The sequence below is a fragment of the Podarcis bocagei genome (assembly GCF_964188305.1).
Source record: "Podarcis bocagei genome assembly, chromosome: 3".
NCBI classification, from domain to species: Eukaryota; Metazoa; Chordata; class Lepidosauria; order Squamata; family Lacertidae; genus Podarcis; species Podarcis bocagei.
Window position 1 is genome coordinate 87,574,042 of NC_138127.1, and position 70,749 is coordinate 87,644,790.

Here is a 70,749-nt window from a genome sequence, read left to right on the forward strand (position 1 = left end):
ATTTCTGATTTTGCCCTGCATTTATTTGGTCCTAATGTTGGCTATTTGCAGACTAGTTACAGAGACCTTGCTGGGGAGACCACACAACACAAAATAACTTTAGCTAGGTTTTAATAACAATAACAAAAACAAAAACTCCTTTCACACTTAATATATCAGAAAACATGACCCATCCACCAACCCAACCACCAGTGTACTGAGAGAGCTAGGTGCTGCTCTTTATATACTATATCCAATTGCTGACACAGCTTAATTAACACAACTTAGCAGCACCTGCTATACTGTTTCACGGCTGTAAAACTAGGTCATGTTATTTGCTCTGGCCCTTAAGGACATACACATCTTGTGGAACAATAATGAACCTTCAAATTCAAAGAGACCATTCAACACCTAAAGGTTGAATTAAACATTAAAACCATTGTCCATTTATTGTTGGTCAAGCATTGGTGATATTTTTGATTCTGCCCTGCATTTATTTGGTCCTAAAAGTGGCAGGTGTGCCAGTGGAGACTTGCAGAGGCCATTGAAGCCCTGACATCAAAGAATCTGTTCCACCCACACTTCAAGTCCTCACTTAAATTGGGATTTTTGTTCTGTGATGAGTTGCCAGTTCATGATGTTATGGCCCACTCATTTATCTTTATAGTCCCTTTCTGAGGACACCACGATCTCTAGGCTGTTGTTAAAAGGATCAAAGGAAGAAGCTTCTCCACCCTGGAGGAATCTAGTGAAGGTCCACATCTATTCCTCTGTGATTTGGGGCTCTTCTGCAGAACACAGCTTTTGATAACAAGATGTCCATCCCAAGTCAAGTACTTCTGGCAATCTCTGTTTTCCTGTTCCTCACACCTGGAGGTATGTTCTTTTTGAGAGCTGGGAAAAGCACTGTTAGCCAAGGGAGGCAGCTTAAGTGCAGGTTGGCAGGCAGAAGTATGGACCAAACCAAATTTATGCTCTGTCCATAGAATCTGAACTGAGTCAGTTAAATGGCCCTTCTTCTGTTCTCTCCCTCTGTTGCACCTTAATGGAAAGACTGTTGCTAGGGGGCAATTGAGGGAGAGGGTGAGCCAAGGGCAGCTGTTGTCGCAGTGAAGCTGATCAGAGAATCAGAGAATCTTAGAGTTGGAAGGGACCCAATGGTCATCCAGTCCAACCCCCTGCAATCAATGATGGAGTGGCCCTGCTTCACTTCTCTTTCTTTACTGCAGCCTGTTAGAATCTGTTCAACATTTTATGTATTTAAGCAACTCTCCCTAATATTCAAGCAGGGAAACTGACTCCTTTACCGGGTACAGATACTTTGCAAACAGAAAATAAAACTCAAGATGTGGGCAAGCCTTCTGTAGCACAAGAAATCTTTAATAAAAACTATTTATTTATAAAAAGATCAGGGCAAACTATGGGTTCACCTCAAAGCTAGGGGTGGATGGTTCAGTGTTTTCCCATCCTGTGCCAACTCCTTTTAATCCCATTTGGGGTCAATTCTTTAAAGAACAAGCCATGAAAAATCCACCCAGCTTGATAAGCATGAAGTCCTTCAGAAGTGGTCTGGGGGCTGCCTTTTTCTCCTTTTCTCCATTTAATATTTTACAGTGGCTTAGGGAAATTCCGTGGCCATTTGGCTATTGCTTTTTTTAAAATCTTGTTAATTATTCTGTTTGATTTCTGTTTGATTTCTGCTGTATTTCTGATACTCTATTACCCTATTGTCATTCATTGTTTCTAAGACACTTTGGGGTTCCTTTGAATGAAAAGCGGCATAGAAATATAATCCATCAATCAAAGCAACTCTCCATTATTCACAACATTTTGGTTTTGTCTTTTGGAGCAGATGCTCGCCTCTGTAAAAAATGCCTAATTATGATACCAGGAATACCATGCAACGAGCAAACATGTGAAGTTGATGATAGAGGAACCTGTGTTGGCATCACCACCCGCGAAGGTAAGAAACAGCTGCAAAGGTTGTGCCTTGTTTGGGCTCCATGGTCCACATTCCCCTTCTGCTTATTTTCCATTTCTTTCAGCTTAGTGATACAGGAATGGGGAATAATTCATGGAAATGCCTTTGTCAGAAGCATAGCTTCAAGCATGCAGTCTGAGCTTGTATGCAACAAGCTCAGACATTTCCTTCCTGACTGTTGCATAGTTGAAGAGAGTGTTAGTGTAGAAAGGAAGAGAAGGTCTTATTTCCCCCATCACCCAGTGGTGTATCAAGGTCAGGTGGTACCCCGTTCAGAAAATTTATTGTCACCCTCCCCAGCACATTGAAATAATGAAAAGAAGGACAAATAAGATACCTACATCACCAGAAAAGAGGGTGTATGACCCAATTCTATAAAACACAGCTCTCTGGTCTCAAACCCTCCATGCATACTTATGCCTCACTGCAATATCCCACAGTACGCATGTGGGTACCACACAATACTCCACTCCACCCCTTCCCATATATGCTTCCTAAACTTGTTTGCGTGTTTCTCTCTACATTCTAGAGCAGATTTAGGGGCTGTTGAAGAAGTTGGGGAGAGACATGTGTACCTGTATTCAGAATAGCTTTGTTTCCCAAGAGTAATGAACCTTGGTCTCAGCTGCATTAGTAAAGAAAAAGCATTTTATATGCATTATAACACTGTGGCACTGGATGGCACTGTGGAGTCCCATCTTTCTCCAACGTGATTTCCCATTATAAAGTTTACAACACGTTTTCCTAAAATGTTTATATATATATATATATGTCTAGATTCAGCCCTTGTGTTTCTTTATTCTTTCAGCCATCAGTATTACCAGGTTTTTTAATGGAGAGCACTTTGGATATTTTATGTGAATTCCAGTTAATCATTGTGGTAACTGAGGATGAGAATGATACATATCTTCACTCTTTTCCCTTTTCCTCTTTTTTCCTCTTCACACGTTGTCTCAGATGGGGAGTTTAGAGATAAAATACTCGATTGTGCAAGGAAGGATATGGTGACGTGTAATGTGCCTTGTCCTAATCAAAATGGTATCCGTCGGGAAATCAAATGCTGCGATGATTCTGATTTCTGCAATGCAAATTTTTAAAACAGGCTGAGAGTCACCTCAAGATTCTGGCTTCCTAAAATAATAAACATTTATTCTGTTCCCCCTCAGCTTGTCAACCTTTCTTGTGTTTTCCTTTCTTTCAAATATGCTATATTCTGTGGTGTAATGGTCCAAGACAGAGGGGGGGTAAGTGGGTTCAAAATGGCCAGGACTATTTTGGCTGCAATATACGATAGCAGCCGAATCAGCATGAAAGGGGAGATTTTTGCTCACTGTATTTTGCAAAGTGAATCATTTAGGAAGACTTGAAACATGAGGAGCTTGGGTTTAAAGAGAACGGTGGGCAAGTGTTGTTGTGCACAATGTGTCAATTTCTTGGTTAATCAAAAAGAATTCACTGACTCTATATATCACTTGCTCTCATTTCCTCTACTTTCAAAACTTTCATCAACTCCCTATTTTTTTTAATCAAAACTCATGTTTCAAGCCATCAATTCAGCTGCCTATTACACAGCTCCTTTTGGCTTTTTCAAGTGGGATCTATGAACCACTGGCTCAGACTGTCCAGATCCTTCCCCTCACCCCACTCCATCCCTTTCAGCACTAAGAATTCCGAAATGAATTTTTCTACCTATATACGACACCTGCCAACTTTTAAAATTAAATCTGGTGCTGTGGGTGATGCAAGTCTGTTCAAGAGTTCTGACACTGTGTTATATATAACAACTAGGCATTCATGTTGCAAGACCTCACTCCTAGTGGAACACTGAAATATGTTTTATTTTGTCTTAGGCCACATTCACACCATGCATTTAAATTACTATGATGCCACTTTAAACAGCCATGGCTTCCCCCACCCCTAAAATCTTGGAGTTGTTGTTTATTTTTATTCCATTTTTTTAAAAAAAAACAATTGTTATCGCTTTCCAAAAATATAAACATTAACAGAACAACTGGTTTTCCCCATTCCCACCCCCTCTCCCTGGAATAGAAGACTAATGAGTTAGATTTTCCCATATGTCCATGTGAACATTTCATAAAGGGGTAACATATTTCAACAAAATTATCCAGATCAGATGCCTTGTTGAGACATGTACTCTCTTTCTTAGTTTCTCAGACAAAGCAATGGTCCATATTTTTTTCCATTATCTGATGTGTAGGTGATCAATTACTTTGCTATGAGTAATTGTGCAGCCACCAAAAGAAAATCAATACAGTGGTACCTCGGGTTTCATACAATTCAGGTTACATACGCTTCAGGTTACAGACTCCGCTAACCCAGAAATAGTGCTTCAGGTTAAGAACTTTGCTTCAGGATAAGAACAGAAATCGTGCTCTGGTGGCGCGGCAGCAGCGGGAGGCCCCATTAGCTTAAGTGCTGCTTCAGGTTAAGAACAGTTTCAAGTTAAGAACGGACCTCCGGAACGAATTAAGTACTTAACCTGAGGTACCACTGTAAGTTCTGTGTATAACATATTAAATTGAATATCTGTTAATAAGCCTAGGCTTGGGGGGGCACTAGGGCCGACAATACCATCTCTCCGACCCACATGGGGTAATTAAGAGGCTGTTATGGGAGTAAGCAGCCTCCCTTGTTGCCCGAAGGGAATGGGGAACACTGCCCTTGCCTGCTGTGCCCATAAATCACCCCCAAATTTGAAAGAAGGGGGTGAGGGCACTAGGCAGTGTGGCATCTGAATATAGACTGCATTTTTAATCAAGGCTTATATTTTGATCAGATACCTGTATTCTTAAAATGAGCTTAAAATATCTGTATCTCTCATGCCAGGCAGCATCTCTCATGCCAGACAGTGAGTGCATCGGCAGATGTGCTCATCTTAAAGAGGGCCCCTTTGGTTTATTGGTTTATTGCGGTCATAAAAAGGCTGAGAAGCAGGTCACTGACCTTGCATGCTGTAGAATACAACTAAGTTGTAAAAGTGGTAGGTAAACAGTAAAATAAAACCATGTGCCTTAAACTTGAGTCACAGGACAAAAGGCCAAGGGCACATGGAAAACAAAGGCAACTGGCTTGGCTGGGGAAAAAGAAGCTTCTTCCTATTTTATTTTGAGGCTGTAAACTGGTCCATCCTTTCCTTTGAGAAGGCTTATCCTTCTTAAAAGGCTACCTATGTTATGTACTAAATATTTGCTTAAATGTAATTATGCAAAGGATTTAACAAATGCTAGATTCTTATTTCATATAGTTGTAAGAGTTGTATTTTGAAATTAAGTCAGCCAGCCTAGCCCCCTGTCAGACAAGAGACGCCAATCGAGCACTAATGACAAATGGCTGTCAGACATTTGTTTAAAGACCTCCAAAAGGAGATATTTCATTGATGATGCATGAGAATATGAACCCAAGGTCTCTGACATCTGTTCAAGATAAAAATTTAAAATTATTAACCATTTGTTTTAGAAGGCAATAGGGCAAGGAAGGCAAGAGGTGAGCTGGTAATTAAGATTCCTTGTTGAGACACATGTAAGATATATTACTACTTATTTGTCATTTATAGATGTAACAATATATAGCTCTTTGTGTTCCTTATAAGGACAGGAGGATATGGGTGTATCTTAAAATTGGTTATAGCAATCAGCCAATAGGAAATTCAAGCAGGCTGATTGAACAGAGGCAGCCACAGGAGGAGCAAAGGGGGGTGGATTAAGGAAATATAAGGGCTGGCCATAATGGCAGGAGGCAGGCCAGAGCTTGGTAACCATATACCACTGTGCCTCTCATTTATTTGTCTGACAAATAAATTATTATTTTAATTTCTCTGTTGCTGCGTTGAATATTTCATTCCAGCTAAGTGTTAACCACAAGCAGGGTGCTACAGCAGAATGCCCCCATGTGGACCTCAGCTCTCCTGGACGCTGTCTCTGATCGTGCACTAGCTGCAGCAATTTGGAATAATTAATTACAAAAGAAGCAAATGCACATATTTCAAGTGAAAAAGGGGAGTGAAGACTGCTAATTTAAGGGACCTTTGTGAAAGAAGACGACGGGTTGGAGCAACAGGAATATTTTACGATGAAGATACACCAAAGGCTGGGTATGTCAGCAACGGGACTGATGGGGGGGGGGACCTTTTTTACTTTCCTTCTATGTGATTCACAAGAACCCCTCCTCATTAGAACCGTCGATTTAACTGACCCAAGCAGGATGATTAAGGTCTGTGTGGAGATAAACCTTAACCAAAAGTATGCTTTATGGAGATCGAGAAGCAATAAGAGCATTTGGAATGGCGCAGCAATTAATTCAGAGTTGCCATCTTGCCAAAGGATTTATAGCCGGGAGGAGGAACGGACTTGTTTTCAGACTGCATTCCTGGTGAATCTCCTCAGAGATTTGAGAAAGGAGGCAGATTGGTGAAGATTAATGACGCTAAGACTGTTTTGATGTATGGAAGTGATGTTATATGGAAAACGTCTGGATATGGCTACTGGATAAAAAATAATAATAATATTCATGCAGGATTAAAAACTGTTTTAACCAGCTTGTGGAGACTATCAGAGGTCACAAAGAGAAAGGAAAAATATATGAAAATAACAACAAGAGATGTGGAAAAACAATAAGAAAGGACTGGATAGTACTGTGAACATCATATGGTTAGATTTGTGGACATTAAAACAGCAGCAAGAAGCAAGAAGTTGATTGGATCCCCTTCGGAACTTGAAATAGGGGTACCCCCCAACAAAAAATTAAAATTCGGCTGTGTAATTTGGAATTTATGTAATTTGGTTTGATTTGATGTGATTGGTAGGTTAATAAAAAATATTCTTTTTCTAAAAAAAATAAGCCTAGGCTTGGATTACATTATATGTCCTGATTCGTGATTTTGCTTATTTCTGTACATACTCTTTCCCAGAATGGTTGTAACAACTCACATGCCCACCACATATGAAAAGTCATATCAGTTGCCCTGTAGTTTATTAAGGGTGCTGAGAGTTGCTTGTAAACTCTCCTATTCGGTCCCAGAGCTACAATTCCAGAGTCATTTAACAATCAATCCCTCTTCTCAGGGAGCTGTGACAACTTTAACAAACTACCATTCCTAGGATTATTTGGGGAAATCTATGACATGCAAGGGAACCTGTGCAGACTGGGACTCCTCTGGTTCCGAGTCTGAGCCTGAGTCCCAAGCCATCAAAGTAATACTGTCTCCAACCCTCGGGGCAAAGCATAACTATCATGGCTACTAGGCACAGATAGCCTTATCTTCCATTAATATGGCCAAATGGCACTGAAAGCCATCCAAATTAGTTGCCAGTTCCAGCAAGCTCTTCTTACATTCTTAATTTTGCACTCAAAACCAAAATCTGGAATTCTAAATAAAGTATTACTAGATATTCTGGACCTTACCATGAACATTATATGACTCATCTCTTGTTCCTTGAATGAAACCTGAAAAAAGTGATCCTGTATGGGTCTACTCAGAAGTGAACTCTGCTGAGTCCAGTGGAGCTTACTCCTTGGTAAGTGGGTGTAGGTTTACTGACTGAGTGGACAAAGTCTCTTCAATACAAAATAAAACAAAAGACGTTGAAAGGAAATCCTATAACACTTTCTTCTTCTTTGGGAGTGGGGAAATACATTTAGTCTTTCAGGAACGTCAGGACTCTGCTGCTTATTTACACATCTTGGCTATCAAACTCTGCTATAAGATTGTCACACCCATCTTTTCTATATTAGTGAGGTTAAAAGGTCTCCTTGAAGTTATTTTTGAATGGGCATGCATAAAGTTGTGAGGTAAGTATGCCTTTGTGATGTTTATATTGTCATTTCTACAGATTTATTATATCAAATTAGAAACATTAAAACCATTGTCCATTTATTGTTGGGCAAGCATTGATGACATTTCTGATTTTGCCCTGCATTTATTTGGTCCTAATGTTGGCTATTTGCAGACTAGTTGAGCTGCAGGGTGCTTGCTGGGGAGACCACACATTACAAGGAACACAAAATAACTTTAGCTTGGTTTTAATAACAAAAACAAAAACTCCTTTCACACTTAATATATCAGAGAACATGACCCATCCACCAACCCAACCACCAGTGTACTGAGAGAGGTAGGTGCTGCTCTTTATATACTATACCCAATTGCTGACACAGCTTAATTAACACAACTTAGCAGCACCTGCTATACTGTTTCACGGCTGTAAAATTGGGTCACATTATTTGCTCTGGCCCTTAAAGACATACACATCTTGTGGAACAATAATGAACCTTCAAATTTAAAGAGACCATTCAACACCTAAAAGTTGAATTAAACATTAAAACCATTGTCCATTTATTGTTGGGAAAGCATTAATGATATTTATGAATTTCCCCTGCATTTATTTGGTCCTAAAAGTGGCAGGTGTGCCAGTGGAGACTTGCAGAGGCCATTGAAGCCCTGACATCAAAGAATCTGTTCCACCCACACTTCATGTTCTCACTTAAATTGGGATTTTTGTTCTGTGATGAGTGGCCAGTTCATGATGTTACGACCCACCCATTTACCTTTATACTTCCTTTCCAAGAACATCATGATCTCTAAGGTGTCATTAAAAGGATCAAAGGAAGAAGCTTCTCCAACCTGGAGGAATCTAGTGAAGGTACACATCTATTCCTCTGTGATTTGGGGCTCTGCAGGAGAACATACAGTGTCCTTTTGATACCAAGATGTCCATCCCAAGTCAAGTACTTCTTGCAATCTGTGTTTTCCTGTTCCTCACACCTGGAGGTATGTTCTTTTGCAAGAGCTGGGAAAAGCACTGTCAGCCAAGGGAGGCAGCTTAAGTGCAGGTTGGCAGGCAGAAGTATGTATTCTGTCTTATGATTTGTGATGTATTTCTGATGCTCTATTACCTCATTGTCTTTCATTGTTTCTAAGACACTTTGAGGTTCCTTTAAATGAAAAGTGGCCTAGAAATATAATCCATCAATCAAAGCAACCCTCCATTATTCACAACTTTTTGGTTTTGTCTCTGGAAGCAGATGCTCTCCTCTGTACAAAATGCCTAATTATGGTAGCAGGAATGCCATGCAACCACCAAACATGTGAAATTGATGATGGAGGAACCTGCGTTGGCATCACCATCCTCGAAAGTAAGAAACAGCTTCAAAGGTTGTGCCTTGTTTGGACTCCATAGTCCACATTCCCCTTCTGCTTATTTTCCATTTCTTTCAGATTAGTGATACAGCAATAATTCATGAAAATGCCTTTGTCAGAAGCATAGCTTCAAGCATGCAGTCTGAGCTTGTATGCAACAAGCTCAGACATTTCTTTCCTGACTGTTGCATAGTTGAAGAGAGTGTTAGTGTAGAAAGGAAGAGAAGGTCTTATTTCCTCCATCACTCAGTGCCGTAGCAAGGTCAGGTGGTACCCCATGCAGAAAAATTCTTGTCGTCCCCCCCCCCAGCACATTGAAATAATTAAAAGAAGGACAAATAAGATACTTACATCACCAGAAAAGAGGATGTATGACCCAATTCTATAAAACACAGCTCTCTGGTCTCAAACCCTCCATGCATACTTATGTCTCACTGCAATATCCCACAGTACGCATGTGGGTACCACACAATACTCCACTCCACTCCTTCCCATATATGCTTCCTAAACTAGTTTGTGTGTTTCTCTCTACATTCTTGAGCAGATTTAGGGGCTGTAGAAAAAGTGGAGAGAGACATGTGTACCTGTATTCAGAATAGCTTTGTTTCCCAAGAGTAATAAACGTTGGACTCAGCTGCATTAGTAAAGAAAAAGCATTTTATATGCATTATAACACTGTGGCACTGGATGGCACTGTGGAGTCCCATCTTTCTCCAACGTGATTTCCCGTTATAAAGTTTACAACACGTTTTCCTAAAATGTGTGTGTGTGTGTATATGTGTGTACACACACACACACACACACACACACACACACACACATATATATGTCTAGATTCAGCCCTTGTGTTTCTTTATTCTTTCAGCCATCAGTATTACCAGGTTTTTTTAATGGGGAGCACCTTGGATATTTTATGTGAATTCCAGTTAATCATTGTGGTAACTGAGGATGAGAATGATACATATCTTCACTCTTTTCTCTTTTCCTCTTTCTTTCTCTTCACACGTTGTCTCAGATGGGGTGTTTAGAGATAAAATACTTGATTGTGCATCGAAGGATATGGTGAAGTGTGATATGCCTTCTCCTAATCAAAATGGTATCCGTCTGGAAGTCAACTGCTGTGATGATTCTGATTTCTGCAATGCAAACTTTTAAAACAGGCTGAGAGTCATCTCAAGATTCTGCCTTCCTGCAAATAATAAATATTTATTCTGTTCCCCCTCAGCTTGCCAACCTTTCTTGTGTTTTCCTTTCTTTCAAATATGCTATATTCTGTGGTGTAATGGTCCAAGATAGAGGGGGGGGGTAAGTGGGTTCAAAATGGCCCAGACTATTTTGGCTGCAATATACGATAGCAGCCGAATCAGCATGAAAGGGGAGATTTTTGCTCACTGTATTCGGCAAAGTCAATCATTTAGGAACACTTAAAACATGAGGAGCTTGGGTTTAAAGAGAATGGTGGGGAAGTGTTGTTGTGCACAATGTGTCGATTTCTTGGTTAATCAAAATGAATTCACTGACTATATATCACTTGCTCTCATTTCTTCTACTTTCAAAACTTTCATCAACTCCCTATTTTTTTAAATCAAAACTCATGTTTCAAGCCATCAATTCATCTTCCTATTACACAGCACCTTTTGGCTTTTTCAAGTGGGATCTATGAACAACTGGCTCAGACTGTCCAGATCCTTCCCCTCACCCCACTCCATCCCTTTCGGCCCTAAGAATTCCAAAATTGAATTTTTCTACCTATATACTGACACCTGCCAACTTTTAAAATTAAATCTGCTGCTGTGGGTGATGCAAGTCTGTTCAAGAGTTCTGACACTATGTTATATATAACAACTAGGCATTCATGTTGCAAGACCTCACTCCTAGTGGAACACTGAAATATGTTTTATTTTGTCTTAGGCCACATTCGCACCATGCTTTTAAATTACTATGATGCCACTTTAAACAGCCATGGCTCCCCCACCCCTAAAATCTTTAGAGTTGTCGTTTATTTTTATTCCATTTTTCTTAAAAAAAACACCATTGTTATCGCTTTCCAAAAATATAAACATTAACAGAACAATTGGTTTTCCCCATTCCCACCCCCTCTCCCTGGAATAGAAGACTAATGAGTTAGATTTTCCCATATGTCCATGTGAATATTTCATAAAGGGGTAAGGTCCCATCACCTCCTGGCAAACAGAAGGAGAAGAAATGGAGGCAGTGAGAGATTTTACTTTCTTGGGCTCCGTGATCACTGCAGATGGTGACAGCAGCCACAAAATTAAGAGACGCCTGCTTCTTGGGAGGAAAGCAATGACCAACCTAGACAGCATCTTAAAAAGTAGAGACTTCACCTTGCCAACAAACGTCCGTATAGTAAAAGCTATGGTTTTCCCAGTAGTGATGTATGGAAGTGACAGCTGGACCATAAAGAAGGCTGATCGCCCAAGAATTGATGCTTTTGAATTATGGTGCTGGAGGAGACTCTTGAGAGTCCCATGGACTGCAAGAAGATCAAACCTATCCATTCTTAAGGAAATCAGCCCTGAGTGCTCACCGGAAGGACAGATCGTAAAGCTGAGACTCCAATATTTTGACCACCTCATGAGAAGAGAAGACTCCCTGGAAAAGACCCTGATGTTGGGAAAGATGGAGGGCAGAAGGAGAAGGGGACGACAGAGGACGAGATGGTTGGACAGTGTTCTCGAAGCTACCAGCATGAGTTTGACTAAACTGCGGGAGGCAGTGGAAGACAGAAGTGCCTGGCGTGCTCTGGTCCATGGGGTCACGAAGAGTCGGACACGACTAAACGACTAAACAATAACAACAACAACATATTTCAACAAAATTATCCAGATCATATGCCTTGTTAAGACATGTACTCTCTTTGTTAGTTTCTCAGACAAAGCAATTGTCCATATTTTTTTCCATTATCTGATGTGTAGGTGATCAATTACTTTGCTATGAGTAATTGTGCAGCCACCATAAGAAAATCAATACAGTGGTACCTCAGGTTACATACGCTTCAGGTTACAGACTCCGCTAACCCAGAAACAGAGCTTCAGGTTAAGAACTTTGCTTCAGGATAAGAACAGAAATCGTGCTCTGGTGGCGAGGCAGTTGGAGTAAGCTGAACAGAATTACCCTGGGGATGCAGCTGCAGTATAGCTGCACACTCTTAAACCAAGCGGCGGGGGGGGGGGGTTGCAAGCACAGGAAAAGTTTTAAAACTAAAGGGGATAGAGAAACACGCAGCGATAGCTTTTATTACTATGGGGCAACAGCGGGAAAGAAACACCAGGCAGACCCAGAAATACTATCCGCTTTTAAACCAAGGGGGGGTATGGAGTGAGGGAGCTCGGAGCACCAGGAAGGGTTTAAGGTAAAGCAATAAGCAGCAAAATGGGACAATAGCAAAATTGGGGCAATGCAGTCATCTGAAAGAAGGAATTCACAGCAATACGGCAGTTTTAAAAATGCACCAGCAAATCAAACAGAAATAGTAAGCACTCATAGATTTAAAGTCGGAGAAGCACAGCACACACATACACAGAGTAGAGGCTTCGGGATCCGAGTTGAAATTAGGAACAATTAGGAGGTATTTGAAGAAAAGTAAAGAGGGAATTAAAGGTGGAATTAAAGTAAAGGTAAGGTGAAAGCAAAGGAGGAATTACAGGCTTCCCTTTCTCAGAAGTCCTCTTCCAAGTTAGCTCCACGTGCTGCAGGAACACTGAAGAGAGAGTATCCTCCTGACTCGCACAGGACGACGAAGAGAAATGAGGCCGGGGAGAGGCTGGCACTGCAGCATAGAGGCTGCTGGACACGCCCCCCATGGCACCTGGTTGGGCGGCCACTGGGGGGGTGTGAGTGCCAGCCAGGTGAGCTGGAGGCAGGGGGCAACGCCCCCTGCTAGGAGCGGTGTTCGGGCTCCCGCCCACAACCACTCCCCTCTCTTTCAGGGAGGAGAGTCTTTGCTATGAGTAATTGTGCAGCCACCATAAGAAAATCAATACAGTGGTACCTCAGGTTACATACGCTTCAGGTTACAGACTCCGCTAACCCAGAAACAGAGCTTCAGGTTAAGAACTTTGCTTCAGGATAAGAACAGAAATCTTGCTCTGGTGGCGCGGCAGCAGCGGGAGGCCCCATTAGCTAAAGTGCTGCTTCCGGTTAAGAACAGTTTCAAATTAAGAACGGACCTCCAGAAGGAATTAAGTACTTAACCTGAGGTACCACTGTAAGTTCTGAGTATAACAAATTAAGTTGAATATCTGTTAATAAGCCTAGGCTTGGATTACATTATATGTCCTGATGATTTTGCTTATTTCTGTACATACGCTTTCCCAGAATGGTTGTAACAGCTCACATGCCCACCACATATGAAAAGTCATATAAGTTGCCCTTTAGTTTATTAAGGGTGCTGAGAGTTGCTTGTAAACTCTCCTATTCCTTCCCAGAGCTACAATTTCAGAGTCGTTTAACAATCAATCCCTCTTCCCAGGGAGCTGTGGCAACTTTAAAAAACTACCATTCCTAGGATTATTTGGGGAAATCTATGACTGTTTAAATGGTTTCATATAGTTTTAGATGTGTGGATTCAAGATTAATGACTCTTCTTCTTCTTCTTCTTCTTCTTCTTCTTCTTCTTCTTCTTCTTCTTCTTCTTCTTCTTCTTCTTCTTCTTCTGAGATTGCAGTGCTCATATAAAACATTTTATCAGTCTTTTATTAATCAGTCTTGCCAGCAACTCAGGTATAGGGTCTTTTCCGTGCAGGATCCTGAATAACGGAAAGAGCAATGGATCCTTCAGCTCTCTTCCACTGAAACCTTCAAAACAAAACAGAGAATGGGACTGAATGGCAGACACGCAACCCTCCACTGATCCGGCTGTTTTTTAAACCACATCAGTTAATCTTTTCAGATTGACTCTAAGCGTTAATTGCCCGATAACAATAAACTCTCCCTTTAGGTTATTCATTGCTTGTTGACAATGCTAGAAGAATTTCTGAGGATGCGGAACACTTTTTACCAAATACCAAATCCCGTCCGCCTCTCACTTCACCTCCTGCTCCTGAATTTAATTACTGGTCACTAGCAGAATGGAAAGAAGTAAAATTGTAGTTTAGGGAAAATGTCATTGCTTAATTGAGCAGTCAGCTATACAGAGTGTTGCCAAAATAAGTGGAAGCATTAGATTGTTGTAATGAGACTGGACTGCCATGACTGAGAATGAACATTTCACCAGGGATTTGTGTAGATTAAACATGGGGGGGGGGGATTCAATGCAGTTCATAGCAATGAGATCCTAGGTGTCAATTCCCCATCATAGAGCCGGGCTCTGCCAACTGTAAAACGTACGGAGCACATTAATTCTAAATAGGAAAGCAATCTATGGAGTGTGGGTCACAAATTATTAGGGCATAGGACAGGAACCTGAAAGCCGGTGGTCTTCCTGAATATGGGACAGAGGTAAGCCTCCTTGCCTTTCCGGTGCTGTATCACTGCCACTGAAATATACTCTGAGAGTGGATTTCATGCTCTTCATTCAGCTCATAGTGGTGAGGAGGAATGGAAGTTCCCCCAGAATGTCTGCTTTACATACATTATTTACATAATGGGCCCCACGTGATTGGCTGATTCCGGGATTCACCTGAAGGCCAATCAGGTTGCGGATTCACTTCCACCTGGAGCTGGATTGGGTGGCTCCTGTGGACCAATCAGACTGCTGCATTCTGGACCCTATTGTTCTAGGACCAATCAGACTGCTGCATTCTGAATCCTATTCAACTCAGTACATAACAGCCACCTTTCTAGTTTAGTAGATTAAAGGTAAAAAGCATTCCATAAAACAGGAGTGGAATGGCAGTGTTGGGAATGCTTAGTTTGAGACAGACAACACAAACCTATATCACCCAGAAGAAATCCCCACTGATATCAGTGAGGTTTACTCTGATGTAAATGTGTATTGCAGACAAAATCTCAAGCTTTGTATTCGATTTGTGAAACAAAGTTACAAAAAGCAAAACAAAAACCCTCACAAAATATTTGGCTATCATGATTCCACTGGGGCAGGCGAGGCAGACAATCTGATGCTCCAACAATGGACTCGATGAGAGGAACCCGACGAGGAAAAGCAAGGTAGGGCTCCAAGCTGAGGCTGTTCAAATTGCCTGGACACAGACCTGAGGGAAGCCTTCTTGCTCTGCCAGCTCCACCCCCACCCCTGGCCCAGCCCATTGTCCAAGCCTGAACCCTCATTCGTATAGCTGTCAACTTTTCCCTTTTCTTGCGAGGAATCCTATTCGGAATGAGGGAATTTCCCTTTAAAAAAGGGAAACTTTGACAACTATGACCATTCGCCAATTCCTGGCGCAGGCTAGGATCTGGCTCGTGATATGCCCAGGCCACCTATCAGGGTAGGACACCATCCTCAAATCCCTCATCAAAGGTCTTAGAATAGCCTCTGCCATCCCGCAACACTGCCGCACCGAGAGGGTGAGCGGACTTGGCTATCGTCACTCTGAAGAATGTCCCATCAAGCAATCATTTTAATAAATAAATAAATAAATGGGAAATATTTTTATTTTATTTTATATATTTATTAAATTTGCATACCACCCTATACCCATAGATCTTAGGACCACCAATTCAATAATAATAATAATAATAATAATAATAATAATAATAATAATAATAATACCATGGTGTATAATTAAAACTTAAATACTAAAATACAGTCGTACCTCAGAAGTTGAATGAATGCCTTGCAACTCGAACGTTTTGGCTCCCGAACGCTACAAACCCAGAAATGAGTGTTCCAGTTTGAAAATGTTCTTTGGAACCCAAACATCCAGCATGGGTTCTGCAGCTTCTGATTGGCTGCAGGAACTTCCTGGAGCCAATCGGAAGCAACGCCTTGGTTTCTGAACGTTTTGGAAGTCAAATGGACTTCCGGAACGGATTCCGTTCGACTTCCAAGGTACGACTGTATAGGGGAAATAGCCAACAGTGAAACAAATAAATTATCTGAGAAGGCCTGGTGAAACAAAATATCTTTTGGTATCAAAAATATCAAAATGGCAGCACCTGTCTGATTTCAGTAGGAACAGTGTTACAAAATACTGGTGCCACTACACACAAACAGGGGTAGCCAATATGGTGTCCTTCAGATGTTGTTGAACATTGTCCACCAGCCTCAGTCATCATGGTTAGGAATGATGGGAGCTGTAGTTCAGCAAAATAAATAAATAATTGCTACCCCTGGTGTAGAAACTAAATGAATGTTCCATGAATAGAAAGCAGAAGGAGTAGTGATGTACCAATATTCTGAGTGAGAGGAGGTGGCCATTTGCAAAAGGTGGCCAACCTCACATACTGTTGTATACTTACGCAGTCTGTTGTGGAATGAGAAGGCTGTCTCCATTTGCTAGACACAGGGTATTACTGTCAGCAGTAACAACAGATGTTCCTTCCTGAAAAGGCAGGAACAAAAGACAGGCTTTTAATTCGTCCTGGACTGTTATTAGCAGCCACAAACTAGGAAGTATATCTTAATGAACTAATCAGTCAGTCTAACCAAATCATCAGTAATCTAGTGATCTGGAAAATAAACAAATCAATTAATTCTGTAATAGCAGGGCTTGTGACCCAAACTAGTCATTAACAACTATATGCCACAGGCTTGATAGACATCCTTGGTTCTCCTCTTTCTGGGACATGAATAAACTGAATGGTCATTGGGACAAGAACCTAGATTTGGCTGGTGGTGGGAGATGTTTCATTTACTACAGTGTTTCTCAACTTTTTTTCAGTCCATGTCCCCTTTTAGCTAACATAAAAAAGATGCCACACCCCCTTCAATCCCAGTTCGCGTATTTATTTAATTTGAATTTTTCAAATAGATTGAAATTTCGTAACTTTAAATTTGTTTACTTATATTGTACATTAGAATATTGTACATTACACACGCTCCACACCAAGTTCTTCATATGCCCCCTTTGACTGAGAAAAAATGATTTAGTGCATCACAAGTTGTGCAAACCTAGTATACAGTGAAAAGGTTCTCCTTTGTTTTGATCAGTTTAGGGCTCATTACTTGCAGGGCGGGGGGAGAATTGAGACCAATAATGTGAGTCGATGTAGAACTTTGGGGGAAAGCTGTTCACCTCTCCCTGGAATTCTGTAGTGATAGCTGACCTTTTCATTTGTGGAACTATTTGAATTGAAATAAGGGGGGGGGGACTGAGTGAGGCTTAACTTCCATAGTAAAGCCAACAGAAAAACTCCCCTGCTACCCAGTATAGATGCACTGTGAGAAGTAGCAATCAGACTGAGTTTTGCAGCCCACAGCTCCACATAATGAAGCTGTCATGAGGCGACCCACGTCTGTGGCATTGTTAATCAACTAAGCTAGCAGTGTGCTGACAGATATGTCAGCCTGAAAATACAGCACTTGGTCGTTCGAGGTATTTTTCAGTCTTCTCACCAGATCCTTGAAATACTTTCCAGGACCTGAAAAGTTGCTCACCAAGCCAACAGGGACTAGACTGACATTGTGTTGTTGTTTAGTCATTTAGTTGTGTCCGACTCTTCATGACCCCATGGACCAGAGCACGCCAGGTACTCCTGTCTTCCACTGCCTCCTGCAGTTTGGTCAAAAACATGCTGATAGCTTCGAGAACACTGTCCAACCATCTCGTCCTCTGTCATCCCCTTCTCCTTGTGCCCTCAAACCTTCCCAACATAAGGGTTTTTTCCAAGGAGTCTTCTCTTCTCATGAGGTGGCCAAAGTATTGGAGCCTCAGCTTCAGGATCTGTCCTTCCAGTGAGCACTCAGGGCCAATTTCCTTCAGAATGGATAGGTTTGATCTTCTTGCAGTCCATGGGACTCTCAAGAATATCCTCCAGACTGACATTACTACAAGGAAAACCATGAATACACTACTAAAAAGGGTTCATATCATTCTTGTAAGAATGATGCTCTGTGAGCCATTTCATTCCTGTGAGAACTAATGGAGGTCTTGCATGAGCAGAATTATTTCAAATGGGCAGGTAGGGAGAATGCTTTTACACTCAGGTTGTGCTTGTGGGCTGCCAATGGGACAACTGGGCTATAAGGACTTTTGACCAGATCCAGCAATAATCATCATATATTCTTAAACTGAGGCATAGCCAGCATCAACAGTAGACTAGGTTCAGAAACTGCTGAGGAACCCAAGGGTGAACCCCACTGCCTCAGTCCAACTGCAGCATTGATGAGGGTGTCCCAGCGTCATCTGTAACCCCTGGAGTGAAAGACTTTTCTCCTGAGCCAAACTCGAACCCACAGCTGAATCCTCTGCCCATGGAGGCTTCACCGAGTGGGGCAGAGCAGCTATGCTTGCTTTCTGACAAGTGTGTTGTTATTGCTTGCTAGGAGGAAAAGGGACAAGGCTGTGGGGTAGGGTTGGGGGAGACATGACCAAACATTGGATTGGCTTTGCAGCATGCCAGCCTCTATGTCACCTTGCTGCTCTCTCTCCAGCTAAGCAACTGGCTACCCCAGAAGCTACCATAGCAGTTCTATCCTACCTGTTGAGCCACTTATGATCAGTGCACACACCTCATTTATTTCCATTGCTTGTTCGATGGAAGAATTACCGTATTTTTCGCTCTATAGGATGCACCCGGCCATAAGATGCACCTAGTTTTAGAGGGGGAGAACAAGAAAAAAAAATTCTCTCCCTCTCTGCACAGCGAACCTTCAGCGAAGTGGAAGGAAAAGTGGAGCCCCTTCCATTTTTCCTCCCACTGCGGCTATCCCTGAAGCCAGGAGAATCTTGCTCTCCTGGCTTCAGCAAAAGCAACACGAAGCCTCCAGAGTGCAGCGGGAGCTCCTGCTGCGCTCCGGAGGCTCCGGGCAGCTATCCCTGAAGCCTGGAGAGTGAGAGGGGTTAGTGTGCACCGACTCCTCTTGCTCTCCAGGCTTCAGCAAAAGCAACGCGAAGCCATTCGCTCCATAAGACGCACAAACATTTCCCCTTAATTTTTGGAGGGGAAAAAGTGTGTCTTATAGAGCAAAAAATACAGTATTGCCAGTGCGGAAACACCGGCTCCCTGGGCCTGAAGTGAGATCAGTGCTGCCCATAGTCGCCTTTGACTGGACTTAACCTTCCAGGGGTCATTTACCTTTTTACCCTACCTACATAGTTAGTGTGAAATGGAACTAGCATCACATACCAGCTGCCATAGCCATACATCTGCATTCTTTCCTCCCTCTTTGGCTATTCCTGGTCCAAAAATTATAACCTGGGCAACAAACCAAGAAAATCCAATGTGTTACTATGAGAAACATTTGTGTCAATGTAAAATTATTTAACGGAAATTGTGAGAAGATGCATTAACCTTGCCAAAGGCTTTGTATACCAGAAAGTAAAAACAAAATGTAACAGATCACATCTACACATTTCTCTCTCTCTCTTCACCTCTATGGTCTTTGCTCCTGTACTCTTCTGATCCTCCCACTAATAGCTTTCTGCTTTTATCCATAGCGCACACCACTCTTGGGACAGACAGTGAGTTTTCCTTTCGCCAGAGGCTTGCACTTGAACTTAATGGGAATCTTTTTCTGGACTTCAAACAGCTGTGGTTCCTCATTTATTTTTCTCTTCTCATTCCTCTTAATCCCTGTTTAGAAGTTAGGGGCAGATCCCAATGGTTAACCTTGACGGCACTGGTCTTTTCAGCAATGCTCTGCACATCTTGTCCCAGCTCCAGGAGACTATGGGCACTTTGTTTAATGATTTATTGTTTTTGTAAGTTGATTTTGGTCACTTTTGTGAGGAAAGCAACATCATCAATAGAAGATGCATCCATGTGGGGGATTTTTCCGACATTGTAAACCACCTCAAATCAGACTTGATTATTAGAGGTATATAGTAATAATAATAATAATTTTATTATTTGTTTCCCACCCATCTGGCTGGGTTTCCCCAGCCACTCTGGGTGGCTTCCAACAAATATAAAATCATAATAAAACGTCAAACATTAAAAACTTCCCTGAACAGGGCTGCCTTCAGATTTCTTCTAAAAGTTGTATAGTTATTTATCTCCTTGACATCTGACTGGAGGATGTTCCACATGGAGAGAGCCACTACTGAGAAGGCCCTCTGCCTGGATCCCTGTAACCTCATTTCTTGCAGTGAGGGAACCACTAGAAGGTCCTCAGAGCTGAACCTCAATATCTGGGCAGAACGATGGGGTTGAGATGCTCCTTTAGGAATACAGGGCCAAGGCTGTTTAGGGCTTTAAAGGTCAGCACCAACACTTTGAATAAGTTATATAAATTTCTATTTTTATTTATGTTTAATGTTAACTGAAAAGGCACATTTAACGTCACTTGTTTGGTCTCTTGATGACTAAATCAGTGTTCCTCAGAAGTACTGGTGTAAATCAGTTTGTGTATTAGCAGGAATCTGTATAGCTCCCTAGAACGGCTGTTGGGCATACAACTGCTATAGAGTTTCTCCTAGTGCAGGGTTTGGGAACCTGCAGTCTTCCAGACATGGCTTGACTACAGCTGCCTTCATCTACTGGGAGTCCAACAGAGATTGGGCAGAGATTCCTCATCCTTGTCCAAGGACAAGAGAAGTAAGAGAGAATGGACATCTTCAGGCTAGATTATCCTTGAGGAACATTGCATATCATTTATTCCCTGCCCCTGGATAAGATATAAAAAACACTTCTACACAGGAGGCTGCCTGTTCACTTGAAAAAATAATTCACTCAACTCCTCCTTTTCAAAGTACTCAAGTTTTTTCTACCTCAGTTTCAGAGCTGTCTCCAAAAAGTCTGAAGGATTTCTTCTGATCTATCTCTTCACGATGATCGTTCAGCCAGCCTTGAAAGGAAAAAGGATCCATGACCTTGGCTTCGTTTAAGGGGAAAGGCATTTCTTTCAAAAGTTCATCTAAAAATAAAGAAAATCTAGAGGTAGAAAAGATATATATATATTTCTGATTGTTTTGGAAGTGGCGACAGGTGTTAGCCCATCAGAAAGCTTATTGTAAGCACATGTGATATTGTCATATTAATGCTTGGTGTTTCAGAAGATTCAAACATACGGGTAGCAAAGGACAAGGGCCAAATTTCAAATTATCTAACAGTCCATGACAGCTTCTCCTGCCCTTCACCAGCTTCTTTAAACCTGCCACCCATTAGGTCTTTCAACTCCTGCTTTGTCATAAATACAGACAACATTAAGCAGACACGTTTACTGCCACTACTCATTACCTCCCTACTGGGCATTCAAATGCCTTCTAGGGATTCTCTTGGCCAATATGGAGCAAAACTGATTACGCAGCACTTCAAAATTTAATACCCTGCATTTCCTGATTGTTTTGAAACAGTCTGAAACACTCTCTGCCCTTTCAAATCCTGTTCTGAGGTTCACAGTTCCGCACCCTGTGAAATTAACTTCAGTCTCTTAACTCAATGCAAAGGTGAAATCTTCTCCCACACTCCCATTTTCTTCTCCAAAACATGTCCCTGGGGTGCTTTTTTGGTAATTGTCCAAATAAGATGCAGAAAAATGCAACGTCTCTGGTAGCCCAAGTAGTTGTGAAGCACATTAGGTAAGCATCAGTAGTATAGTCAGCCAGGGGTCCTGGGATTGCGTTCATTTGGCCTACTTGAAAACCTTCCTGTATCCTGTATAATTGTTTTTGCAGATCAGGTTTAGATGTGGAAAAAATGTACTGCACTGGGAATAACAAAGACATGGCACCCAAATTTATAGTTAAAAAAAAAAACCCAAACAGATAAGAAACTTGTTAAAACTCTGCAAATCTCTGGCAAGAAAATGCTATTCCTGGTAACTGGCCTCTAAGGTCTTTTAATTTTAAAAACCCTCAGGCCAACACTTCATGCACGGTGGAGGAGCACAAGCTGGGCAGCTTCTTCCCAACACCTGCCTTCCCAACGCCAAGAGTCACTGTTAGTTCTGAGGAAGGAAGAGGCTTAGCAGAGGTAGACCAGTGCTCCTGCCACCATGTTTGCACCTCACTGGGAGCCAGAGTGGTGTAGTTGTTAAGAGCAGTAGACTCGTAATCTGGTGAACCGGGTTTGCGTCTCTGCTCCTCCACATGCAGCTGCTGGGTGACCTTGGGCTAGTCACATTTCTCTGAAGTCTCTCTGCCCTACTCACCTCACAGAGTGTTTGTTGTGGGGGAGGAAGGGAAAGGAGAATGTTAGCCGCTTTGAGACTCCTTCGGGTAGTGATAAAGGAGGATATCAAATCCAAACTCCTCCTCCTCCAAACTCCTCCTCCTCCTCCTCCTCCTCCTCCTCCTCCTCCTCCTCCTCCTCCTCCTCTTCTTCTTCTTCTTCTTCTTCTTCTTCTTCTTCTTCTTCTTCTTCTTCACTGAACTCCCTACCCTGTGTCTCACCTTTCCTCCTCTCAGGAATGCTCAGCGTTGGGAATGCAGGTGAGCAACGTAGCCCTGCCTACCCCCTCCTCCGATGGCTGCTGCATCTAGTTGTGTCTTAGAGGTAGAGCTGGAGATGAAATTCAGTTTAGTGAGGACTTGCAATGTAAACCTACCTAACTGGAAGTTCCTGAACAACATGCAAATATTCAAGATCGGCACTTGTCTACTTTTTACAATGCAGTTCCCCAACCAAATGATGCATACAAAAATGTGTATATTAAAGTGTGCATCAAAAGGCATATGCTCCTGAAAACAACATATAAAATGCAAAATTGCTTTGCAAAAAAAAAAATGTGTATGCCAGGCAAAATTGCAGATAAAAGGAGGAAATTTCATTAAAATGATGATGATTTTCATGGGCATGTTTTTTTTAAAAGAAATCACAGACTGATATAGACATGTGAAATGATTTGAAAAATGAGAAACTGAAACCAAAATGGGCAGATTCACCCACCCTTATTCCAGGAACTTGTCATGTACATTAACATCCTTGAACAGCAAGGATGACTGCACTTAGCTAAATGAACAACTGATGCAGAAAACAGGTCACAAAGATGATGGTTTTCTTCTTGCAACAAACAGCTATTTTTCTTGCATTTCCCTCCTACCTTTCATTCAAGGCTGCCCAGAGCAGCTTAAACCTTTCTCCTCCTCTCCTCCATCATTTTAACTCCATAGCAACCCTGCTTGGGTTGAGAGATAGTGAACTCACATGATCACATCCCAGGGTATAATACGAATGGATGGCATGCATGACACGAGGTCACTTCTACTAGATCTTTAAAGAAGGGGAAGGAATCTGTGTGTCACTCCCATTTTGGTGGCAGCCAAAAGATTACCACTAGTTCTAGTGTAGAACCCAGTTAGGGGTGAACTAGGAATGGGGATCCCATGGCTTTCCAGATGTTTTGCTGAACTACAGCTCACATCATCCCTGACCTTGCTGGTTGGGGGCTGATGGGAACCAGAGGACAACAACATATGGGAGGCTTACAGCTTCTCCATCCCTGGGATAATAAGGTAAAGGGACCCCTGACCATTAGGTCCAGTCGTGACTGACTCTGGGGTTGCGACGCTCATCTCACTTTATTGGCCAAGGGAGCTGGCGTACAGCTTCCGGTTCATGTGGCCAGCATAACTAAATTGCTTCTGGCGAACCAGAGCAGTGCACAGAAACGCCGTTTACCTTCCTGCTGGAGTGGTACCTATTTATCTACTTGCACTTTGACGTGCATTCAAACTGCTAGGTTGGCAGGAGCAGGGACCGAGCAACTGAGCTCACCCCGTAATGGGGATTCAAACCGCCAACCTTCTGATCGGCAAGTCCTAGGCTCTGTGGTTTAACCCATAGCGCCCCCTGGGATAAACCACTGTAAAACCCAATGGCTGTTGCTAAAATGCAATTATAGCATTTGCTGTTTTTTAATCTACTCTGTCTGTTGTGTCAAGCTTAAGAGACAAACCGGCTTCAAGTAGTCTAGCTTCTTTGTATCTAGAAATAAACACAAGTGGTTTTGTTATTGTTAATATAATAAAGGAGAGAGAAATACTCTCATAAGAGTTTTTAAGGGGGGGAATAAACACCTTAGACAAAGCACAATAGCTCCTCTTTTGCTTTGTAATACTCTTAACCATGGAAGCCGCCCCATGGGGCCGTGTGCAAACAATCATCCCTAAGAGCTCTCCTAATATTTCACCATGGGAATTGAACTGAACCACCGAGAACCTTTTGCACAAGTTTATTGAAGCTGTCAGAGGAAGCACAAACACTCCAGAGCAAAGTTTTCCACTTTCTTATGAAAAGCTTTGTTAGAAAGCTATTTCTTTTAATTTTTGAGATTCTGAAAAGCCCAGAGAAAGCTAGGCAATAAATCTATCTCTCTGTTGTCTCTACCCTTTAATTCTGGCAGAGTCTCAGTTAAGAGAAAAAGAGAGAAGAAAGTTAGCATTTCTCCTGAAGAAGTTATTTCATTTGGAGAAGTGTTTAAAGAGAGACAGTGGTTCTGTACATACCACACATTTAAATCACATCCACCGCCATCCCCAAATCCTGAAAACTGTTAAGGGTGCTGAGATTGGGAATAGTAGCTCTGTGAGTGGTAAACTAAAGTTCCCAGGATTCCCAAGGTCTGTGAGCTTTGAATGTGTCATGTGTGCACAGCCAGTACAGCCAGTAATAATAGTGTTTTTGTTGTTGTTAATTAAGCTTTCCTTAAGGTAACCCCCCCCCCCCATATTATTGCTTGTTGAATAATTGCTTTGGTTTTGAAATCAGTTTATATTACCTGGATTGGGTTTTCCAGTCTGATACTGCCTTGAGCTGAAAAACCTGGAATGACAAATGTTAAAGGAGTAAAACTTTTCAGACTAATATAGGTAACCAAATTGTATGTCTGGGCGACATTACAAATGCATGCTTGCTTTCCCACTCCCTCTGTGAGAAGTGAAGCAACAGGGAACTAGGCAGAGGGCCTTCTTGGTAGTGGCACCTGCCCTGTGGAAAGCCCTCCCAACAGATGTCAAACAGATAAACAACTATTTGACTTTCTTAAGGGAAGTTTCTAATGGCTGACATTTTACTGTGTTTTTAATATTTTGTTGGGAGCTGTCCAGAGTGGCTGGGGAAAATAATAATAATAATAATAATAATAATAATAATAATAATAATAATAATACAACTTGGGCCCATTAATTTCAGTGGGTCAGCTCTGAATAAAAGTTATTTGGATACAACCCAATGCAATAAAATGGAGAAGACTTACTCTTGGATTATTGGGATAAGTTGTGTGCCAAGGTCTTCACAGTAAAACCATCTCTCAAAAAGGACATTGGTTGATTCTCCAACGTAGTATCTGACAAAAGGGTGGGGGAGGAATTGCATTAAGTGGTTGTATCATATAAAATGGAAGGCTGTGTTATTTTACTCTCTAAATGTGTTTCAAAATATTATGCACTGGTAAAAACAAACAAACGTATGATGCTTTGATTTGAACTTATCTGCACTGGGTAGGATAATAAAATTCGGCACCACTGAGAATCTTGAAATCTGATTTCAGCTTAGATTGGACTTCAGTTAATTCAAATACATGGCAGCACATCCTTGTCATTAAGCACAGTATTGTGTGCACTGATGGGCAGAAGATCTCCAGGGTTTGAAACTGAGGACATTTCCAGCCCAACCTAGAGATAGCAGACCCTCTGTGTGCAAATATGTCCTGTCCCACTGATCTATGACTCTTTCCTCAATATGTTATTTACTACACATTGCATACTTGTTGGCATCCATCTGTCTAGAGAGACAGTGCAGTGTGCCTCCAGGGGTGAAGTCAAATCGCTGCTTTATCAGCACTGAAGTGAGCTCCATGGGATGTGTAGGATGTTACAGGAGGGGTAGTACCTATGGGGGACACCCACACGCATTGTGCTCCTTATGGGCTAGTTTGTCCCACTTTGATCTCCATCCTACACTCAGATATCACCTGTGACTCCTAGAAGCTGCCAGCATGCGTCAGCCTGCGGCCACACCAGCTAAACCAGGTGAGGGTAGTTGATGGGTCTCAAACCCTCAGTGAGTTAGGGACTCCCCCCCGAATGTGTAGACAGGCTCTGCGACCAATGGAGGGTTCAATGTACAAGAAGGTGGTTTCTGCATGGGCTGAAGAAGGAAGTGAGGAGCAGATGGGGCTCATCAACCTGGGAAGGTGACCCATCGAGGAGAAGGAATACTCTGATCCTAAACCTTCGTTGCCTTGTGGGATATGGTTGGGAGAAGAAAATGCTAAGGAGTAAACCCTACACAAACCCAGAGTGAAGGCCCTAAGACAGTTGGATGGTGCCTTGTACGCCTCCTTCTGGTAACTCCAGCAGCCAAGCATATTGCTCTACTTTCCTTTGGACCACATCAGCGAGGCCGAAAGGGGGGTCTTATCATCTGGGCAGCCCAGGACCTCCTTACACACTGCCCAGGTTTGTGCCCCGGGGAGGTTACATATTGCATAAGTACTATATTTATACTACAGTATTTGTATGCCACTTTTTTTGAACCAAAATTGTTCTCAAAGTTGCTCAAGGTAATAGAGTCAGAGTTTTAAGAAGATTATATTTCACCTGAGTCCATCGGTTTCAGTCTTTAATCTTTTTCTCTCAATAACCAATCCCACAGTGTTTGCAAATCTCTGAGGAGAATGTGGTATCCTGGCTGGTAATAGGAACATCTGCCCAGAAAAAGAAAAGAAAGGAAGTGGAAACAGTTGCCATACTTCATGGCGGGAGTGGGGAACCTTAGGCTTGGGGGCCAAATCCTGCTCTATCTGGCCCTCAGAATTCTCCTCAGGCCATACACTGGCCTTGTTTCGCCCCCTGAATGTTTTCTGGCTGGAATGTGTCCTTGAACTCTGATAATACCTCTTGCTTGTCTGGATGGAGGATACAGAGGTTATATCGGAGAAATGTTGGAGGGTATGCTATATGCATGATAAGGGGAGGACTCCAGGCGCACCCAGAGCTCATTCTGTTTGCTTACTTTTCTTTTCATGCAAACGTTCCTATAGCTAAGCCTAACCCTATAACTGAAGAAGTAAGCCACAAGTCAATGGAAAATGTGGCTTGTTTCTTCAGCAGAGAGAACTATGACAAATATACCCTTGCTTTATGCACATATTTCCCCCACCCATTTTCCATTAACCATTTACAAGCCTATGTTTACCTCTCCTTCTTTAATGTAGATATCCTTGTGTTTTCCATTCTCTATTATCTTCAGGCACATATCTCCTTCCAGCTGGTAGAACAACTACAGTGTAGGAGAGGGAAAAACTTAATTTAAAGCATGCATATCACAATGCCATATGTACAGTCTGCAAGGGATTCATGTATATCGCAGGGCCCACACAATCAGTTTTGGGAACCTGTTTACGGTATTGAACTGTGGTTTTAAAATGAATGTTAGAATGATGTTGGATAGAAATTAAGTGGTTTTTAGCTGTAATATTATAAGGGAATATGAAAAATTGATTATTAACAGGTAAAAATTTAATGTCACAATATTTTAAGATTAAACACTAGGATAAACAAAGAGGGGAAGGATTTGCTGAACTAACAAACTGAATTGGAATACAAAAAAGGGAGGCGCGAGGAGGTCCGGGAAACAAGCAAATGAAAGATAAGTAACGGAAAGATTGAGTTGTTTTTAACTACTTTTATTTTGTATTTTTCTTTTTTCTTTTTTCATTTTGTAATATTTTGAAAATCTTAATAAATATCTTTTAAAAAAATGAACTGTGGTTTTAAAAATTCAATATGAGGGAAAATGCTGACATCTATTGGATACATGGGAAACTGCGAGCTATGAATGCTAAGACCAGGCAGAGGCAAACTCAGCCCTCCAGATGTTTTGGGACTATGATTCCCATCATCCCTGACCACTGGTCCTATTTGCTAGGGATGATGGGAGTTGTAGTCCCAAAACATCTAGAGGGCCAAGTTTGCCTATGCCTAGGCTAAGATGCTCGCTTTTAAAAAAATAGCTTAATGATAGTAGTACCCTACTCCTCTATCAGGACGCAGGTGGCACTGTGGGTTAAACCACAGAGCCTGGGACTTGCCGATCAGAAGGTCGGTGGTTTGAATTCCCGCAACGGGGTGAGCTCCCGTTGCTCGGTCCCTGCTCCTGCCAACCTAACAGTTCAAAAGCATGTCAAAGTGCAAGTAGATAAATAGGTACCACTCTGCCGGGGAAGTAAATGGTGTTTCTGTGTGTGGCTCTGGTTCGCCAGAAGCGGCTTAGTCATGCTGGCCAGAAGACCTGGAAGCTATACGCTGGCTCCCTCAGCCAATAAAGCGAGATGAGCACTGCAACCCCAGAGTCGGTCACAACTGGACCTTTACCTTTACCTTTTTACTCCTCTATCAGTCCCAGCCAGAGCAGCCAATGATCAAGCATGATGGAAGTAGTAGTCCAACAACATCTAGAGGGCATTGCGTCATAGACAGTGCAAGCCTATGTGAGGACATTGTACCCAAATCACTAAATGAAAGACTTCCCAATGTGTTACCTCTTCTCCTTCTTCAATATGATAATCCTTCCTTTGGTTTGGCCCACCAACAAACATTACATTGAGCTGATAGCGGTGCCTGCAGGGTAATAAAAAAAACCAATTCTTAACATAAACCTATGATAAGTTAAGGCATAAAAGGATAAAAGAGTAAAGACTCTTCAAACCAGCATTTTTGTATGCAACCTTGCCTATTTGCACAATTTTGCATGGCTGGCTTCCCTGATAAAAAGCATATCCGCATGCTATTTTCATTGACAGGTGCACTTTTATACAATTTACTTGGTCAACAAACAACACTGCAAAATTTGGAGAAGTTCAAATTTCAAAGGATGCTCGTGTATTGTTTCAAATAGTGTAAATTAGTGAGTTTCACCTCTACATGAGAAATGAATCAAATTTCTCCCACATTCCTGCTTTCTAACATTCAGAGAGGGAGCTTGCAAAAGAATGAAGCCACTGAGAGCTGAGCTGTACTTTGAAGTTTTCACTATCCTTCTCCCCAAGCACTGTGATTGGATAGTGTTCAATGAGACTTTAGATCTGGGTTGGGAAATAGAGCTCTCAGTGAGCAAAGTACAACTTCCCAAACTGGCATCCACCTAATATGGTGTTTTGCAACACTGGGGGGGGGGGGTAGGGATGGGGGGGCAGGCAGCCAAGCTTAGACAGAGTTCCAAGCTCCAAATGGGCTCAAACCACCCCCAATTTACTCAGAGCAAGTTGGAGTGGCCTCAATTCAATTCAGATTCAAGCTGAGTCTTCCTGAGTCTGTGGGATTCAGAAGAAGAAGAAGAGGAGGAGGAGTTTGGATTTGATATCCCACTTTATCACTACCCGAGGGAGTCTCAAAGCGGCTAACATTCTCCTTTCCCTTCTCCCCCACAACAAACAGTGGTTGCACAGCCCACCTCTGAGCTATCCTAAAATTGTTGTTGCACTTTGATTATTATATGTTATTCCCACCCTCTTGGTGCCTGGAAAACTCAAACATGTTTCCCAGTTATATGGCTTGCTTCTTCAAAACCTGGAGTTCTTCTCAAAACAGCCTTGGTCCAGTATATCTGAAGGAGCGTCTCCACCCCCATCGATCTGCCCAGACACTGAGGTCCAGTGCTGAGGGCCTTCTGGTGGTTCCCTCACTGTGAGAGTGAAGCTACAGGGAACCAGGCAGAGGGCCTTCTCAGTAGAATGCCCTCCCACAAGATGTCAAAGAGAAGAACACCTACCAGACTTTTAGAAGACATCTGAAGGCAGCCCTGTTTAGGGAAACTTTTAATGTTTGATGCATTACTGTATTTTAATATTTTGTTGGAAGCCGCCCAGAGTGGCTGGGGAAGCCCAGCCAGATGGGCGGGGTATAAATAAATAAATATAATAATAATAATAATAATAATAATAATAATAATAATAATAATAATAATAATTCTGAACCTGTGTTTTATTTTAAGGTGTGGAAAATATTATTTGTGGAGTGTTGTACACTCTTACAACCTGCTGTCCACAGGCATACAACAAGTTTATTATCAGTGCATCTGTGATGCCACAAAGACTACAAAACATGTTTAGAATCAAGAATTATTGTGTACTTAATGTTGACAGCTATGGCTTTCAATCTGCAAAACAGCCTTTAGGTTTGATTGCTTCTGTTTCGGCCAGACACTGAAGACCTTTGACAGACATATACAGTATTTCACTCAAGGACCATAGGGAGCTGCCTTGTACTGAATCAGACCACTCAGTACTGTCTACATTGACTGGAAGTGGTCCTCCAGGGTTTCAGACAGAGGAATCTCCCAGTTTTACCTGAAGATGCCAGGGGCTGCACCTGGAACTCTTCGTATGCAAAGCATTGCTGCTCTACTGAGCCGTGACTCTCTTCTCTTCTTTAATTTGCATAAGAATTGAAAAACAACATTTTTGTTTTCAAAGAAACATAGAACAGCGAATTATAGAATCCTAGAATCTTCGAGTTGGAAGGGACCCCACAGGTCATCTAGTCCAACCCCATGCAATACAAGAATCTCAACTAAAGCATCCATGACAGATGGCCATCCAACCTCTGATTAAAAACCTCCAAGAAAGGAGAATTCACCACTTCTCGTGGGAGTCTGTTCCACTGCCGAACAGCTCTTACTGTCAGAAGTTTTTCATCATGTTTAGTCAGAATCTCCTTTCTTGTAAGCCATTGCATTGAGTCCGACCCTCAAGAGAAGGAGAAAATTCTGCACATGTTCCATTGATAAAAAAACCACACACAAACCCATTAACTTACATGAGCTTATTGCATACTGGAGGCAAGAAGGCAGCTCTGTTTTCTTCTACCCATTTCTTTACGTTCACAAGCATCTTCTCCATGACTCTTGATAGCAAAGTGCGCCGGAGGAAGGAAATGAGTTTGCATAGCTCAATACATCATGCCAACTAAGTTTTGCACAACCCTCGTGAGCTGCTATACGTGGTTCTAAGCTACTTCGGAGCGGCAGTGTCTGCTCTGACTGTACCCCCCCCCCTTCTCAATAGAATGCCAAATCTCTCTGCGTTCAATCTTCCAAAGGTCTCTTTGTTGAAGAAAGGGTATCTCAGTAGCTTAGCCAATGATCAACTTGTGGAGGGATAAAGTACACAGCAAACTGCTTCCTTTTCAAAAGCTTGCACAGTCATGGTAAAAGTGATGTGCCAGCCGTGTGTGTGTGTGTGTGTGTGTGTGTGTTTTCTGAAGGCTGCTCTGCAAACCGGTTCTGTTGAATCAGCCTGATAGTCCATTTGGCCCAACATTCTTTTCTCACAGTGGCCAACCTGATGCCTATGGAAGGCTCAACAGCAGAAGCCAAACTCAACAACAGTTTCCCCACTTGTGATCCCCAGCAACTGGAATTCAGAGGCACACTGTCTCTGCCACTGGATGAAGAACATATGCATGTTGTATTGTATTTTTACTAATTTTTGTTGGGAGCCACCCAGAGTGGCTGGGGCAACCCAGTCATATTGGAGGGGGCATATTATTATTATTATTATTATTATTATTATTATTATTATTATTATTATTATTCACTGATAGCTTTTTATCACCCTCTTTGTCCTCTATGCATGATATGTGAGATTGAGCATCTATCCTATGTGTAACATACAAATGCGACAACACAGATGACAATTTTCAAAGTGCCACAGTACTCTTGTTATTTTCCTCCCCCCCCTTTTTTCTTGACCCCCCTTTTTTCTTGATTCTCTGGAACTTTTACATTGTCAAGGGAGATTGAATGCATGCAAGTTGCAACATTTCGTCGGGCATAAAGGTATGACCCGATTGTGGACTTTCGATTTATTATTTTTCTCAATACTCTCCTTTTCGGTATGTGTGAAGGAGCAGAATTAAAAACACAAAACATACAACCAATCCCCCTTAATATATAAGGGATGTGGGGAGAACAGGGGTGATAAAGAAACTCAAGGATCCAGCACCTTTTGGGTCCTTCATAACCTGATCAATTTCCATCCCAACTGGTTGCTGGAATAGCTCAGTCGGCAGAGCATGAGACGCTTAATCTGGGGGGGGGGGTTGAGCCCCACGTTGGGCAAAAGATTTCTGCATTGCAGAGGGTTGGGCCAGTGTGGTGTACTGGTTAAGAGCAGTAGACTCGTAATCTGGTGAACCGGGTTTGCGTCTCCGCTCCGCCACATGCAGCTGCTGGGGGACCTTGGGCCAGTCACACTTCTTTGAAGTCTCTCAGCCCCACTCACCTCACAGGGTGTTTGTTGTGGGGGAGGAAGGGAAAGGAGAATGTTAGCCGCTTTGAGACTCCTTCAGGTAGTGATAAAGCAGGATATCAAATCCAAACTCTTCTTCTTCCTCCTCTAGATCAGTGTTTCCCAACCTTTTTTGGGCAAAGGCACACTCGTTTGATGAAAAAAATCTCGAGGCACACCACCATTACAGCCCCGTGACGTCAGCGCGCAGCATCACGCCGGGAGGGACGCACGAAAGTGTAAGTTTCAATTTTTTCCCCTCCCCCTTGCCGGGGAACCTCCAAGCTTTGGGGGTGGGGGGGGAGGAGGCAGCAAAGCGAGGCAGGAAGGAGAGTGCGGCTTGGCTGGGTGAGCTTTGGCAGGGGCAGGGAATGAGAGCCGCGAGGCGGGCGCTGCGGACGGAGGCGCTGCCCGCCGAGCTCGCAGGCAGCCAGGCAGGCAGACGGCGAGAGCCCCGCGCTGGGCGGCCTCTCCTCGCCGCCGCCGCCCCGCCTCTCGCTGCCCGACTCGCCCGCCTCCCTCCAGGCAACATCTCGCGGCACACCAGGCAACATCTCGCGGCACACTAGTGTGCCGCGGAACAGTGGTTGGGAAACACTGCTCTAGATGACCCTTGAGGTCCCTTCCAACTCTATGAATCATGATACGAACTATGGTAACTCTGTAGCTACTATATTTGTTTGCTTCCTTCCTATTGCATTTTCCTTTTGTGCCAGGGTCTTTCAGCTCTATAAGAATGAGAGTAGCAACTGTTTGGGTGGGCTTTTTTATTATTGATCTGAAAGCCACTCTTGACTTATTTTTATTGATCAGCAAGCCACTCTGTAAGCCTAAAGAGGAGCACAAAATGCTTTAAGTAAATAAAGAATTGATTCTGGTGACTCTGCTGATGCCACAGTCCAAGGCCTTGCACTCATTTGCCTGCACTGATGCGATAATGAATGAATGACTGGACTGCCAGGCAAGCAGACTCAAATCATTTCTAAAAGATACTATTAATTATGATCAATCAGGCTTTCTACCAAACAGACATATGACAACAAACACTAGAGTGGCTATTGGTTTAATTGAATATTTGGAATTAAGACCTAGCAAAAAAGTAGCATTTATGCTAATAGACGCCGAAAAGGCCTTTGATAACCTATCTTGGTCCTTTCTGCAAAAAACTTCCAATCACTGCAAATCATTGATAAGATGGATTGTTTCAAGAAGTGGCAAAGAGACATATCCAGATTTGTCTGGCAGGGCAAAAAGCCCAGAATAAAATTTAAAATTCTAACAGATGCTAAAGACAGAGGGGGTTTGCCCTGCCAGACTTAAAACTTTATTATGAGTCAGCAGCTTTTTGCTGGCTGAAGGAATGGCTGCTTCTTGAAAACACGGATGTGTTGGACCTTGAAGGGTATGACAATATATTTGGGTGGCATGCATATCTTTGGTATGGCAAGGTTAAAGCACATAAGGCATTTAGAAACCATATTGTCAGGAAATCTCTGTTTAATGTCTGGATAAGGTATAAAGATTTTCTAGAGAGTAAAACACCAAGGTGGTTATCATCTATGGAAGCGAAAGCTTTGAAAAAACTGAATATGGAGGCTAAATGGCCAAAATACTGGGAAATTCTAGAACAGGAAGGTGACAAACTGAAATTGCAGAGTTATGACAAGCTTAAGGAGAAGGTGCGAGACTGGCTACATTATTTTCAAATAAGAGAGGTATATAACTCGGACAAAAAAAATGGTTTCCAGGTGGAAAAATCAAAGTTAGAAACAGAATTGTTAGAACCCAATGTAAAGACACTTTCGAGAATGTATAATCTGCTGTTGAAATGGAATACTGAAGAAGAAACAGTAAAATCGGCAATGATAAAATGGGCACAAGGCATAGGCCATAACATTATGTTCGCTGACTGGGAGAAGTTGTGGACCACCGGTATTAAATTTACGGCATGTAAATTAAGAGAGAATATTATGAAAATGATGTATAGGTGGTACATGACCCCAGTCAAGCTTGCAAAGATATATCATTTGCCCGATAATAAATGTTGGAAGTGTAAAGAAATTGAAGGTACTTTCTTTCACCTTTGGTGGACGTGCCCAAAGATTAAGGCTTTCTGGGAAATGATATATAATGAACTGAAAAGGGTATTTAAATATACCTTCCTGAAGAAACCAGAGGCCTTCCTCCTGGGCATAGTCGACCAATCGGTGTTAAAGGATAGAACTTTCTTTATGTACACTACAGCAGCAGCAAGAATTCTTATAGCAAAACATTGGAAGACAGAAGATCTACCCACCGTGGAAGACTGGCAGATGCAACTAATTGACTACATGGAGATGGCGGAGATGACTGGCAGAATTCGAGACCAGGGAGAAGAGCAAGTGGAAGAAGATTGGGGGAAATTTAAAATCTATTTGCAGAAACATTGTAAAATTTCTGAATGTTGATGACATTGAAATGAACTGTGGGGGTTCTAGCAACAAGAAAAAATTTAAGATTAAACCAACAATAGGTAAATTAATGGGCTATGAATTTGCTGAACCAATTTTGAAAAGGGATACAAGAACGGGGGACGCGAGGAAGTCAGGAAAATATGTGAAGATATAAAATTAAGAAAGAGGGAATTTTTGTGTTTTTCCTATATGTGCTTTTTCTTTTTATTATTAGTTTTTAATGTATGTATTTTTGTATTTTTGTGCTTAATGTTTGTATTGTTGTATTTTGTAGTATGTATTTTGTGTCTTTATATTTTTCTTGTCTTTGTCCTTGTATTTTTTCTTTTATACTGTGCATTGTTAAAACTTAATAAAAAACTTTACAAAAAAAAGACAAAGTTAATGGTGAAAAACATGCAAGAGCAGGATCAAAAAGATCTACAGGAAAAGACAAAATTGCAAATTGTGAAAAAGGCAAAATATTTAGGTATAGAATTAACCATGAGAAATATCAATTTATTTGAAAATAATAAGGTTTGGAAAGAAACAAAAAAGGATTTTGAAACTTGGAGCAGATTAAAAGTATCAATAGGAGGAAGAGTTTCCATAATTAAAATGAACGTCTTCCCCAAAATGTTCCATCTCTTTCAAGCAATTCCCATAATATCTAGAGAAACATGTTTTGAGGAGTGGAGGAAAGATGACAGCTAGCAGGGACTCAGCTATGCAGCTGCAAATGAAACGTTTTAAATGTGTTGTATCGTGCAATAAATATACAAATTTAACACTAGATGGCGAGAGTGAGCTATGCCAAATTTGATGTATTTTCCAAAACTTATTTTTTAAAAGCATTTTCACAATGTTTTTAAAATGTGTGTAGATTCCACCCAGGGCTGGGAGCGCTATCCAGGTTTCTGCATTGCAGGGGGTTGGACTAGATGACTCTTGGGGAGCCTTCCAACTCTACAATGCTCTGATCCTACTCCTAAAGTGTAAGCTCCCCAACCGGCAGGGAAAATTAGGGTTTCAGGGAAGGAGGTGCTGCTCTGAGGGGAAAGATCTGAGAAGGAAAAGACCTATTTCTTAGGAAAATAGGTATCCTCTCATGTCAGGGGGCCCTAGAATTGGGTGATTTGATCATTAGGGATAGAGATGACTGAGTATGAAAGCACCTTGTGAATTTATTCATCCATCTTTGAGATGAGAAGCAAAACTGGCATAGTGGATAACTTGCCATGTTTACTTTTGTCAAGCACTGCAAGGAAGGGAAATGAAATTATTTCGTCCTCTCTGTTTCAGCACTGGAATGCACATCTTGAAAGAGGAGCACACACACACACACACACACAGAGAGAGAGAGAGAGAGAGAGAGAGAGAGAGAGAGACCCATCCTCAGGCTTTTTTTTTCTTTTTTTTCTTTGCTTTACATTGCTTTGAGTATATTTTTAATATTGAAATTGTGCTAAATAGGACTAATTTAGCTAACTAGCCCTGGTGACCATCTAATGTTTATTGGATGGATTTCCCCCCTAAATTGATTTTGAATTTATTGTTATTCATGTTTTGTACTGTATTTTAGGCTGTTTTTGTTGCATCGATTAAGTGTTTTAGATTTGTTGTTAGCCACCCTGAGCCCGGTTTTCTGAACTGGGAAGGGCGGGGTATAAATAAAAAATTATTATTATTATTATTAAATGGAGTGAACATGCAGAATATAGCCTGCCCAAACTGAGAGTTTCTCCTCAAGATTGTTTCATAAAATGTATACACTGCCTGATTGCTAAAATACCTCAGAGCAGTTTGCAAAAGACAAAACAGTAAACTCAAGAAAAATTCACAACCTTGCTTTAAAACATACGTAAGTTAAAATACCAAAACAGTAAAATTATATCAACTTTCTAAGCATCTAAACAGGAATATTTTTAGGCAGACTCCAGAAATGAGTGCAGCAAATAATAATACTGGAGGGATGGGGAACCTGTAGCCCTCCAGATGTGTTATACTCCTCCCATCATCGCTGAGCGTTGCCTATGCTGGCTGGGACTAATGGGAGATGGAGACCAACTAAATCTCGAAAGTTACAGGCTTCCCATCTCTGCCTTTGGAAGCGCTTGTTCCTATGACTTGCCCGCTTTCTGCAGTTCAGGCAACAGGTGGCGCTGTGACCACGTGCCTGGGTGGGGAAACTCCCCAGGCAAAACACAGGGAGAAAGACAGCAGTTTCTAAAAATAATAAGAGGCCTCTTGCCAAGCACTCACAATGTTTGTTCCTCAGAGTGAGAAACAATAGGCCTGCATTCCAGTGGTCAGGGGGAAACCAGAGCAATAAATGGAGGGATAGGATGGGTTTTGTGTGTGAGTGAGACCGATATCTTCCAAAGCCAAGTTTTTGGAAGCAAACTGATTGCTAGGGGTGCCATGTAAGATGACAAGAGACAGATGGAAAATGTGTGATTGTGAATGGCATTTTTATTTTGTTTCTCTGTGAGCTGAGCATTCTTCAGCAGGCCTGTTAGAATTGGCCCTGGAAATGGAATCTCCACCTCTAGGGAACAGTGGGTCAGCACTCAAACTTCCCCGCAATTTCATAATGTAAAGGATTTGATGGCTGTGTTCTGTGGCTATAACCCTTCCCGTGTGCTGGGAAAGTGTTTTAGGAGAATGTATTTCCCTGATAGCGATCAAGGAAGAAAATAATATGTGGCGCTTACTTTTTAAAAGTTTATAAATTGGCTTTTAACTTAAATCCAGCATGGATTCTTATTCTTCAATTGTGTTGCGCTGGAAAGAGTGAAGGCAGGGCTGTCTTAAGCATATGTGGCACCGGGTGCAAAGATCCACCCAGTGCCCCCTCCCCTAGGTTGCGCAGTCCCTGGTGCGCAGGAGGGCGGAGCCAGGTGGCCGCCTCAGCGTCTTGCTGGCTCGGTCGCCCCCAAACCTGCGGCGTAGAGACGCCCACGGCAGAAGAGCCTGTTCTTCCTCGGACTCAACTCTTGGGCCCCCGACTCAGCCTGACACCCCTGAGAGTCCGGCGCCCGGGTGCCCTGCACCCCTAGTGCCTATGGGTAAGATGGCCCTGAGTGAAGGCCTGACAGACTGGACACTATCCACATAGTGTTCATAAAGAGATTTGAGATCGGCTTGGAATAAGTTCAAACTAAGCCTGCCTTGCAGTATCCGCAGAGTCACTGGAATAAATTCTTTATTTACTTAAAGCAATTTACACTACTCTTTAGGCTTGCAGATGGGCTTACAGATCAATAAAAAAATAAACCACCCATCCACATAGCATTGCACACTGATGGCATGTAGTGGATTCACACAAGGGGGGGGAGAGGTAGAGAGTAGACCCCATCCAACAATGCGCTGGGCACATGTGTAACTGCACACCAGTTACACATTCTGCCACTACTGCATGCACATCCTATTGTTCTCTGCAGACGAGTGTGAACTGCAATCCATATGTCAGTCATCTTCATTGCAGACGAGGTGTGGTGGGCGTCCTCCTGGGCATACAATGTTATCCTTGTTTCTTGAAAAATCTGTAATGCTGAGTTCATAGGGATTTTTGCTTCCAAGGCAGGGAATGCAGGGTTGCAGCCTTTAAAATGTCCATTTTGCAGATTAAGGAACTGAGGCTTTAATCTTTCAACAACGTTAAAAGTGATTCTTACTCCAGTCAGACTAGTCACTGCACCAGAGAAAATGATGATTGCAACTCAAAAGTCTCTAATCTGTCCTTGGCGTGAATAGTAGCTACAGAATATCACAATGGGAGAGAAGAGGCTCAAAAAGTAATATAAGTTTTGTGTGTGAAAGAGAGCGCATCATTTTTCTAAATTCACCAGCTAGTGAAATACAAAAATCAAGTTTTGCACCAGTTGCTGATGCCCTCGGGAGATAAAGGCAGGTGGGCATCGAGAAGGTAAACAAGAGAAGAAAATCAAGCTCTTGTGTGAAGTCTTTTGAATTCATCGAACCCTTTGAAGAGAGGTGAAGGGAATCCATATAAACACAACATCGATTCCAATCAGCTACAGAGCAGCATAAGAATTTCCACGCAAAGGGTTTGTTAAAAAATGAAGGTTTTAAAAGGTGCTGAAAAGACAACAGAGGCAACGCCTGTCTGATATATGCAAAAGGAGGGACTTTCAGTGGGTAGATCCCTCCACACTAAAAGCCTGGTTCCTGTATCATATGGAATAAACCTCCTGATGAGATTGTATCTGATGAGATTTTTCATCCTGTGAACTGCCCTGAGACCTACGGGTATAGGGTGGTATACAAATTTACTTAACAATAATAATAATAACACTTGCAAGATGCCTTCTCATAAGAGCACAGTGACTGGTTGGGTATAGAAGAGGTGCTGTGATGTTTCAGGTATCCTGGTCCCAAACAATTTAGGGCTTTGTTCACAGCACTTTGAACTTAGCCTATTAGGTAGTTGGCAGCCAGTGCACATGAGGCAGAAAATTCCACAAGCATTTCTCCCTGGAAGTAAAGATACAGTAACAATAAATTAAATATTTGCAGCATTTCAGTCAGGCAGAATCCGCTGACTGATTTTTTTCTCCAGGGAGAAATCCCAGCACACTTAAAACTCAAAAATGGAATGTGTACTATGAGTACTTTAGAAGAATAGGGAATAATAATAATAATAATAATAATAATAATAATAATAATAATAATAATTTTTATTATTTATACCCCAGCCACTCTGGGTGGCTTCTAGCATAGTAAAAGCACAGCACAGCAAAACGTCAAACATTAAAAACTTTCTGATACTGGACTGCCTTCAGGTGTCTTCTAAAGGTTTGAATTGTGCTCAGAAATGTACTGGGAGTAAAGGTAGACCTTTTAGAAATGGTGACAAATGTGATTGATTGATTGATTGATTGGTTGGTTGGTTGATGAAGGCAAAGGGGTGGAGAAACTCCGCCCTCTGGGCCCTGTTTGCGCCATGAGGCCATTTTTGCTAAGCTGTGCCCATGTGCCCCCTACCTGGCATAATAAGTTGTCAGGTGCAGGGCAGGTAAGGATGTGGCAAAGCAGAGATTGCAGTTGAGGGCCTAGAAATAGTATTGCAAAGGCATTCCCTCAAAACAGCTCTACCTAAGAACATCCAAAGATTGGAAGCTAGAAATCTTCCACAGTGTTTTCGTCTATGCTCTTGGCAACTGCGCCCTCTGCAAGAGGCCCAGTTCGTTTGCCAGCGCTGGGCTGGAATATGACACACAGACCATCCTTGAAAGCTAATTTTGCATAGATGATCTAACTGTGTTCCATCTCCAGCGTTTATGATTTCCTAAAATTGCAGCTGCCAGAAAGAGAAACTGGCTGCAACCTTTCAGGAATAATCGTCGCATGTGAAAAGAGTTCTGTGTTGCCGATGCCTAAATGGTAGGTTGGGGCTGTGGGTTTTATTATAATGTCATGCCTCTTCCCTTTCCCTCCCATAGTCACGAAAGTTTGCATAGCCAAAGGGGAGCCCAGCATGATGCTTGAGAACCATCTGCAGCGGCAGAGAGGGAAACTGTCAGAATGTTTTTATTCCTTTGGTCAGAGATCAGTTCACAGTTTCCGCCCCGGTTTTTATTTATTCAGAAATATAAGTGGCACACAATGGGTTGCCGTGTGTGTGTGTGTGTGTGTGCCTCCTGTCAATTCACAAGTATCAATTCTGCGGCGTGTCTCAGACATTCAAATTCCCATCAGTATGGAAATACCAGGAAGGTCAACAAATCACACCCTGACCCTTCTCTGGGCAAACTGAAAGCAAATGAAGCAAGGACTCCATTATGCAACAGCTCAGAGTTTCTCCAGGGCAGATTCCTTGCTGAACTTACAAGAAGGAAGGTTGACTCCAAAGTCATCATAGGTCAGGAATGAGCACATGGATTGATAATATGGACATATTAGCTACATACGAACGAATTGCATGTCGACGCAAAATAAGAATGGATAAATATGAAGAAATCTGGAACGAATATTTAAGCGATAAGGCGGATAGTGGTGGGAAGTAGGGGGAGGAGAGAGAGGTGGGAAAATATTGTTTAAAAAGGTGTAGTCATAGGTATATTCAAATCTGAACTGTTAAATTGTGTTATTATTGTTATTATGGTTTTTGTTGTATGTGTCTTTTGCGGTTGATGTTTGTATTGAAAAAAATGATTAAACAAATTTAAAGAAAAGAGAAGAACCTGTGGCCTTTCAGATGTTGTTGGATTAAAGCTTTCATCATCCCTAGTCATAGGCTATGCTAGTTGAGAATGATGGGAGTTAAGAATGTTGTCGTCCAATTCTGGCACTCACTAAAAGAGATATTACTGGACTTTTAAAACGAATCAGGGTTGAAGGTGAACTTCTCGAAATCCTCTATGTTACTTTTACTCTGCAAGAGCAAAAATTACCTAAGCAGAACATTCAAAATGGAAACCTGCCCAGGTTGTTTCAAGTACTTGGGAGTCATTATCACAAACGAACTGAGACAACTCAAAAAGCCTAACTTTGATCCTTTAATGGGGCAGCTTAGGAAGGATTTACATCGCCAATGTGAGCTGAATCTTACCTAGCAGCGTAGAATAGCCACAGTGAAGGTGGCGCGTCTACCTAAGCTCCTCTTTCTTTTTCAGGTTTTACCTGTCTAGCTTGAGAAGGATGTTCTTCATAAATGGCAAAAACCTTAGGCTGCTTTCATTAATGGAAATAACAGATAAAGGGTTGGTGATAATGGGGGTTTGGGGATCCCCAGACTTTCATCATTTTTGTGATGCCTGCCTGCTTAAGCAAGCCATTCAATTTTATAAGAGGGAATAAAAATGTGGACTAGTCTCCACTGAACCTGAAAAACCTTATGAAACGGAAACACTACAGGGCATTGCTCAGTTCAAACTAAAGGAACTAAAGAATCCATTCTACATTATTATTCTGAAGACTGGGAAGAAATGCTTGGGGTTTGGGCCAGTGGCAGAGGAAGTCTCTTTGGCACCCAGTGCCGGGGGGCCAGGTGAACCATCCATAGGGACGGGGTGAACCGCCCACAGGAGCGGAGCAAGCTGCCCGGTTGTGCACACAGAGGTTCATGAAAAAAGAGACACATTCATTAGAAGAAGAGGAGGAGGAGGAGGAGGAGTTTGGATTTGATATCCCACTTTATCACTACCCGAAGGAGTCTCAAAGCAGCTAATATTCTCCTTTCCCTTCCTCCCCCACAACACTCTGTGAGGTGAGTGAGGCTGAGAGACTTCAAAGAAGTGTGACTAGCCCAAGGTCACCCAGCAGCTGCATGTGGAGGAACTGAGACGCGAACCCGGTTCACCAGATTACGAGTCCACCGCTCTTAACCACTACACCAAACTGGCTCCACCACATTAGTGTTTGGTACCCATTTGCAGTGCATACTGTGGTTCACATGGGAGCAGTAAGCCTCAGAAATCATTATGTTACTGAGACAGTTATGGTCACAACCCTCTTAGCCTGAATCTCCAGCTATTGTCTGTTTTATCCCCATTTTAATTGTGCTTTATACACTTGACAATGGATGTATTGTTTTACTTACTGAAATGTTGTATGCTTTCTATATATAATTTTTATTACATTTTCAGTTTTACAATTTAGAATATCCAATTAAACAACCTTAAAATGTCAGCAACTTCCCTTTCCATGGTTCATTTAGTATATCATAAATCCCTGCATATTTTACATAAACTAAGCCATTCAGTATTCCGTTATGACATCTGTCAAAACTTGTTTACACTGTTGGATTTATCTTAATGCTGCCAACGTTTTCAAGTGTACACAATTTCCCTCCATATATTCAATAAACATTTTCCAGTCTTCTTTAAACGTATGTTCTTCTTGTTCTCTTTTTCTATATGTGAAATCTGCAAACTGTGCATATTCCATCAGTTTAAGTTGCCATTCTTCTTTAGTTGGGACCTCGCTTGTTTTATGCTTTCTACACATGGGATGCATAGTACAATGATGATGTGATTCTTTTTATTTCTTCCCTGCTTTTATTTCTTCCCCCGATTGTTCAGCTTTGGCTTGATCTTCCAGGTTTCTTGGTATCTTCTTAAATGTGCAACATGACATAACTGCTTCTAGTTTTCCCAAGCCTGATACAATTGGTTGGTTGCCTTTTGCCAAGAATGTGGAAATGCTGGAGATGTTGCCATTCATTTATTTTACTAGGTGGTGCAGAGGATTTGCATGGTGGTGCTGCCAGCAGCCATATGTTTCCCACAATAGTGACTTTCACATCATACATTTAAAGCATTGTGGTACCACTTTCATGGCTTCCTGCAAAGAATTATGGGAGTTGTAGTTTGTCAAGGGTCCAGAGAGTTACTGGGAGACTCCTTTTCTCCCTCACAGAGCTACAGTTTGCAGAGTGGTGTAAACAATCGATTCCTCTTCACCGGGAACTCCAGTAAGTGTAGCTTTGTGAGGGGACTGGGGGTCTCCTTATAATTCTCAGTACCCTTAACAAATTGCAGGGCCCAGGATTCTTGTGGGGGAGCCATGACTGTTAAAAGTTGAATGGTACTGCTTTAAAAAATGGTGTTAATGCAGCCAATGTCTAGCTAGGCTTTTAAAAAAATCTGGAAATTCAAGAAAATCTAGAAAAGGCAACTGTCCAAGAGATGGCAGTATTGCACTCTGCATCTTTCAGTGACACCCTTCTTGCGCTAACAAAACCAGAGCTTTTTCTAAGCTCATCTATGGCCCTCCTAGAAGCAACAGCCTGAAAAAGAAGAAGAAGAAAAAATCGAAACATTCTTGGAAAATGTTTTACAGAACAGATTCTAGCATACAATGTTAATTGTGTCTTTTTGGAGAGGGGTGGGATGGGAGATCACAGTTGTCAACTTGGAAATTCATCATTTGGGCCTTACAAATGTCTTCCAAGTTGAAGCCCTGCATCTAAATTGAAAACAAAGTTGTGTATATGAAATGTCTGAAAAATGGCTCTGAGCACAGGAAACTCTAGCAGATATCGGATTTAGATAGAGCACTCTCATCTGCAAAGTGTTAACCTTCTCCCTCTCTTTCTAAAAGATGTGCCTATCCAAAATTAAGATCATATGGGAAAGACCACAAGTCACTTCCCACATTGGATTTTTATGGCTCCCCCCGCCACCCCCGCCCAGTGAGAACCAGAGAGACTTCAACCAATTTATTCCAGAATATCTCCTAACATTAGTGGAGATGGCTTTGGGGGAGGCAGTCGCAAGTTGCAACCTGTGTCTACTTAGAGCTGGCATTCTCAATGGTTACAGGGGGCCAACTATGCAGAGAGTTCAATTTCTATAGCAGAAACAAAGTTATAAAACTGGACAGTACCAGTTCGGAAATGGAAGGGGTTTCAATGTTTGAATATCCCTAGCACCACTAAAAGATACATCATGCAGTGCAGGGAAAGGAAAGGAAAATAGGAGGAAATGCTTAGTATCACCTTCACTCTGACACTGTTTTTTTTCCCCCATGCAGGAATGTGTTGGTGTTGTTTTTGTGACACGGCAGTGCATTCAAATGCGTGCTTCCCAACCTATAGCCTGAAGTGAAATCTTAATATCAAATTCTGACTTTGGGACAGCCAGTCATTCACTCACTTTCCATTTTTCATGGCTGGATTGATTTTAATTCCAAGAAAGCTATGGAGCAGAGATCCTTCAATGGCAGTAGTGTTGAAGCATTTTCCTTTACGAAAGGCAATATGCAACAGCGAAGTCCTCTTGTCCATTGGCCACAGGGCAGCATACTGACATGGGAACATAGGAAGCTGCTTTAATCTGTGTCAGACCATTGATCCACCTAGTTCAGTATTCACCAGGGGTCAGCAAACTTTTTCAGCAGGGGGCCGGTCCACTGTCCCTCAGACCTTGTGGGGGGCCAGATTATATATATATTTTTGGGGGAAATGAACGAATTCCTATGCCCCACAAATAACCCAGAATTGCATGTTAAATAAAAGCACACATTATACTCATGTAAAAACACCAGGCTGGCCCCACAAATACAGTGGTACCTCGGGTTAAGTATTTAATTCGTTCCGGAGGTCCTTACTTAACCTGAAACTGTTCTTAACCTGAAGCACCACTTTAGCTAATGGGGCCTCCTGCTGCTGCCGCGCCGCCAGAGCCCGATTTCTGTTCTCATCCTGAAGCAAAGTTCTTAACCTGAAGCATTATTTCTGGGTTAGCGGAGTCTGTAACCTGAAGCGTATGTAACCCGAGGTACCACTGTAACCCAGAGATGCATTTTAAATAAAAGGACACATTCTACTCATGTAAAAACACGCTGATTCCTGGGCCGTCCATGGGCCAGATTTAGAAGGTGATTGGGCCAGATCTGGGCCCCGGACCTTAGTTTGCCTACCCATGGTCTACACTGACTTGCAGTAGCTCAAGGGTTTCAGACCAGGGATATTAACAGTCCTACCTGCAGATCCGAGAGATTGAACCCGAAACCTTCTACATGCAAGGCAGATGCTCTAGCACTGAGCAATGGCTCTTCGCCAGATGGCCATTTCATCTGGCCATAACCATTATCTAAGAGTCGGTACCTGAATGTACATATTTTCCTCTTCCACTCGTGTCACTTTTTCTTTTTTCTTATGTTGGTTTGATTGTAAGCCATTGTGTGAGACATAGGGTGAGGAACGGTTTCCCTCGGGAGGTTGTGGACTCTCATAGAATCATAGAGTTGGAAGAGACCACAAGGGCCATCGAGTCCAACCCCCTGCCAAGCAGGAAACACCATCAGAGCACTTCTGACATATGGTTGTTAAGCCTCTGCTTAAAGACCTCCAAAGTAGGAGACTCCACCACACTCCTTGGCAGCAAATTCCACTGTCGAACAGCTCTTACTGTCAGGAAGTTCTTCCTAATGTTTAGGTGGAATCTTATTTCTTGTAGTTTGGATCCATTGCTCCGTGTCCGCTTCTCTGGAGCAGCAGAAAACAACCTTTCTCCCTCCTCTATGTGACATCCTTTTATATATTTGAACATGGCTATCATCTCACCCCTTAACCTCCTCTTCTCCAGGCTAAACATGCCCAGCTCCCTTAGCCGTTCCTCATAAGGCATCGTTTACAGGCCTTTGACCATTTTGGTTGCCCTCCTCTGGACACGTTCCAGTTTGTCAGTGTCCTTCTTGAACTGTGGTGCCCAGAACTGGACACAGTACTCCAGGTGAGGTCTGACCAGAGCAGAATACAGTGGCACTATTACTTCCCTTGATCTAGATGCTATACTCCTATTGATGCAGCCCAGAATTGCATTGGCTTTTTTAGCTGCCGCGTCACACTGTTGGCTCATGTCAAGTTTGTGGTCAACCAAGACTCCTAGATCCTTTTCACATGTACTGCTCTCAAGCCAGGTGTCACCCATCTTGTATTTGTGCCTCTCATTTTTTTTTGCCCAAGTGCAATACTTTACATTTCTCCCTGTTAAAGTTCATCTTGTTTGTTTTGGTCCAGTTCTCTAATCTGTCAAGGTCGTTTTGAAGTGTGATCCTGTCCTCTGGGGTGTTAGCCACCCCTCCCAGTTTGGTGTCATCTGCAAATTTGATCAGGATGCCCTTGAGTCCATCATCCAAGTCGTTGATAAAGATGTTGAATAAGACCGGGCCCAAGACAGAACCCTGTGGCACCCCACTAGTCACTCTTCTCCAGGATGAAGAGGAACCATTGATGAGCACCCTTTGGCTTCGGTCAGTCAGCCAGTTACAAATCCACTGAGTCGTAGCATAGTCAAGACCGCATTTTACCAGTTTCTTTACAAGAATATCATGGGGCACCTTGTCAAATGCCTTGCTGAAATCAAGGTAGGCTACATCCACTGCGTTCCCTTCATCTACCAGGCTTGTAATTCTGTCAAAAAACGAGATCAAGTTAGTCTGACATGACTTATTTTTCAGAAATCCATGCTGACTATTGGTGATCACAGCATTCCTTTCTAGGTGCTCACAGACTGTTTGCTTAATGATCTGCTCCAGAATCTTCCCTGGTATTGATGTCAGACTGACTGGGTGATAATTATTTGGGTCCTCTCTTTTCCCCTTTTTGAAAATAGGGACAACATTTGCCCTCCTCCAGTCTGCCGGGACTTCGCCTGTTCTCCAGGAATTCTCAAAGCTGACTGCCAGTGGTTCTGAGATCACATCTGCCAGTTCTTTTAATACTCTTGGATGCAGTTCATCTGGCCCTGGAGACTTGAATACATCTAAACTAGCCAAGTATTCTTGTACTATCTCCTTAGTTATTCTGGGCTGTGTTTCCTTTGCTGAATCATTTGCTCCAAATTCTTCAGGTCGGGCATTGTTTTCTTTATCGGAGAAGACTGAGGCAAAGAAGGCATTGAGGAGCTCAGCCCTTTCTGTGTCCCCTGTTTGCATTTCACCATCTTCTCCTCTGAGTGACCCCACTGTTTCTTTGTTCTTCCTTTTGCTACAGACATACCCATAAAAGCCTTTTTTGTTGCTTTTAACCTCTCTAGCAAGCCTGAGTTCATTCTGTGCTTCAGCTTTTCTGACTTTGTGTCTACATGTGTTGGCTATTTGTTTGAATTCCTCTTTGGTGGTTTCCCCCCTTTTCCATTTTTTGTCCACATCCTTTTTTAATCTTATCTCAGTTAAAAGTTCTTCTTTAGGCACCTTCCATGTTTCCATTTCATTGGTATTGCCTGAAGTTGTGCTTTTACTATCTCCCTCTTAACAAACTCCCAGCCATCATGAACTCCCTTTCCTTTTAGTATTACTGTCCATGGGATCTCACCCAGCACTTCCCTAAGTTTTATGAAGTCGGCTTTCTTAAAGTCAAGAAATTGAGTCCTAGTATGCTTGGCTGCTCCTTTCCGCTGTATAGTAAACTTCAGAAGAGCATGATCACTCGCGCCTAGTGATCCTTCCACTTCTACCCCACTAACCAGGTCATCAACATTGGTTAGGAACAGATCTAAAATGGCTGTTCCTCTTGTTGCTTCTACCACTTTCCGGACAATGAAGTTGTCTGCAAGGCCAGTGAGGAATCTGTTTGACCTTATGCTCTTGGCTGAGTTTGACATCCAACAAATATCCGGGTAATTGAAGTCCCCCATTACTACTATCTCCCTTCCTTTTGCATGCTTGGCCATCTGTTCCAGGAAGGCATCATCTATGTCCTCCGTTTGGCTTGGGGATCTATAGTAAACTCCCACAATGAGGTCTCTGTTATTCTTCTCTCCCTTAATTTTGACCCAAATGCTCTCACTTTGGCTTTGAGGTTCTAAATCTTGGATCTCTTCACAGGTATACACATCCCTGACATATAACGCCACTCCTCCTCCTTTCTTGTCTGATCCGTTTCTCTGAAATAGATTGTATCCCTCCATTACTACATTCCAATCGTGGGACTTATCCCACCAGGTTTCAGTGGGAAGTTCTTAGGAAGTTTTTAATCAGAGGTTGGATGGCCATCTGTCATGGATGCTTTAGCTGAGATTCCTGCAGGGGGTTAGACTAGATGCCTCTTGGGCTAGATGCCCTTCCAACTCTATGGTTCTATGATTATTTAACTGTTTCCTAGAGTTGGGGGAGAAATTCTGTTTCATTGCAGTGCAATTCTCCCTAATTCACACTTGTCAAAACAATGCATAAAACCAAAACACTGGGTTTCTTTGAATTTTGCGGTGCAATTTGGCAACCCAGAACTACCGTATGTACCAAATGTCTATACTGAGGGACAGGTTTGCATACAAATGCATATATTAGTGGAAATCATGGGGGGGGGGAGATGTGTTAAACTGGGGTAAATTGCTTGCAAAAATGTGTATATTGGGCAGAAGTGTGTGCAACTTGTGTATTTTGGGAGCAATGCACACGGACATGTCCCCTCGTACTGCCCTAAAAAAAGCACAATCAGAGGAGAGATTTTCCTCATGGTGGGAAGAAAGGGTTAAATTCTCCCTCCATACTTGTTGCAATTCTGGTAATCATTACCTCCTCAAGCCTCAGCTGATGCTATTCTGCAATTCTGCAAAATGTGGATGAAATCTTTGTTTTGCAGTGTGTGTGTGTGTGTTTGCTGTCTTGCCCACCCTCCCCACTTTCAGGATGCAACAAGCTTTATGTATAACTAAATAACTAAATAAAGCAATCAAGCAATCTACAGATACAGATGTTGAGGATATAATGAGGAAGGAAGAGGAGAAGGCAGGAGGGTTAAGGGTAGAGTACAGCTGCTCAAAGCTGTGCGGTGGCAGAGAGCCAAAGCATTGTTGTGGCAGATCTGATGCTAATTGCAGAGACTGCTTGTGGTGCTTGAAAAGCTTGAGTTATATGGCAAGGAAGGAGGGAAAGGGAGAGACAGAAAGAGAAGAGAGAGAGCAAACAAATCCGCAGGACTATTAAGAGTGCTTTGGTGTCTCCTGGCAATGATGTAAGATGGGGGACAAGGAAGAAAGATTTGTGTGCAAACGTGTGTTGAAAACGTCAGTGAGCAACTACATATAGAAAACAAGTACCGGTAACCTACCTACTTTAGATTAACACCACGGTCCTATTCCTGACTTGGGAGCAAATTTATCCCCATCCAACTTCCATGCACCAGCCAAAGTCAAAGATAGACTGATGTAGAAACGACTGATGTCCACAATGGCACTTAACTGCCAAAGCAGCATGACAGCCCTGGAGGAACTTGGGCTGAGATGGAGGCGTGGAAGTTATTTGGAATCTTACACTTGCTCAACTGTCTGTCCCACTCCTAAGAACAGGGAAATGATTTGCAGCCGGCCCTGCCATTAGGCAGGGAGTTGGCCCCCTCCCATAGGTCATTTTAGCTGCTCAAAGTGTCCTCTGGTGAGCCCCAGCTTACACTAATGAACTCCCTTGGGCTAACCTGGAAGTGTGATTGGGCGCTTCATTTTGACTTCCTGCAATGCCCCGGAACACTCAATGGAAGGTTAAAATGGAAGCTCACATACCCAGTTGTTCAGTATTTTGTAAAGCATTTTGTTATATACATATGCTTTCTTTTATCCTTCTTTATTGTAAATTGCTTTTATTACTTGGGTTTTTAAAAAGTGAGTAATAAATTTAATAAAATTAAATGGAGGGTATGGGGACAAGGATCAGTACTGATTGGCCCCTGATAGGGCAGTGGACTCTGGCAGCTACCATAGGTTGCCAGCTGCTGGTTTCAGGCATGCCAAATGATTGCTCCATGAGCCAAAAAATACCAGACAAAACAGGAAGGACTTATCATTGCTTCCAGAAGGAAAACAAAACTTCAGAGAAATGTGGGGGGGTGGGAGGAATTCCACTTCAGCTTAATGTCACTGAAGTTAATGAGCCTGTTCCAAAATGAGATATTTAAGGACTACAGCATAGTTGTGAAATGATGACTGCCATCCAGTGAATGTTGGGCGCTTAACTTAAATGTTAAGCGCTTGGTTTCAGTGGGTCTTAGGTATGCTTAATTTCCCCTGAATTATTTCCTTTTTATTTTTACACATATTACAATGGCATTAAATTGACAAATGGTGAGCAAGATGGGAAAGCGTACATAAAGACTCAATACAATGTAAGAGCTGCAATCTCAATCCAGGTGATTCAAGAAAATGCCAACAACATCTTTCAGTTTCTTCTTATTCACATCTAGCCCAGGTGGACAGGAACTGAACTGACATCTGGTAACTAAATGTGCAATTGATGATACCATCTAAGGCAGGGGTCAGCAACCTTTTCCAGCCATGGGCTGGTCCACCGTCCCTCAGACCATGTGGTGGACCGGACTATATTTTGATTTTTTTTAAAAAAATGAATGGATTCCTATGCCCCACAAATAACCCAGAGATGCATTTTAAGTAAAAGCACACATTCCACTCATGTAAAAATATGCTGCTTCGCTGACTGGATTGAGAAGGCGAATGGGCCACATTCAGCCCCCAGGCCTTAGGTTGCTTACCCCTCATCTAAGTGATTGGCCTTTGCATTTAGGGGGTAGAGTGGGGGACGTCTTGATTATACAAATCATGGTCTGGAACTATATTCCATAATGCAACATCCCCCAATCTGATAACTTTCAGATGTTTTGGGTCTACGACTCTCATAATCCATGAACATTGGCTAAACTGGTTGGAGCATGGTTTGCTTTAGAGCAAACAATGTTTGGCTTCACTTGCCTATCTATGGGGTCTCTAGCCACCCGCATGGGTTTGTGTCCTGTGGTCTGCTTTGCTTCTGGTATAATGGCAGGGTTATCTTGTTTTACACCTTTCCGTTTAGGTAGAGGTGTGGGGGAGGTTTCCAGGTGTGTGCCCTGACCCTTGAAGAGTGATCCCCAAAGAGTAGGACCAGGAAACTGCTCTGCAGAGGAAGTCCTCTACTTTTAACAGGATAGAAAGTTGCAAGCAGGAGGAAGACCACATTTCATGGAATCATAGAATTATAAAGTTAGAAGGTAGCCTGAGGGTCATCTAGGCCAGTTCCCAGCAATGTAAGAATCTTAACTAAAGCATCCAGTGTGGTGTAGTGGTTAAGAGCGGTAGACTCATAATCTGGGGAACCGGGTTCGCGTCTCCGCTCTTCCACATGCAGCTACTAGGTGACCTTGGGCTAGTCACATTTCTCTGAAGTCTCTCTGCCCCACTCACCTCACAGAGTGTTTGCTGTGGGGGAGGAAATGAAAGGAGAATGTTAGCCACTTTGAGACTCCTTCGGGTAGTGATAAAGCGGGATATCAAATCCAAACTCTTCTTCATCATCATCCATGACAGATTGCCTTCTAACCTCTACTTAAAACTCCCATGAAAGAGGGTCTACCACCTCCCAGGTCTTAATGTCAAAGTTCTTTCTGTTGTTTAGTCAGAATCTCCTTTCTTGTAACTTGAATCCATTGGTTCAGTCCTACCCTCCAGAGCAGGAGAAAACAAGTTAGTGCCATCTTTCAAGTGACAGCCCTTTGGATATTAGAAGATGGTTATCATATCTCCTCTCAATCTCCTCTTATCCAGGCTAAATATCCCCAACTCCCTCAACCATTCCTCATAAAGTTTGGTTTTCGCACCTTTAATCATCTTGGTTGCCCTGCACAAGTTCCAGCTGGTCAATATCCTTCTTAAATTGTGGCACCTGGAACGATTACAGTATTCCAGGTGTGGTCTGACCAAGGCAGAATGGGGAGAGGGCTACTCCTTCCCTTGATCAGGACACTATACTTCTGTTGATGTAGCCTAGAATAGTATTTGCTCTTTTCTTGCTACTGTTGATTCATGTTCAGCTTGTGGTCTACAAGGACCCCTTAGATGCTTTTCACATGTATTACTCGCAAGCCAGGTGTCCCCCATCTTATATTTGTGCAACTGGTTCTTTCTGCCTAACTGCCTGTCGAAATTCATGTTGTGAGTTTGGGTCCAATCTCTTAAGGGCATCTTGAATCCTTATTTTGTATTTTGCGACATTAGCTACCCCTCCCAGTTTTGTGTCATCTGCACGTTTTATGAGCATTCCCGCATTTCCTTCATCCACAGTGTTTATAAAGAAGTTGAACAATGATGGGCCCAGGACAGAATGTTGCGGCACCCCCACTTGTCCCTTTTTTCAGGATGATAATTTCTAGTAAGTAGCCCAAACAAATCAACAATAGCAGTTAAGCAATTGCAAAGAATAGAAAACTCTGCTCCAGTTGACTTCACTGAAGCAGTGAGGAGATGCATCTGCTCGTAAGGAGAATCAGTCATCAGTTCCAAGCCCTGTCTTTGGCTGCAAATGAACTGCAGCTGGGGGTGACTTGTTTTGCAGGACTGAGGACCACCAATGTTACTTAGCTCAAGGAAGGAAAGAAGCAACTGCAAGAGGAGTGGGGTGCTTTCTCCTGAGAGTACCCAGAGTATTCAGCCTTCTGCACTGAGAAGAGTTTTCCAGGTGAGATTCCCCAGATTGCCACTGTTGGCTTGACACCTTGGCTTGCATGCCAGTTTGATTGACTGGACCGCCCCTTGCTCATGGCACATTGGAGCCATCTATTTTGGAGGTGCTTAGGGCATGGGAAACTGACCTGATCTGAACCCCTTGGACTAATGTGTGGATCAAATGTAGGTACAAATGCACTTCCCTGTTTGCAACACACACAAATTGTTTCAGTTTCATAGAAAATACGTTTAGAATTGTGTATTTTGAGAGAAAACATGTATGATATATATTAAATCTGTATGGAGATTTGCTATATGGCAATTCTTTAATGCCGATTTCATTTTTAAAATGTTGATTAATACAAAAATGGGATGGGCCTAAGTTATGGGTGAACATATGCAGAACTGATGGTCTCTGTGTCCATCCCTATATTGGACTTATGAATCCAATGTACCCTGTACATTGTAGCCAGTGTACCCTGGAGCCTGGTGGAGGGCAAATTCTCCAATTCCGAAGACTGCCAACCATCCACAAGTCTTTTATAGTTCAGGCAGCAGGTATGTATGTATCCACATCTCCCACCATGCATACAACATAACTAATGTTTCATTCTCCTTAGAGACTGCAGCTACCAGAATGCAAACAGATGTACAAATGCATATATAGCCAGTGCTTTTTTTCTGGGGGTACTCAAGGGTATGCATTGCTGGCTTCTCCCCCTCCCCAAATTTTAAAAGTGTGACATTTAGTATAACAACTTCATGGTGAGTACTGGCACCTTTTTTTCTAAGAGAGAGAGAGGAAGAGAGGGAGAGAGAGAGGGAAAGAGGACTGTATATAATGATGTTATATTCTTGTAGAGAGTAAGAATGAGAGCCTTTGTGGCATAGTGCTTAGAGCACTGGGCTAGGATCTGGAAGACCAGGGTTCAAATCACCACTCGGTCATGAAGCTCAAGTCCTTGCCTTGTATATCCTGAATCTTCTAACATTCAGCTTCATTCAGTGCCTCAATTGGGTTTCTAGGATTATGAGAGAAGGAGGAAAATGAAACATTTAATGGTGGCGCCCAGAAACTCGAGCTTTATGTTGAGCTCTGTGCCTGGCTTCTGCCTTAACATTTGGTCCTGGCTCTTATACAACTGGGTACCGGAGCCTAAACGTTAGAAGTGTTTGTCAAACTCTACCACTGCCAAGCATGTCTGCCTTAAGCTATTTGAGAATTTAAAGCCATTCCTTTGCCAAGAGGCAATAGCCAAAGGGGGCCTAGCCCACTTTTTGTGGTTGCGGCCCTGCCCAGCTGCCTATAGAAGAAAGTCGTGTATATAACTAGCCTGCTGTGCAAAAATGTTCTGCCTCCATTGTCAGAGGCAGTACGCCTCTGGATGCTGGTTCCTGGGAAACACAAGCAGGGAGAATGATCAGGTCTTGCTTGTGGGCTTCCGATAGGTATCTGGCTAGCAAAGGATCCTGAAAGGGCCAAGGTCAGGCCCACACATGAGGCATGGTGAGGCAACTGCCTTGGGTGGCAGGATCCATAGGGGCAGCAGATCCTAATCCCCCCCTTGATACTGATTCATCACTTTTTCCCTTAAGGGGAGGGAGGACACCGTTTTGTAGTTCACCTCAGGTGCCAACATGTCTTGGTTTGGCCCTGCCTTGGCCTGTTCCAGCAAGTTCTTCCTATAACGAGACCCTGGTCTTCCTGGGTCACTAACAGCACAGTCTTTACTTCCAGGTTTTCTTCTTCTTTGGTGATCACACGTAGCCGAGTAAGATTGTCTTCCATAAACACAGTTTTAACAGTGAGTCCGTAAGTGACTGTGGAGACCAATTCTGAATCCACACGTCCTTCCACAATGGGGACATTGGTTTCTGGGCAGGAGTTGATCACAGAGTAGATTTGCTAAGGATGCCTTCCTCTTAGCACATTTATCCCTTGTGTCCTGAGTTCGAATGTCTTCAAAGCCCATGACACCTTTGGTAAAGGCTGTTCTCCAACTCAAGTGCTCACAGGCCAGTGTTTCCCAGTTCAATGAGCAATGAAGCAACTTCTAGGTAAATGAGTACAGACTCACTGTGTGGTAGCATACCACTTTAAACAGCCATAGCTTTCCACAAAGAATCCTGGAAACTGTAGTCCGTTAAAGGGGCTAAGAAAGTTATTAATAGACCCCTGTTCCCTACCTAGACCTACAGTTCTCAGAGTTGTTTAACAATTATTTGCTTTCCCCAAGGAACTCTGGAAATTGTAGCTCTGTGAGGGGAAAAGGTGTCTCCTAACAACTCTCAGCATGCTTAGCAAACTACACTTCCTAAGATTATTTGGGGGAAGCCATGTCAGTTTAAGTGATATGATGCTGCATTAACTGTACAGTGCAGGTGGGGCCTAGCTGTTGCAGATGAGGAACAGGCTGGTTCTTCATTAAAAAAAATTACTCTATGGGAGGAAAGCGTTTCACAAGGACCATCTGACCCAGTATATATTCTTCTACACCAGGGGTTTGGAACCTCAAGCCCAGAGGCCAAATGTTGGCCTCAAGGCCCCTCTATTCCCCCTAGGCCATGTCCCTTTCACAGTCACACCCTCTTCCCCCAGGTCACACACCTCACCTGCATTGCTTCACATCCTCATTGTGTGTTTTTGCCTGTGTGGAATGTTTACCTTGAACTCTGATAATGCCTCTGGTTTCCCTGGGTGGGGGATAGGGAGGGGTGCATGACTGGAGCAGAAACCATCCTGTTGCACAAAGGTAACATGTTTATCGCAACACCCCTTTTGTCTGTAACCCTGCTGTGGACCCTAGAAGGCTCCTGTGCTGGTGAAGTTACTTCACCCCTGTTCTGTGTGGACCAGCAACACTTCCCAAGGTCTCATTTTGACTGGAGACTAAACTGGCAAGAGTCAGCCCTACACTGAATTGTGCTCCAGGGAAGGAACATCTACTCTGTCCCTCTTTAGCTTTTGAATATGTTCCTTTTTCATTGCACTTGTAGCCGCTTTCATGACTTTGGCACACAGTTTGCATCCATAAATAATACATCCCTGTCATATAAGTTGATAAATGTGCATGCCAGGCTCTGTAAATCTATATTTATTCATACCATATGAACTGCTTATACTATTTATTTCAGCCATGGAATGGATAATTGCAAAGATAGCATGTGGCGGATGTTTCCTGAGCCTGGCAAGCCCAAACTCTGCCTCTCAAAGCAGTGGCCTGGCTATCTGCTTCTAAATCCACTCCCGCCTGAGTTGTCAAACATGTGCTGTACCATTTTGCTAGGACCTCCTTCCCCTCTCCCCAACATAGGTGCACCCAAAAGCACCAGTAAGCCTGGACTTGGAGGCAGATATCCGAGTACCTCCACTCAACTCATTGAACAAGAGTGCCTCCAAGCCAGGATTTGTGTTGTACATTGGTCTGGAAGAGGCGCACATGGGGACAGAAAACCAGGATCTCCATTGTTGGAGGAGCTGACAGGACAGAGGCTTGGTCAATGCACTGTTCCTACAACCCCTGCTACCTTCCAACAATGGAGATCCTGCATCTCTATATTCCTGCATCCCTCTCCTCCAGACCCATTGGAATCACCAGCAAGAAAGGGGGTGGTGGTGGCCCTGGGAAGCTTAAAACACTCTAGATCAGCTGGGAGGCAAGGCAGATAAATAGAGAGAAATGGTCCTGGGAGGAAACATGCCTCTCTTTCCTCCAACATTGAACCCAGGACCCCTGATGTCCAAAGCAAGAAGCATGCCCTTATATCAGACTCCCCCAACCTAAGTCCATCTAGATGCTATTGGACTACAAGTCAAAGCATCCCTGGCCATTGGCCATGCTGGTTGGCCCTGCTGGGATTTGGAGTCCAATGGCATCCACAGGCAGCAGGTTGGGGGAGGCTGCCTGCCTACCAAGCCTGACCTTCAAGGAGCCAAATAAATAAAGAAGCAAAATAATCTTGAAATCATTATACAGATATTCCTTTAGAATAGGGATGAGGAATCTGTGACCCTCCAGATGATACTGAACTACAAATCCCATCATCCCTCACCATTGGGGCTGATGGGATTGAGTCTATCAACATGTGGAGGTCCACATTTCCCTACCCCTGCTTTAAATTGTGCTTCTCCCAGACGAGTTATTCACTGCCATTCATTTACCGGCATCACTTTCTGCCCAGTGTTATCCTGGTGTGTTGAAAAGTGCAGTGCAAACGAGTAACGATTCTAATAGTGGCAGCAAGAAGAAAGCATGAAATGCATTCAGATGGCATTTTGGTACTTCCTTGTTGTGATTTAGAAAAAGAAATGTTCCAGTGGTTTAAAAACCTGCAAAATAACAGGAAATCTCTTAAATCGTACTTTCCATTCCTGTAGTCAAAAATGCATTCCAAACCCTGGCTATAAACATAAGGCAAAAGACTAAGTGGTCACAGAGAGCTATATTTAGCTTTGATGAAACAGCATTCTGAAACTGGCTATGTTCTGAACTTTCTTTGAACACAGGCTTCCAAGGATTCAGAATGTGTACAGTTTTAATGAAGGCACATTTTAAATGGCCTGTTCTCGAGTACTGAGTTGGGTTTACTCTTATAGGGAGAGTTTGTCCATATTTTCGTAGCTGTGATTATTAAGGAGATACACTTTTCTACAGGCATTTATATAGCTTATAGCAGATTGCTAAAGTTACTTCTTTAATGGGCACTAATGGCTACAAGATGCTTGCTTGAATGTGCATGGATGATCTGCTAGCTGCTAGATACAGGACACCTCCCCTGTTTCAGTGAGGACTAGAGGGAATCATAGAATTGTAGAGTTGGAAGGGACCCCAAGGGTCATCTAGTCCAACCCCATGCAATACAAGAATCTCAGCTAAAGCATCCCTGACAGATAGCCATCCAACCTCTGCTTGAAAACCTCCAAGGAAGGAGAGCCCACTACCTCCAGAGGGAGACCATTCCACTGTCAAACGGCTCCTACTGCCAGAAAGCTCTTCCTGGTGTTTAGTCAGAATCTCCTTTATTGAAGCCATTTTTGAAACACTTTTGAATGCAGCCACCACCACCACCCCAAAAAAAAATTTGTTTGGTTGGAGAACTGCAAAACTGCAACATTCAGAGATGTCTGAATGTCAAGAGGTGTCTCTGTGCTGGTTTTCAGTTTCAAAAAGTGTGAAGGGAAGGGCTGTATGTGATGGCCTGGGACTTGGGCTCGGACTTGGAATCAGAGGAGTCTCAGTCCGCACCGGATCCTTTACCTCAGGTGGCATCAGAACCAAGTCTGGGTCCTGATTCTGAAGAGCTCTAGTCTGCACAGGTTCCCTTGCAACAAGCACCAGCTGGGCCGAGTCAGGGACCTGAGCCTGCCCCGGCTCCAGATGCGGGGATTACCTTGTTGCCTTCAGCTGGGCAATCACGTGCAGCTGCTCCACTACCAGTTGGGTCAGGAGAGGCTGAGGTGGCCCCTGGGTCTAGTATCCCACCGACATTTCCCGAGCTGCAGAGACTAAGGTCTGAGAGAAGGAGAGACCTGAGTACTCGCAGAAGGAGTGTTCACCTTCGGGCGAGTCAGGGATGTGATGTTAGGATATTTCCGTTCCACCTTAAAAGGGAGCAGGCTTTGTGAGTCACAGAGTCTGCGTATTTCCTGTTCACAGGAAGTTTATGTTTTCTATTGCTTTTGTTTCTCTCTGTGTCTGAGACACTGAAGCAGGCAGTCATGTTTTCTTTGTTCTGATCAATGCTGAATAAACTTGTAAATAATGCTCTCCTGAGTGCATCTTTCGCTGATAGATGTGCATTATCTGCTGATAGAGCGTGCATCAGCTCTGGAATGTGGCAAGCTATTTCTGGAGCTCGTGTCGCTAATTGCTGATACTGCATGTCTACGGGAGATTGATGGACGTCTGGAGGCGACGTGGAGTCTTGATGGATGATGTCTCCCTGGCAGTATCCCAACAGGTGAGTCACTGGGGGATCAGGACCGGCTGTTACCCCGACAAAGGTAAAAGGCTGTCGGACTCTGCCCCAGGTTGCGAGAGCAACATTGCTGTTTGCTAGAACCTGCCTGAGACCCTGTGCCTGACCTATCCTGGTTTCCTGCCTTGTGTCCTTCCTTGGCCCTGTTGGACTGACTCCTTGTGGAATCCTTGGATTCGGGACCAGACCTGGACCGCGTTGCTCGGGTTAACCCCCGGGCCCACCACACTGTAGCTCCGGGGTAGAGCATCTGCTTTGCATACAGAAGGTCCCAGGTTGAATAACATCTCCAGGTAGGGCTGGGAAAGACTTCCTGCCTGAAATCATGGAGAGCCATTGCCAGTCAGTATAGACATTACTGAGCTAGTCCTCCTTAAGTAGAAGGCAGCTCCCTGTGAATATTGGCCTTGAAACGTTTACTAAATTAAAGCTTCTCCCCCATATTTAGTTAGAAGCCTGTCAATCCCTGTGAATTCCTGCAGCAATTGAGAAGGAGTGATCCATGTCTGCCTTGACATGGGGAATCTTTTCTTCAAAGGTGGAACTCCATGTTCTGTGTAGGAAAAGTGCCACGTGAGACATACTTTTTAAATGTAAAGATTTTTTTAAAATATTGAAAAATAGCACCCATCAAGATCCCTAACCCACTCACAATTCCCTAAAATGACCCCTCAACATTACCTGTTTATCGGCAGGCAGCAAAATGATGCTTTATTAACAAAACCCTCTCATATTTGTTTTCTCTGCTTTCAAAATAGGAGCCTCGTTCATGATTTAAGTAGGCTACCACTTTCCAATTTGTAACAAAAGGTTGTCTAGACTTGCCATTAGTTTCTCAAGTACAAATACAGGGCTGTGGTGGGGTCATGATGTGGTTTTTTTGCTTCGCTTTTGTGTGTTCTCTCAACTCTAAACAGTGGATAATCTTAACCAGTGATCCCCCCCCAAAAAAATATGTTTAGGGGTACTCTCATTTTGACTCAAGAAAATCACCATTTTATAGTTCAAATCAGGAAAAATAAATACAGTAAATGGACAAAAATACAAAGAACATGCATTACCTCCACACATCCCACACTGCTTCACACACTGACGATTCACCGTGCTATTCAATGGAACTGATGATTCACCATGCTAGAGAAGAAACTAAAAATTTTGTTTCTTCCCCTGTTAGATTCACAAAATATTTAGGGGTATGCGTACCCCCAGAAAAAAAGCACTGCCAGTGCCACATGGTATGGAAACAAGCTACGATGAACAACATGTATACTTGACAGTGGCCTAAGTTCACATGTTCAAACAAGAGAACAAAAGATGCCTATTCAAATTCATATGAAAACCTAAGATTTATGGCTAGTTAGAAGCCTCCCTCACAGGGCAGTGAACCCTAGAGTAAAGAGCAGGTAATTTGAGCATTGTTGCCTTTTAGCGGATTAGGAGCTGGCTTTTCCAAGCCATTAGTGAAAGAGTAAATATGTTTTAAAAGCTAGACAAACTCAATGGGTGAACAGTTTGTTTCGGAAAGAGCATAAATCCTCGGGGTCCTCTAGACTAACTGTAGCCTGAAATGCCTTAAAAAAACAAAGATTTCCTTCACTCTTAAACTCTCATAGTTCTTTCTGAAGTCCAGTGTCTGCCAGCCCAACACTTAAGGAGGGGCAAGCTGAGACAAGAAATTCTCATCATCACAGGAAGTGAAGGACCTGGCTGGTGCTTTTTCTGAACTTCTGACCATTATGAAAGCTCTGAAGCATTCACAAACGTCTTGGATTTTATGTCAACCAGATCCCCCCTTCATGAATCAAAGGATGTCTTAGAAAATGCAGTAAAGTGGTACAGATTCATCGTTGCTGTGTGTTTTTAACAAAGCATCTTGAGAATATTTATTCCCCGATGCATTACAAATAATGTGTGGATGTGCGAATGCTGGCATGCGTGTGTCTCGGAAGACAACGGAGGAGTGTGCCTTTAAGGGTGAAGTCAAACTGTTGGAGGGTTATAGTGCCTGCTGTGGCTGTAGAGACAGATTTGGGGGAGAGATGTTTTGTTGCAGCTGGGGCAGATGAAGGTGTCCAGTTGCGCTACTGCAGATGCATCATTGCGTTTCTTCTCTCTGTGTTCCTCCCAGCGGTCATTCCTCCTCTGGTCACTGCTAGGGGTACATGACTTAACAGTCTTTCTCCAGGCCACTGTGGCTGTTGCAGCGGGGTTGATGTTGCCAGCTTTCATGTCACATTTACAGACATTACTGTAACATAGAGTTGGTCTGCCAACAGGCCTGGTACCTGAAGCTAGCTCCTTGTGGAGCACGCCCTTGGGGAACTGCCATCTTCCATTCTGGGGACATGACTAAGCCAGCATAACTGCAAAATTTAGAGAATTGCAAATTTCAAAGGCTGGCCACATTTTGGTTTGCATATTACTGTAGGTAAGAATTAGGCAAGTTTCCAATTAAATGTGAATTGAACTGATTTTCTCCCTGCCAGAGGGCACTTTACCCAGAGCTCCCTCAAACTCAGAGCTGGCCCCCTTTTAGCTCGTCTGTCAAGAACTCCAAAGTATCCAGCCTTTCTACATGGAGATTTCATTGCACTCTCGTGGACAATTGCCCTTTAGACTTACTTTCGGTGGCATCTGTCTAAACCTAAAGCAGCTAGCGGTCATTCCTTGTTCTTGACCTAATAAATTCCATAAGTAAATTTGAATTGTGTGAGGGAAGCAAAATTCTCTCTGCCTCATATATTTTATATATGGATGCAAATCCTTTATGAATGTTGTTTTTATTGTGTGAGCTGGTCTTTGACCGTAATTAATTATCTATCTATCTATGAATGCAAATCTCTTTTATATACCAACACAAAGCAGATAGTTCCGTGGTGATGAGCACTGGTGAAGTTAGAATTTAAGTTCCACAGGTAATCATTTCATCTACCCTGTGTGGGGGTGGATCTCTTTACACAAGCAAGAAAGTTGCATGTTATGTTATAATGGCAACCCCTTCTATCCTTTTTCTCTGTAAGCCTAGTAAGACTGGTACGTAACATCAAAGCATGTGGTATTAGGGTTGAACTTTTGTCTCCACCAAGGACTGAAGAGCTATGGATTCCACATTGTTCATGTTTTCTTTCAAAACAGCCTCAACTCTCACCCTTTTGGGGTCTGCATGTGTGAATGAGTAGATGTTTGTTATTGCCAGTCTCACTGAGAACAGCAAAGTTAAACCCCTGGCCTCTGTGAAAGGCACAGAGGGGGCAAGCACTTAATATAAACACCCTGGTCACAGAAACATATCACAATGTTCTTAGTGAGGGCTATGATTCATCTCAAGTCAATATGGTCCTACTTCCTCCCTTCTGTCGTGTGTGTGTGTGTGTGTGTGTGTGTGTGTGTGTGAGAGAGAGAGAGAGAGAGAGAGAGAGAGAGAGAGAGAGAGAGAGAGGGAGGGAGCACATGAACAGGAAGGAAAATTATTAAGGAACTGAAAGGGAAATTATTAAGATAAAGGAGAGGGGTTATCGCTCAGGAACTAGGCACACATCTTGTCATATTCAGAAGACTCTAGGTTCAATTCCTGAGATGGGAAGCAATCTGGGAAAGACAGTTCTGATGCCCCATAGAGCTTCAGTGGTATAGAGACGTTTTTAATGTTTGATGCTTTATTATTTTTTTTATATGCTGGAAGCCACCCAGAGTGGGTAGGGCACAAATAATAAAATTATTCTTATTAACTCTGGCCCCACTCATGAGTTATCTCTGTGAAGGGAGAGTCTGTGGGTTGTATTCAAATTAGCATTGAAGCAAATGTTCCATCCTCCTCCCCCTCTCGTCCATCTTGCGCCCCCCAAATTTGTTCTGGGGTTTCTCCCAACCCTTCAGAGCAGATTGGGGGGTGGCTCAGGGGGCACACCATGGGAGTCCCATTGCACAAATGCATAATTTAGCTGAACAAGGCGCTCTTTGTTTAAAGAGTCAGAAGACTACAGCACCAGCTCTGTTCCAAACATGGTTTCTTCACCTCCACTTACTGGGCACCCAAGAAGAGCCTGTTCTGGAGGATCCCATAACTCTCTGGAGGCACTGGGAAGTGGGGACCAGCAAAAATATTGTTGTCTCCTCTTCCTTGGTTGGGCTCCAGCCCCCCAACAGCTCTAACTGATGTAGACACTGGTCAGAGATGATGGAAGTTTTTTGTTTTTATTTATTATTGCATTTATATCCCACCTTTCCTCCCAGAATATGAAAGGGTGTCCACCTCATATCCTGGGAATCAAAAATATTCTCCCACCATTCACAACATATGTTTGTAGACACACACACATCACATTGTAACCCATGGGGACAAAATGCCATGAAATATACAGTAAGTGGGATAGTTGATATGTGACATTTGGTTTCTCTCACATCTGTTTGCAACAAACAAACAAACAACAAACAAACAAACAAACAGTCCTCGTAAAAATCACCAGCATTTTAAGGCTCATTTTTCCAAATACACACATAAAATGCACTTTTTGCGCAACACGTACATTTTTGCAAAGCAACCTTCACCCAAATAGGGCATAAAAAGGTAAAGGTAAAGGTACCCCTGACCATTAGGTCCAGTCGTGACCGACTCTGGGGTTGTGTGCTCATCTCACTCTATAGGCCGAGGGAGCCGGTGTTTGTCTGCAGACAGCTTCTGGGTCATGTGGCCAACATGACAAAGCTGCTTCTGGCAAACCAGAGCAGCGTACGGAAACGCCGTTTACCTTCCCGCTAGAGCGGTACCTATTTATCTACTTGCACTTTGACATGCTTTTGAACTGCTAGGTTGGCAGGAGCAGGGACCGAGCAATGGGTGCTCACCCCGTCGTGGGGATTTGAACCGCGACCTTCTGATCGGCAAGTCCTAGGCTCTGTGGTTTAACCCACAGCGCCACCCGCACATAGGGCATATGTGTATGTTATTTTCATGAATATGTGTAGTTGTATGCATACATTTTTCTAGTATATGCAATTTTGTACACAGGACTCAGCTGGAGAATTGCATTGCAAAATTCAGAGAAGAGTGTATTTCGAGGGACAGCTGCATTTCAGTTTGTACAGTAGATTGTTTCAGAAAACGAAATTTCAGTACGTTGCCTTGAAATGCAAACTAAATCAAACTTCTTAGCCATCCCAACTCACAACTGATGGTGCAGGATGTCTTGATGCATGTATGGCCTGGCATCCCGGAAACAATATGTGTGCAGAGGTCAAGCTTGAGTGGAGCAAGATAACAACAACAGCATTTTAACTCCTTGTTCAGTTCTTGCAACTGCAGATACAAGACCTGAAGTGTAATTGCTCTTTAAAGCTGAAAAGTGCAAAAGCCAGTTTCTAAATGCACAGAAGAGTTGGCTCTGCCTGGTCCGCAGCCAAGCATACACTCCAGTGCTCAACTTACACTCAGCATGCAAAGGCGCTGTTTGGGAAAGCTGAAAAGCATGCAGGGAAACTGATGCAACATCTGCCTCTACTTATTCTTGTCTCTTTAGACAATGCCATATATATCTTTCCCTTTTATAAACAAAAGCAGAGAACAGAGAAAGAAGAGCTTTCAGATAACCAAAACAGCTAAGTTAGGAATGGCAGGATGATGGAGTTAATCAAACAATTCATTTTGAAATGGCAGTCAAATATCCGTATGTGTGTTTATTTTTTAGAAATGGAAAGTCAAAACAAAGAAATGAAGTTCAATTCCCTCCTAAAGCCATATGATGAAGTCATGCATAATTGGAAGTCCTGCAGGCATTCTCCCCAAATGTTTATGATACAAAGTAAAAGCTCCCTTTCTGTCAAATCCTGGATTTACGAAACAAAGAGCAAAGTGCTGCAATTATGGCAAACTGGTAGGTTTCTGCACACGAGAAGAAAATGGGCACAATTCTGACATCAACAATGCCAATGGTCAGAATCCAGAGAAATTGCACTTTCATCTCCTTTGACGCTCTGCTGCTGACCTCAGAGCCACCATGCTCTCAAAAAAGAATACTTCAAGGGAGGCCCCACAGCAAGATGGATGAACTTGACATTATTAGCAAATTTGCTGACTGATTCTGTTTGGTTTGGACTAAATTGGAACTGCTTATTTCTGTCCCACTCTGGGTGTTAACATTAGCAGAACAGAGCTAGGAAGACAGTATCGACTGTGATGGCTGTTGTGAGTGGGTCACTTTCCTTACATTGCAAACATCTAGGTCAACTGTGACATTTGTAGGCACTAAACTTAAGAGGGGACGAATGAGAAGCTGCGGGGAAAGCAGCAGGGCAAACAGAAAACCGTTTGGACACATATTTTCTAGGCACGGGATAAGCATATGTGTGGACAAGCCCTCAGTCTTGCTCAGCAAAGAGAATACCTGCTTAATCTTAGTTGGGAGGGAGTTCGGCCCAGTATAGCTGAAGGAGCGTCTCCACCCCCATCGTTCTGCTCGGACACGGAGGTCCAGTGCTGAGGGCCTTCTGGTGATTCCCTCACTGCAAGAAGCAAAGCTGCAGGGAACCAGGCAGAGGGCCTTCTCGGTAGTGGCACCCACCAAGTCAAAGAGAACAACAACTACCAGACTTTTAGAAGACATCTGAAGGGAAGTTTTTAATGTCTGACATTTTAATGTATTTTTAATCTTTGTTGGAAGCCTCCCAGAATGGGAGACCCAGCCAGATGGGCGGGGTACAAATAATAAATTCTTCTTCTTCTTCTTCTTCTTCTTCTTCTTCTTCTTCTTCTTCTTCTTGGCACAGGATGTATTTGATGGGTTTCATGAGGCAAGGTTTGCCTTTAAATGCAGACTGGATCAAATTTCTTCCCTATCTGACCTTGAAAACCCCCACTGATTTTACTGAGTGAGGAATGCCTTTCTTTGGTGAGTGAATTAAAAAGGCAGTTCTTGCAGTATAGGAGGCAAATGTTGGTTTAGGGCCAGTCTGGGAAAGCTGTGGTCCTTCCAATGTTGTTGGACTGCATCTACCATCATCCCTGACCATCCAGGCCATTGGAGTCCAGCTATGGGAGAGCAAGCTCTGGTGTTTCCTCAGAAAGCATCAAACAGAGGCAGAGCTCCATGTAGCTTCAGTATCCCTGTTGCTAGCCACACCCTCACCAGAAGGTGCCTTTTTGGTTAAAGTGCCCTTGCCTCCTGCAGCAGGGAAAAATCTGGTCTCATTGGGGTCTCTGTGATGGAATCCTCCAAGTCTGAGAACAACAGCACTACATCCTCAGGGCACAAGCATCCATGGTTGATCTAGTGGACATGCTTCCGTGTGCCCTTCCCCTTATCTTCTCTCCTCACCCTCATCCCTTAAACAAAAGGGATCAGAAACCAAGATAATGCCAATTGGCTAGCCAGATGTTTCAAGGCATGAAAGTTGTCTCCCGTCCCCAGTTCTCCCCACCTTCTGATGGGGCGGTACCCTGTATCCACACAGAACTGCCGCATGCCTCTCTGACGCATAGCAAAGAGCAGTAGATTTTTCTTTCCTTTGTTTTTTTTTCTAAAGAGAAATCTGATTCTCTAGTTGGATTTGTTTCAGCAGCAGACTAGCCGACAGCACTTTCTGTTGCCTCACCTGGAATGGGTCTTTTACACTTCTGACATGCTTTTGGCAAGGAAATAAGCTGAGTAAGGAGAAGTCTGGAAGGATCAAATCTCTGCCTAGCTTGAGTCCAGCACTTCCTTTGTGATCTGTAACGTTTTGAAAGGTAATCAGGGACCTGACCGTGAAATGGGCTACAAGATGAAAATGAAAAGGAGACTCTTCTCAGGAAACTCTTCCCCCTGCAGCCTATCTCAGGCTCCTTTATCAGAGCCTTTGTGTGTTGCTGACATTCAACAGGGCATGCATGGTCCCAACAATTATGTCTTCTTGTGAGCAAACTTGATATCTGAAGCCTCCATTTTGCAGGTCTCTCTTAACAGATGCCATTGATATTTATGTGGGATATCTTTCTATGAGAGGGGATATTTCTTCAGATAGTAAAGGTAAAGGGACCCCTGACCATTAGGTCCAGTCGTGACTGACTCTGGTGTTGCAGCCCTCATCTCGCGTTATTGGCCGAGGGAGCCAGCATACAGCTTCCAGGTCATGTGGCCAGCATGACTAAGCTGCTTCTGGCGAACCAGAGTAGCGCATGGAAATGCCATTTACCTTTCCGCCAGAGCGGTACCTATTTATCTACTTGCACTTTGACATGCTTTCAAACTGCTAGGTTGGCAGGAGCAGGGACCGAGCAATGGGAGCTCACCCCGTCGCAGGGATTTGAACCGTCGACCTTCTGATCGGCAAGTCCTAGGCTCTATGGTTTAACCCACAGTGCCACCCACGTCCCCACAGCACCACCCGTGTCCCATTTCTTCAGATGCAAAAGGCCTAAAAGCAAAGATCAGTTAATGGCACTGAGGAAAGGACCACCAGTGAAAGACTATGTGTGAGAGGCAGAGAAGGGGAGATCTCCCAGGGTGGGAAAAGAAAGGGATTCTCGGGTTAAGATCGACCCTTGAGAGAGGACTTTGCATTATTATTATGTTCTCTTTCTCTTTCCCTTTTTGTTTTGATTAGTCTTTTTTATTTTATTGCATTATGAAAAAGCCTTAAAAAATTATTTGGGGGAAGGGAGGAAAGGACCACCAAATTAAAAAAACAAAGAATACCAGGCACGCACGGACACACACACTCACACAAATCAACACATGGCATTGAGGAAAGGATACTGCAAGAATTTTGCCAGGAAAAATGGATGAGTTCAAGGAGTCAAGAGTTGATAGGATGCTAGAAACATAGGATGAGATCCAACTGACTAAAACCAATGGATTTAAGTAAGTCTGTTGATGTCAGTGAGTCTACTTCCCAGTATGATTTAGTTGACTCCCACCCATGAGATAATTCAAGTGCAGACCAGGACGTAAGGATGTGGAGATGCTTGCTTTATATACCATTGGACTGTGTGAATTGCAAAACTACCTTCCTGGTGATAATAATAATAATAATAATAATAATAATAATAATAATAATAATAATAAAATTATATTTATACCCCACCCTCCCCAGCCAAGACTGGGCTCAGGGCGGCTAACACTGAATATAAATACGATAAAAACATAACAAACAAACAAACAAAAACAGTTGATTAAAATATAAGTTAGAATACAGTTTAAAATGCAACTTAAAATGCAGCCTCCTTTTAGTGGTAGCCCATAGATCAAAGCCATAAGGGGAGAAAACGTCAAATATTCACCAGGGCCAACTATCCATGCTGGTCCTACATGGGCCAGCAAAAAGAGCCAAGGGAAAATTTATATACAAATCCCATATAAGGGGCTCCATCAAAAAAATAAAAATAAATGAGAGGGGAGGTTAGACTGAGTCCAGCCCAAAGGCCAGACGGAACAGCTCTGTCTTGCAGGCCCTGCGGAAAGTTGTCAAATCCTGCAGAGCCCTGAACTCCTGCGGTAGGGCGTTCCACCAGGCCAGGGCCAGAGCTGAAAAGGTCCTGGCCCTGATTAAGGCCAATCTAACCTCCTTGGGGCTCAGAACTTCCAAAGTGTTGTTATTTATGGAGCTTAAGGTTCTCCACAGGGCATACCAGGAGAGGCAGTCCCATAGGTACGATGGTCCTAGGCCGCATAGGGCTTTAAAGGTCAAAACCAGCACCTTAAACCTGACCCTGTACTCCACCGGGAGCCAGTGCAGCTGGTAAAGCACTGGATGAATGTGATCCCATGGCAAGGACCCCTTAAGGAGTCTCGTTGCAGCATTCTGCACCGTTGGAGTTTCTGGGTCAGTTTCAAGGGCAGCCCTGCGTAGAGCGAATTACAGTAATCGAGCCTGGAGGTGACCATCACATGGATCACTGTGGCCAGATCAGGGCGAGAAAGGTAAGGGACCAACTGATTAATACGGAGATGGAAAAATGCCGCCTTTGCTGTAGCTGTTACCTGCGCCTCCATAGAGAGGGAGGCGTTAAAGGTGTGTGTGTGATGAGGTTCCTTTCCTGCGTCTCATACTTAGGGAACATTCCTGTATAATTTTATGAATGAGCTGTAAAATGGAGAAAAATAGGATTACAAATGTCCTCAAAATTGCTGCAGAACATCAGCACCCTTTAAATAAATTTGCAGTCAATGTTCCTCTTGTAATGTTTGCCATGGGTGTTGTGAAAGGTGTTTCCACTTTGGCACATTACCGTTCTAAATTTGGAGATGTCTTCCCTCATTGGTGCACGGGTGAGCTATTCGCCTAATCTCTGTTGACACTCGTGGGTGTCACATGGAAATTGTAAGTCCCCAACACATTCCAAGAAGAAGACTTTCTGCTAGTGTCCTTTTACTTGGAGCTGGGAATTTCTCGACACTTGGTTTACATCTGCAAAGGGCTGTTTTGGAGGACCAATGTCCCAAATCCCAAACCGTACACAAATATGGTGTTTTGAGGTGGAGAGTTTGCGAAACTCCAAACATATTTTGGAAGCCACTGACACAGCCATGGGAATGTTCCACTATCTTCCTTACATCATCTTTCCATTTAGTCAAATAACAGGGCGGCAGGGTTGCATGGAGACAGCCACAAAACCATAGTGACAGCATTGGCCCATCCCAAAGCATTCCCATTTATAGGGATACCAGTTACACACCTATGTTTGCAGCAAATTAGCAGTGTGGGTTTTTTGGTCTGGAATTGCTCTCTGCCAGGATGTGGGATTTGTACTGAGCAGAATCATCCTTTTGCTGAAACGGACAACCTCCAGTGCTTTCTCCTGCAATTGCCAAAACACCTCTACCTCTTATAACTACACATAATACTGCCATAAGATTGGTGGGTTGAGCTGGATGGCCTTTCAGGGCCCCTTCCAACCTTGTAATTCTGTGGCTGATGAAAAGTGTCTGTTAAAATGGTAAAAAACAGTTGGACAGTAGATTGCCCCAATAGGCCAGGCCTAGCCTGGCGAACCTCCTCTGTTATGGAAATTGTACCATTGGGGTGCAATAGTTGGCCTTTTCAATACATCTTTGCATCTCCCCTGGCTGTGAATTATGTCATCAAGCAGTGTGTGTGTGTGTGTGTGTGTGTGTGTGTGTGTGTGTCTGTGTGTGTGTGTGTGTGTCAGTGGTAGTTAAAAGGAGAGTGACGGCAATGTGAGAAAGTCAGATTTTTGTCTTTGTAAAAGTTTCTTGGAGGTACTAGCTGTTCTCCTAGGAATCTAGTTTGGAACATCTGTCAAAACATTAAAGCTGTACCTCCACTTGCACTTAATCATTATATCTGTAAATCTATTGGCTGTTTTATTTTTTGATTGTCTTTATTGTACATCACCTTGAGATGGTTGTTTAGAAGGTGATTAATAAATCAATAACGATGATGATAATAATAGTTTTTTGCTGTTGTTGGCATCCGTCTGTCTTGTGAGACAATAGTGTGCCTCCTTTTGAATTATGGTGCTGGAGGAGACTCTGGAGAGTCCCATGGACTGCAAGAAGATCAAACCTATCCATTCTTCAGGAAATCAGCCCTGAGTGCTCACTGGAAGGACAGATTGTGAAGCTGAGGCTCCAATACTTTGGCCACCTCATGAGAAGAGAAGATTCCCTGAAAAAGACCCAGATATTGGGAAAGATTGAGGGCAGAAGGAGAAGGGAACCGCAGAGGACGAAATGGTTGGACAGTGTTCTCGAAGCTACCAGCATGAGTTTGACCAAACGGCGGGAGGCAGTGGAAGACAGGAGTGCCTGGCGTGCTCTGGTCCAGGGGGTCACGAAGAGTCGGACACAACTAAACGACTAAACAACAACAAGTGTGCCTCCAGGAGTGAAATCAAATTGCAGGGGAACCACAGAGCCTGCTGTGTCTGCAGAGACTGGTAACTCATAGCTGCTGCCTCCTGCATTGTTTTTTTTGCTGTGTTAGCAGCACTGAAGTGACCTCTCTGGGTCACAAGCTTGGGCAACATGTGCTGAGATCCTGGGCTGTCCAGATGACAGGACACTCCTCTCAGCCACACTGATGAAAGGAAAGCAGAGCAATATATTTGGCAGTGAGTTTCATGACTGAATGGAGAT

General features: G+C 43.0%; 3 protein-coding genes and 1 long non-coding RNA gene across 9 annotated transcripts; 2 read left to right on the top strand and 2 right to left on the bottom strand.

The window, feature by feature from the left end:
- Positions 1-673: 673 nt before the first annotated feature.
- LOC308582712 (uncharacterized protein) lies at positions 674-13,476 on the top strand. 3 transcript variants are annotated; one of them, XR_014005788.1, is made up of 4 exons: positions 706-855; positions 1,829-1,942; positions 2,918-4,234; positions 13,350-13,476. XR_014005788.1 is itself a non-coding variant. In XM_081186164.1 (3 exons), exons 1-3 carry the CDS (start codon positions 795-797, stop codon positions 3,055-3,057), a joined length of 312 nt encoding a protein of 103 aa, XP_081042290.1. In that variant the 5' UTR covers positions 674-794; the 3' UTR covers positions 3,058-3,125. The 3 variants fall into 3 exon arrangements, 1 of the variants encoding a protein (XP_081042290.1); XM_081186164.1 differs by lacking the exon at positions 13,350-13,476 and having other exon boundaries at positions 674-855; positions 1,832-1,942; positions 2,918-3,125; XR_014005789.1 differs by lacking the exons at positions 706-855; positions 1,829-1,942; positions 2,918-4,234 and adding an exon at positions 11,945-12,108 and having other exon boundaries at positions 13,350-13,444.
- LOC308582735 lies at positions 2,591-10,105 on the bottom strand. Its single transcript, XR_014005822.1, has 2 exons — positions 9,932-10,105; positions 2,591-2,745 (listed from the first exon to the last, which is right to left on the bottom strand). It is a non-coding gene; the product is annotated as an uncharacterized lncRNA (long non-coding RNA).
- On the top strand, positions 8,590-10,337 carry LOC308582710 (uncharacterized protein). Of its 2 annotated transcripts, none has more exons than XM_081186160.1 (3): positions 8,590-8,744; positions 8,996-9,109; positions 10,129-10,337. In XM_081186160.1, exons 1-3 carry the CDS (start codon positions 8,684-8,686, stop codon positions 10,266-10,268), a joined length of 315 nt encoding a protein of 104 aa, XP_081042286.1. In that variant the 5' UTR covers positions 8,590-8,683; the 3' UTR covers positions 10,269-10,337. The 2 variants fall into 2 exon arrangements, with proteins under 2 accessions (XP_081042286.1, XP_081042287.1); XM_081186161.1 differs by having other exon boundaries at positions 8,592-8,744; positions 8,999-9,109.
- A 25-nt stretch (positions 13,477-13,501) lies between the features above and the next one.
- Positions 13,502-31,148, bottom strand: HAAO (3-hydroxyanthranilate 3,4-dioxygenase). 3 transcript variants are annotated; one of them, XM_081186113.1, is made up of 10 exons: positions 30,899-31,148; positions 28,624-28,702; positions 27,279-27,362; positions 26,681-26,787; positions 25,336-25,425; positions 24,859-24,902; positions 20,909-21,054; positions 19,326-19,394; positions 16,497-16,579; positions 13,502-13,885 (listed from the first exon to the last, which is right to left on the bottom strand). In XM_081186113.1, the coding sequence occupies exons 1-10, from the start codon at positions 30,979-30,981 to the stop codon at positions 13,807-13,809; spliced, it is 864 nt and encodes a 287-aa protein (XP_081042239.1). In that variant the 5' UTR covers positions 30,982-31,148; the 3' UTR covers positions 13,502-13,806. The 3 variants fall into 3 exon arrangements, with proteins under 3 accessions (XP_081042239.1, XP_081042238.1, XP_081042240.1); XM_081186112.1 differs by having other exon boundaries at positions 13,815-13,934; positions 30,899-31,147; XM_081186114.1 differs by lacking the exon at positions 25,336-25,425 and having other exon boundaries at positions 13,815-13,934.
- Positions 31,149-70,749: the final 39,601 nt, after the last annotated feature.

Coding starts and splice junctions, on each gene's coding strand:
- HAAO (XM_081186113.1), bottom strand. CDS start 30,981: ATGGAGAAGATGCTTGTGAACGTAAAGAAATGGGTAGAAGAAAACAGA. Junction 28,703..30,898: donor CCAGTATGCAATAAGCTCAT/GTAAGTTAATGG, acceptor ATTACCCTGCAG/GCACCGCTATCAGCTCAATG. Junction 27,363..28,623: donor ATATTGAAGAAGGAGAAGAG/GTAACACATTGG, acceptor CCTACACTGTAG/TTGTTCTACCAGCTGGAAGG.
- LOC308582710 (XM_081186160.1), top strand. CDS start 8,684: ATGTCCATCCCAAGTCAAGTACTTCTTGCAATCTGTGTTTTCCTGTTC. Junction 8,745..8,995: donor CCTGTTCCTCACACCTGGAG/GTATGTTCTTTT, acceptor TGTCTCTGGAAG/CAGATGCTCTCCTCTGTACA. Junction 9,110..10,128: donor TGGCATCACCATCCTCGAAA/GTAAGAAACAGC, acceptor ACGTTGTCTCAG/ATGGGGTGTTTAGAGATAAA.
- LOC308582712 (XM_081186164.1), top strand. CDS start 795: ATGTCCATCCCAAGTCAAGTACTTCTGGCAATCTCTGTTTTCCTGTTC. Junction 856..1,831: donor CCTGTTCCTCACACCTGGAG/GTATGTTCTTTT, acceptor CTTTTGGAGCAG/ATGCTCGCCTCTGTAAAAAA. Junction 1,943..2,917: donor TGGCATCACCACCCGCGAAG/GTAAGAAACAGC, acceptor ACGTTGTCTCAG/ATGGGGAGTTTAGAGATAAA.